The sequence below is a fragment of the Pelobates fuscus genome, chromosome 1 (assembly GCF_036172605.1).
Source record: "Pelobates fuscus isolate aPelFus1 chromosome 1, aPelFus1.pri, whole genome shotgun sequence".
NCBI classification, from domain to species: Eukaryota; Metazoa; Chordata; class Amphibia; order Anura; family Pelobatidae; genus Pelobates; species Pelobates fuscus.
In genome coordinates this window covers 196168200-196240288 of record NC_086317.1, presented here as the reverse complement: position 1 = coordinate 196240288, position 72089 = coordinate 196168200, and the positions used below count along the sequence as shown (strand labels likewise).

General features: G+C 45.0%; 1 protein-coding gene across 1 annotated transcript; it reads left to right on the top strand.

Moving 5' to 3' along the window:
• Positions 1–40980: 40980 nt before the first annotated feature.
• On the top strand, positions 40981–69237 carry SLC30A2 (solute carrier family 30 member 2). Its single transcript, XM_063453226.1, has 8 exons — positions 40981–41203; positions 57447–57661; positions 63086–63232; positions 63419–63572; positions 66897–67086; positions 67254–67359; positions 67457–67591; positions 68570–69237. Exons 1-8 carry the CDS (start codon positions 41163–41165, stop codon positions 68713–68715), a joined length of 1134 nt encoding a protein of 377 aa, XP_063309296.1. The 5' UTR covers positions 40981–41162; the 3' UTR covers positions 68716–69237.
• Positions 69238–72089: the final 2852 nt, after the last annotated feature.

Here is a 72089-nt window from a genome sequence, read left to right as displayed (position 1 = left end):
AGATGGGTGTTATCCAGACTCAGAACTCACAAACTATTCGCTAAACCCGAAAAATGTATTTTTCACGTCAAAGAAATAACCTTTTTAGGTTATGTTATTTCCCCTCATTCAATAGGTATGGATAATTCAAAAGTCGATTGTATCATCAACTGGTCTGTTCCCTCTACAGTAAAAGAATTACAGCGATTTCTAGGGTTCGCCAACTTCTACAGAAAATGTATTAAAAACTACTCTGATATAGCTCACCCACTCAATCAACTTAACAGTAAAAAACATCCCTTCAATTGGAACGAGAAGGCTCAAACTGCCTTCAATGAATTAAAGAGAAAGTTTACAACAGCTCCTGTTCTTCAACTACCAAATCCTTCATATCTTCATGTCCTTGAAACGGATGCTTCGGAAATTGCAATTGGAGCTGTCCTTTCTCAACACAAAACTCCTCACGAACCTCTTCATCCTGTCGCCTTCTTCTCACGATCATTATCTCCTGCCGAAAAGAATTATCCTACAGGGGAAAAAGAATTATTAAGTATCAAAGTGGCTTTAGAAACCTGGAGACACCTTCTTGAAGGTGCTCAGAACTCTTTAATCGTATATACTGACCATAAAAATCTCGAATATCTTCACTCCAATAAAACACTGTCTGCTCGACAAGTAAGATGGAATCTCTTTTTTTCCCGGTTCAACTTCCAAATCGTCTTTAGACCTGGGTCTAGAAACAAAAAGGCTGATGCCCTTTCCAGGATCCATAAAGACACTAAAATTGAACCTCCTTCGCCTACAGTCATTGGAATCTTATCTTCTCTTATTGACGACATTAAAGATCTCAGTGAAGATGCTCTTGAACTTCCTAAATCAATTAAATTATCCAAGAAAAACGGTCTCTACTATTTTAAAGACCGGATTTATGTACCTCCCTCTTTCAGAATTAAAGTACTCGAATTTATTCATGATTCTCCTCTGGCAGGTCATCCAGGTATAAAAAAGACCCTTGAATTGTCTAAAAGATACTATTGGTGGCCTCGTCAAGACCAAACTATTGAATCTTATGTAAAATCTTGTTCTGTATGCCAAAGATCCAAACATGTCCATCATCAACCATTCGGTCAATTATTGAATTTACCGATTCCTGAACGACCTTGGCAATCCATTTCTATGGACTTCATGGTGGAATTACCTCCTTCTCATCATCATACCACCATTTTAGTGGTAGTAGACCGCTTCACGAAAATGTCTCATTTTATTCCTTTAAAGAAGTTACCCTCATCCTCTGAACTTTCGAAAATATTTCTTGACAACATAGTTAAACTTCATGGACTGCCAGACGAAATCATTTCAGACCGAGGAACTCAATTTACCTCCAAATTCTGGAATGCATTATGTGCCACTCTTCATATCCAACGTAAACTATCATCTGCATATCATCCTCAAACAGATGGACAAACTGAAAGAGTCAACCAATGCTTAGAACAATATCTACGCTGTTATTGCTCTCACTTACAAGACGATTGGATAACATGGTTACCCATGGCAGAATTCGCATACAATAACTCTTTTCATACCAGCAGCAAAATGACTCCATTTCTATCCAATTATGGATTTCATCCTTCCTCATTTCCTGCTCAGACAGTTTCTTCATCTAATCTCTCCGATTCGAATCAAATCTCTCATATGTCCTCTTTATTCAAGAAATTACATGAAAATCTAGAATTGGCCTCCTCCAATCAAAAGAAGTTTTTTGATACAAAAAGACAACCTTCACCCTCTTATAAAATCGGTGATCTTGTCTGGCTTTCCTCAAAGAACATCTCTACAAACCGTCCATCAAAGAAGTTAAGTTCCCTTTTTCTTGGTCCTTTTCCAATAATATCGGTTATCAACCGTAATGTTGTTAAATTGAAACTTCCACCTACTTTAAAGCTACATCCTGTTTTTCATGTGTCCTTGCTGAAGCCTCATCATCCTGACCCTTTCCAAAGAAATGTCACTACTTCTCCTGATCCCATATTGGTCCAGGGTGAAGAAGAATACGAAATTCAAAGTATACTGGATTCAAGGATCCATCGTGGCTCTTTACAATACCTCATCAGATGTAAAGGATATGGAATTGATGAAGATACATGGGAAAACTCCTCTGTCGTTCATGCTGACAAATTGATTTCCAAATTTCACAAGCGTTACCCTTCTAAACCAAGTCCATAGCACCCAGAGGTTGCTCATTAAGGAGGGGATACTGTCATGCCTTAACTATGGTATCCTCTTACTTCCTGGTTCCACGGAGCTTAGCCACACCCCTTTATGACACGGTCTCCCTATTTAATCCGACCGCACCAGCTGATCGACGCTGGATTATTGAACTACGTTCCGTACTCACGAACCGGCTACAACATCGTTGTGAAAGCCCTCTGTTACCGGACCGGACTGGAAGACTTCAAGTTCCCTTCACCTCTCCTCATCCACGACTAAAGCTGAACTCTCTCCATTCAGGATAACCGCCTCTGAGGAGATCTCGGGAACCAGTGTTCTATGTGCCGGAAGCTAAGTAAAACCTCTGTGATAAGCGTTGCATCTCAAAGCTGTTATTTCCTGTCTCCAAAGTCCTTCGATAAAACAAACCCGTTACAGCTAACTTCAACTCATACTTTATCTCAGTTAGCTGCATCTGTCTTGCTTCAGTTAAAGTCTATGGAACAGCTATTGTAACTTCTTATCACCTAATTCATTAATACTGCTAAAAGACTCTTTCTGATTCAGTGTCTGCTAATTACTACCGTTTACTACTTAAAGCTACAGTGCCTGTAATTGTGGACTTCAGTTATCGTTTACTACTTAAAGCTACAGTGCCTATAATTGTGGACTTCAGTTATCGTTTACTACTTAAAGCTACAGTGCCTGTAATTGTGGACTTCAGTTATCGTTTACTACTTAAAGCTACAGTGCCTATAATTGTGGACTTCAGTTATCATTTACTACTTAAAGCTACAGTGCCTGTAATTGTGGACTTCAGTTATCGTTTACTAATTAAAGCCACAGTACCTGTAATTGGACTTAAAGTCAATACCTTTTACTTTTTATAATAAATATTCAAACTATAAGAAATCTGCAGTTGTGTTCCTTCATAACAAATGTTTAGACGTGACACATACTCACATATAGGCCTGGTTCTAAGAATTCTAAAGCTGATGCCTTGTCTCGCCAACATGAACCTTCTGCCATATCTGAGCCGGTATTATCCTGTATAGTACCTAAGTGTAATATCATCGCTAACACAACTCTCAAAATCCATTCTCCACTTCTTGATCAGATCAGGAGCTTGCAGCATCTGGCACCTAGACTGACTCCTGCGTCTAGACACTTCGTTCCTCCTGAACTCCAACTGGAGCTCTTACAGTGTCTTCACGAGAGTAAGGTGGCTGGTCATCCGGGTGTTCGCAAAACATATTCCTTGATCTCTAAGGATTTCTGGTGGCCTTCTTTACGGAGGGATATTAAGGATTTTATCGGAGCCTGTGAGGTCTGTACTAAGACTAAACTACCTCATTCGCTTCCTTGTGGCCTCTTACATCCCCTGGAAGTTCCAGAAAAACCTTGGTCCTGTTTGGCGATGGATTTTATTGTGGATTTGCCTGTTTCGAAAAAGCACACTGTTATTCTCACAGTGGTGGATAGGTTTACCAAGATGGCTCATTTCGTGCCTTTACCTAAACTTCCGACTTCACCTGAATTAGCGGAGATTTTTGCTAAAGAGATCTTTCGCTTACATGGGATACCTTCCGAGATTACTTCTGATAGAGGTTCCCAGTTTGTTTCACGTTTCTGGAGATCATTCTGTTCTCAACTAGGCATTAAATTGAATTTTCTTCTGCTTATCACCCTCAGTCTAACGGAGCCGCTGAACGTACCAATCAAAAGATTGAACAATATCTGCGTTGTTTTGTTTCTGAACACCAGGACGATTGGGTCGGTCTGATTCCTTGGGCAGAGTTCGCACACAATAATCTTGTTTGCGATTCAACTCGCTCTAGCCCCTTTTTCATGAATTATGGTTTTCATCCTTCCATTCTTCCCTCGGTTCCTTCTTCCCAGGGGGTACCGTCGGTTGATACTCATGTTGCCAATCTGAAGAAGTTGTGGGATCAGACTCGACAAATTCTCCTACATAATTCTATACTGTATAAAAAACACGCTGACAAACGCAGAAGGCCGGCTCCTAGTTTTGTCCCTGGTGATAGGGTATGGTTGAGTACTAGAAACATTCGTTTGAAAGTACCGTCTATGAAATTCGCTCCTCGCTACATTGGACCCTATAGGATTCTGAATCGAATTAATCCTGTTGCGTATCGCCTAGCGCTCCCCTCTGCCTTACGTATTCCTAATTCCTTTCATGTTTCCTTGCTAAAACCCCTGATCTGTAACAGATTCTCCTCCAAGGTCTCCTCTCCTCACTCTGTTCAGGTTGAGGGTCAGGAGGAGTACGAAATCAACTCCATCATCGATTCTCGAATCTCCCGGGGGAAAATCCAATACCTGGTTGACTGGAAGGGATATGGTCCAGAAGAGAGGACCTGGGTACCACAGGAGGATGTCCATGCTCCTCGTCTTCGCAGGGCTTTTCATTCCCGCTTTCCATCTCGTCCCGGTTCCTTCCGCCCGGTGGGCGTTTCTGAGAGGGGGGGTACTGTCAGGGTACCTGTAGTCTCTACCCGTGAGACGGGTAGAGACTTAGACGTTTTTCCACCCAGACGGCATGATTCTCCCATTCCTCGCGGTCCCCTCGCGCATGTAAACGCCGGCCGCGAGAGAACTATGCCTTTTTGTAACGTGACGCTCAATAGTCGACGTCATGACGCTATTCTAGCCCGACCTGTCAGTCAAATCCCGGACACGAATCAGGTCTCGGCGGAGGCGTGATTAGTCTCTAGAACCAGGGTATTTAAGGGAGCTCTCAGCATTTGCTCATTGCCCTGTCGTGGTTCTAGCCAGCCTAGTCACACAGTGCTCTTGTATTCTCTTGTCTTTTGGTTCTGACCCGGCTTTGTTATTACTTACCTGTCTTCTCTGTTATCCTTGACCCGGCTTGTCTCTCGCTTACCTGTCTTCTCGTTCCCTCGACCTCGGCTTGTCCCTGACCATTCTATACGTAGTTTTACGTTAAGTCCGGCCATTCTAAGGTCCGGTATACGTATCTGCTACTCTTTGTACTCTGCGTGTTGGATCCCTGTCCCGATCCTGACAATATGAAGGCGAAGTGAGGCCTTAGAAGGACGTAATAGTAGTGAGTAAGATTAGGGATACCTACTCCTGGAATGTCGGGAACCAGGTAGACTGATGGTCTTTGAAGGCGTAGTGATATGCAGGACTACATAAAGATATGTAGAAATTTAAAACAAAATTTAACATTTAATATAATAGTAACCTTGAGAGTGAGGCATCTTTTAACCTGGTGTGTTTAAAGTTTTGAGCCCACTTTGGGAGGTGGGAGGGTATTGTAAAAAGGCCGTGGAGGCTGAAATGAGGCCTCAGGAGAAACGTAAAAATGTTTAACCTTATTTACCTGATAACGTGGTACTGGATACTGGAACCACCTGCTGGAGTCTTCTTGACAAATTAAGTAGTACAACCTAAAACATTTTTTAAAATAAGGAACCTGAGTATAGTATTACAATTAAACAAAGTATTAAAAATAAGAGCTACTGGAAAAGTGAGCGTGGAGTTTAAGAGGGTTTTTGTGGGGCTAAGCCCTTTAACTGTAAAAGGGAAACTGTTCCTTTATGAGAAAATGCCTGGGATATATACATAATTTAAATGTGACAAAGTGTGGTGAAATAATGCCATTTAGAATAAGGAAAAAATGTAGGTAGTGCCGTGAACATAAATAAAATCATACATAGAGGAACATACTTCAATATAAAGATTTTTAAAAAATGCATAGAACCTTATGCATTCGGCTACCGAACGTGTGAGAGAGATATAATATGACTGGTGGGTTTAGATGAATGAAATGAAATGTTCATGACACAGCCATTCGTATGTGTTTCGTCTAACGAAAGTGAGAAACAGGTGAACGTAAGGTATAAGCGTACGGTAAAATTGTTATAACATAAGAAAGACCGAAATTCGTGTGTACTCTGCGGTCAGCTAAAATTTTGCCCAAACGCAGAAGTACATGAACGGCGGATTAAACAAACAGGTAAGTAATATATCTAGGGAGCCTATCCCCGCGTTTTTAGGCCTGAACGTGGGAAATAGCCGAACGCTATTCCCCACGTTTAAGCTTACGTTTGCGCGCTGGTCTCGTGACCGGAAGCTCGACAGCCAGGTAGCGAGTCGGGAAAGCCGCAGGGCAGCCGGTGGATGAACCCTGAAGTCTGCTGTAGGTGCTGCTGGAGGGAGACTGCTTGCTTGCTGCAGAATTTTGTCAGGAGCGGCTGACAGGAAATGCAGGTAACTATGGTGACAGTCAACACAGCTTGAACAGCAAAGGTAAGTAGGGGGGTAGGGTTTAAATAGGGTCATAACTCCTCCTACAAATTCAGGCCAATTGGCCTTCCAACATATATATATATATATATATATATATACACCATATTTTTCGCTCCATAAGACGCACCTGACCATAAGACGCATTAGAGGAAAACAAGAAAAAAAAATGTTGTACTAAACTATTTATTAAACTACCAGTATAAACTACAGGTATATCAGAATAATTTTTCAACAATGTAAAGTGAACAGTGGCATTAAGTCAACAGTGGCATTAAGAACCATCATCACTGTCATTAACAAATGAAGAGACATTTTAAGGTTTGAGTACTTTTTTAGTCTTCTGTGAACCTCAAGAACTCATCATTGCTAGAGTCAGAATTTATGAAGCTCAGTTGCTCACAATCACTACCATCACTTTCTTCGCTATCTTCATATAAGATATCATCTTCATTTCCATCCAAAGCAGCATTGCTTATGCCACATTTTTTTTTTTTTTTTTTTGTGCATAGGAGGTTACAACATTGCTTGCATAGCCACAGCAGCTCTGACAAGCGAAGTATTCCTAAGGTCGTGAACATATTAGTGGCATACGAGTAACTGCCACATTTTTTGTTTTAGTAGATGAGTCTTATAACACTTAGTAATTGCTAGGCGTTGCATAATATCAAGTAGTTATTATACGGTTACATGCAGGTAGTATGTTTAGGTTAGTTAGGTACATGCTTAGGTATGAACGATATAATATCACCCCTTACGCCCCTTAGCTACACATGGATGCAGTAGGTAAGGCCTGAGAGATACACCATCAACCTATAGCCACTTATAGCTATACATGGATGCATTTAGCCCATTAAGACAGGTAGGATTTCGACATATTTACACTGGGGAGAGTAAAGATTAGTTAGGTCATGCTTAAAAAGTCCCTTTGCCTGGACGCTGAAGAAGATGGCAGCATAGACCTAGAGCTCCCTGTAAGGCTCCGCTAAATCACCGCCTAAAGCACACTTTCACCCTGAAAATGGGCAAAACAAATCGACCCTCTCAACCCCCTAAACAAGCGGACACCCCCAGGAGGTCTCAAAACCCCTCCATGAGGCACTTCTTGACCGCACAAGCGGACGCAGACCCTCAGGCCTACACGAGCCACACGGCCCCAGAGGACCCGCTCCCACTTACACCAAGCGGAGACGGGACCATGGCGGACAACCTGCCTACCGATCCAGCCGCTCACCACCCAGACTGGATGGAAATGCTACGCAACTTGCCCACAAAAGCCGACTTAAAAGCGGCCAACTCGGAACTCCGCACCTCCATCTCAACGGAGCTCCAAACGCTCAAGGAGGAAATCCGAGGCCTACACCAGCGGGTCGCCCAAGTGGAGGCGGACTGCGACCACATGTCAGCGGCGCAGTCCGCGAACACGGACACGCTACGACTCCATACCCTCCAACTACAGCAAATGGCGGGCCACATGGAAGACCTGGACAATCGCGGCAGGAGGCAGAATATCAGAGTCCGGGGGATCCCGGAGGAAGCGGACAACTCCGCCCCAGTACAGACCACGCTGACCGGTCTTTTCAATTCCATACTGGGCCGCACACACCATGATCCCATTGACTTTATACGGGCACATAGGGCTCTACGGCCCAAAGGTCCGGAAGGGACCCCACCGCGCGACATCATATGCTGTTTGATGAGCTACCAACTCAAGGAGGACATACTCAGAAAGGCCAGGGACGCAGGAACGGTACACCTTGGCGATACCGAGGTACAACTCTTTCCCGACTTGGCACCAGCCACGCTGGCTTACAGGCGAGCATTACGCCCCTTCACCAAACAATTACAAGCAAATAAGCTGCGCTACCGCTGGTGCTTCCCCACGGGGCTACAAGTACAGACACCAAACGGCCCCTTCCTGATGAAGGACAGACAAGACCTAAATGCCCTAGCAGCAGAACTCCAAATCACGCCGGCACCCTTACAGTGGCCGGACCCGTTAGCACCATACACGCCTGCTCGAGGGGCTCCACCCCAGCCACAGAGTACGCAGACCCGGAGAACTACGCGGCAACAGGCGCTGAGGCCCTCGGGGGCCCAACTTTGAGGGGATCGACGACACACGCCAAGATGGCGGACGACACTGGCCGACCACCACCAGTAGAGACTCCCCTGACACAATAGCAGAACTCTAACCAGACACGGACTATCACAACTCACACGGGCTCCCCATACCTGGACACGAAGTATACCCACCTTGTAGATTATACCTAATGCTCTGTCTAGAACTTTGACACCTCTCCTTCGGAGACACCCGCCTTCGGAACTACGAAACCCCGGGTGCGGCCCGGACTTTGCAAATAATTCGATATATTACAGAACTGCCGCCCCCGGCCACAACCGAGACGACGCCCATACCGAAAGACTCGCAAGTATATGCTGGACTCTGGGCACGGGACTGGCTCAACCACTTGGGGAGGGGACGAGGGTTGAAGGGTAGGAAGGTACAGCCCAAAGGTAACAGACTACGCAAGGGCCGGGAGGGAGACGGGCACAAGATGGGGCCGACTGGGCTGGGCAAACGCTTCTCCTACACCGACCCGTGATGACCTCAGCAGGAGCGGGCGGGAGAGGAGAGGTGTGGGCCCGGCTCACTCGGGAACTGACAGGGCCGCTATCGACCCGTAGAGGAGGAGGATAGAGGAGGGAGGAGGGGGGGACATTCCGTAAAGCCTAGAGAGCAGATGCACTAGAAAGGGGACCGCATGCCACCCCATGCGGACCACCTCACACATAGGCTCCAACACATGCCCAGACCACTCAAGATACCCCTCCAGAGCACGGAAGAGTTGACAGGGCACAGAGACACCTCTCACCACGAGCTAGGGTTACCGGGAATAACTGGGGGCAGGGGGTGATATATAACCAACTTTGTAGGTATTAGCATTAGCAACACTATTGTGTCACGGCACCATCATCTTACGGTGGAAGGGGAGGGTGAGCGGGGGGGGTCGGCCGGCCCATAAAGCCGCGCAGAAATAACTTGAATGTTTATGAAGGTTTACTTGTGTTATTTGTATTCTCCAATCATTTCAGAACGCGCCGCCTCTCTGACCAAACTCTAAAGCTCTGTATAGGCATAATTCCATAGCGCGGCATTGGTTTTACTTATTGAATAGACATTGCAAGCTTGAGGGTAAATAGAATCGTTTAATGTATGATTTATTGTTTCTTGTTCTTGTGTTAATTGAAGATATGCCCAGGGTGACGATTCGACTGCAGAGACTTCCAAAGGCGGAGACAGCCACCTACGATCACGACTTGAGCCACTGAACAGGGAGGCATGGGAGGCAGACGTCCCCAGACCACCCAGACTAGGAAGAGATCGAGAACCGGACCACCTGGGGGAGGAGTTTCCCACGTGGTCACGATACTTCTCGGTGTTCCTCCCACACCCCGACGGGATAGGCGCCACATCCAGGTGAGAGGGGCACTGGGCGCGCAAAACGGCCCAGGCCCACACATACACCTCGACGCCATAACCCTAACGTCACCCAGGTGACGGTTATTTCCTACACCTACTTATCCCCTCACTTCCCGACACCCTCCCCACCTTCCCCACCCCCCTCCCATCCTACGCCCCGAGACCGACCGACTGCAGACGAAGACACGCACACTACCACACACCAAACATGTCACTCACACCAGCAAACCTCACATTAGTGTCCATCAATGCCAAAGGGCTTAATAAACCTGAAAAGAGGTCGACTACACTACGCGAACTCCACACTCTAAAAGCGTCCATAGCCTACATACAGGAGACCCACTTTAGAGAAGGGGCACGACCCCGCTTCCACGACCACAGGTTCCCGAGGGGGTTTTACAGCGATTTCAAGGGGGGAAAGGCACGGGGGGTCGCGATCCTCATGCACAAAAGAGTCCCCTTCATAGAAGAAGAGATACTGACGGACAGGGAAGGCAGGTACTTATTCGTGAAAGGGAAGATAGTAGGCCAAACTTACACTTTTGCCAACATCTACGCCCCCAACCAGAGACACTATAGGTTCCTATCCCACATGTTGCGCAAACTCCAGAAATTTGCGGAAGGGGTACTCATCCTAGGGGGTGATTTCAACGTAGCTATGGACCCAAGATGGGACTCCTCATCGGGGACATCTCATATCCCGACCCAACACTTAACAGCACTTAAAACTCTCCTATCTAAACAAAAACTGATTGACTGCTGGAGGGCTCACCACCCAGATGAAAGAGATTATACTTTCTTCTCCCACCCCCACAACACCTACACCAGGATTGACTACTTTTTTATGACTCACTTCCACCTCCCATTAGTGGAGCGAGTGGAGCTAGGCACAGTGACGTGGTCAGACCATGCACCAATCTCCATCACGATAACATCCCCGATGCACAGACCAAGGGTGACCAAATGGCGCCTGAATGAACACTTGCTAACACAACCGGACATTAAGGTGGACATTGGCACCGTACTAAGAGAATACTTCACCTTAAACACACCCGAACAAACGACACCGACTATACTATGGGAGGCACACAAGAGTGTAGTGAGAGGTCACTTCCTCCAAAAAGGAGCCTTGCTGAAAAAGCGAAGGGAAGCGGAGATATCCGCTATACTCACCGAAATCCAGGAGATAGACACACAAAACAAGGGCACCCAAACACACGCACTACAAGATAAACTTCTTACACTCCGCAGGGCACTGACCCAACTCCTACTGAAGAGACATCTCAGGGACGCACTACGACACAAAGCGTTTTTTGCACTACATGGTGACAAGAGTGGCAAACTACTCGCTAGGATGCTAGCAAAACGCAGACAGCAGACATACATAGAGCGCATTAGAGACGATAAAGGCACACTACACCGACTACCCACGAAGATCCAAGACATAATTAGAACATACTATGCCAACCTATACGATCTGCCCCGCCCACCGACACAGGCTGCTGACGAACGCCTGACGAACAAAATAAATGACTATCTCACTACACAAGACCTACCCTCACTAGACAAAAACACCGCAGACCTTCTAGAGGAGGAGATCACACTAGAGGAATTGGCCCTCGCAATAAAACAGACGAAACCGGGCAAAAGCCCAGGCCCCGACGGCTTACCCCGGAGCTACTACAAAACATTTGCAGACATACTTTACACCCCACTAGTAGACACATACAACGCTATCAGGGCGGGTCACCACTTCCCCAAACAATCACTCGCAGCTCACATCACCATCCTCCCGAAAGAAGGTAGAGATGGGGATCACTGCGGAAACTACCGACCCATCTCTCTCATCAACTGTGACCTTAAATTTCTGGCCAAAATATTGGCCAACAGACTGCAACCACACGTGCCCCACCTGGTACACCCGGACCAGGTGGGATTCGTGTCAGGGAGAGAGGCACGGGACAACACTATGCGCACCCTCACTCTGATACACAGCCAGAAACACGCTCACGGGGGCCTCCTCCTGCTGTCCACGGACGCGGAGAAGGCCTTCGACAGAGTCGGATGGTCATACATGTTTCAAACACTAGCACGAACTGGCATGGGCCCCAGAATCAGAGGCTGGATAGAGGCCCTATATACGCAACCATCCGCACAGGTAGTGGTGAACGGGGCACTGACAACGGCATTCGATATTCGAAATGGCACCCGCCAAGGATGCCCCCTATCCCCATTACTTTTCGTCCTTGCACTGGAACCACTCTTACAGGCCATCAGGACAAACCCAGACATCACAGGGGTGACGGTAGGAAAGACCCACCACAAAATCGCGGCATATGCAGACGACATGCTGTTTTATGTATCGAACCCGGAGGTCTCTCTCCCCAACATCTTGAAGGCACTACATGACTTCGGGGCCATATCTAATTTAAAAATCAACAACACAAAATCTTCCATACTTAACATCAGCATACCGGAACACAGGACAACACACATGCGACAAAGCTACACCTTTCGGTGGGCAGCACACAAGATCCGCTATCTGGGCATCTGGCTAACCAGAAAGGCGGGGGACATGTACGGGGAGAATTTCACACCGATGCACGCACAGCTACACGCAGACATGAGGGAATGGGCATACCCGCACATATCCTGGCTGGGCAGAATACAGGTGGTCAAGATGAACTTCTTGCCACGCCTGCTGTACCTGTTCCAGACCATCCCCATAACAATTCCTCGCACATTCTTCACCACATTACGCTCCGCTCTGGGCAGATACGTATGGGACGGGAAAAGACCCAGGATTAGCCACAACACACTTACACTTCCCAAAAACAGAGGCGGTCTCGCTCTCCCGGATTTCCACTTATATTATAGAGCCTGCCATCTCCTGCGGATACTGGAATGGTCCAAGGAGGGGGTGCACAAGCTCTGGAAGCAGGCAGAGGAGGGGGAGGCAGGGATACCGACAGCGATAATTCCATGGATACCACCAGGATCAGGGAGTAAGACGCTCACACAATCACAATACATGAGGGCCACCATCCAGGAATGGCAGAGGGCGAAGGGTAAACACAACCTGTCAACGCACCCCTCACCCATGCTGCCTCTGACATACAACCCTGAGTTCCCCCCAGGTCAAGACCCGAAAGCTTTCAGGGACATAATTCCAAATCCCTTACCCAGGCTCAGACATATCTCTAGACACGACGGCATTAAAACCCTAAGGGAGCTTAGAGGAGAGACACCAACCACATTCCTGACGCAATTCAAATACCGACAGCTACGCCATTACATTGCCACACTCCCTCAGGGCACATCGCTCACGAGAACCCCCACAGCATTCGAAAAGGAATGCCTGGAACCCCAACCATTAGCACATGGCGTCTCTTTTCTATACAACCTACTACTGACTCACACACCAACGACCACACCAGGCTTCATGGGAAAATGGGAGGAGGCATTAGGGCACACACTTGACGAAGTGGCATGGGGAAAAATCTGCTACCTCACACACCACTGCGCTAGCTATAGCAAGACTCAGGACACGGCATACAAAATCATGACACACTGGTACCGCACGCCAACGACTCTACACGCGATCTCCCCGACACACTCTCCACAATGCTGGAGATGTGAAGTGGCGAGGGGCACACACATGCACATTTGGTGGGAATGCAAGGGAATCATCCCGTTCTGGCAGGGAATCCACAAAATGCTGCAACTGTTCTCAGATGACCCACCCCCCTTTAAACCTGCAGAAATGCTCCTGCACCATACTAAGATACCAAGATCCGCATACAAAAAATCACTGTCCATACGAATACTGAACACGGCCAAATCCATTATCCCCAAATATTGGAAACAAACCACAACTCCGCCACTGACCACTTGGTTCGCCCATATGGAAGACCTCCGAATCCTAGAGGAATTCCAACACACAGCAGCAAACACACAACAGACATACTTCAACACGTGGACACACTGGATATTACAGACCTCGAAACCAGACTTTATGGACCGCTTGAGACTGATAGACAGAAACGAACCATAAGGGACTACAGACGCACCCGACGCACCCCCCCCTAATTCCATGACCCTAACCTTCTATCCTCGACCTCTCCCACACACCCCGACCAAGAAGGACCAAGTCCACGACCTGGAAATTACAGACAGGCCTGACGGGAGTAGCGGACCGACCTAGAAGCTAGCACAGGTAACGGTTGCCATAGGCGGGCTGGCGCTAACCGACACCCCTAACCAGACACTCTGAGAGAGCACAGACGGGACTGGGACAGGCACGGCCAAGCCGCGCGAAAATAGCTGTTCCACAAACATCATGGAACAGAGTGTTTACCAAACCAGGGGTAGTAAAGGCTTCCCTATGAGCTGCCGTTCCAGAGATATGCAATGTCTAGATATGTTGAACATAATAGCATCCTACCGAGATCGGTCTGTCTCTCTCTTAACACTTTACCTATGGAGATCACTTGAGGCCTGCGAGCCAAAATTAAGAACAGACGATAAACGGGCCTGCGTGCCCATGTATACATGTGCGAGCTAGAGACCTGCGAGTCTCCATGTTAAATTTCTACGTTTGACATTACTAATTCCAAAAATAATAAAAATTATATTTACAAAAAAAAAAGTCCCTTTGTGTCAGGAAAGTCCTGCCTTCCGTGGAGTCAGCTTGTTCTTGCTGTTGTCTGGTGGTCTGCTCGTGTTGCGGCGGCTGTTGGCTGGTTAGCTGGTGCTGCATGGGGTGCTGTGCGACATTCGATTCTCTGGGCCTAGGCCTCGGAGTGTCCAAAAGGAGACGTGGTGCAGAGTGGGGGCTGATGTGCTCTGCCGATCTGGTAGTTGCAGGCTTAGTGTGCTGTGCCCTTTTTCCCACCGCTGGTTGCTGATCCCTCTCCTTACCGGAACCGAAGGCTTAAAGAGGATTCCTCGAGGTAAGTGTCCCAGTAGGGTGCCATATTGCGGGTACACGTCTGGAGCTTGTGGATGGCTTATCCCGTAGAGCTGTTGAGCCATTTTGGATGCGGCTTTTGTGGGGTAGGTATCTCCCGCTGGGATCTTGGAGTTAGGTGCGTGTTCTCCGCCATTTTAAATTCTGCATCTGGCAGTACTGCGAGGCCCCAGTCCCAGTTGTGTCGGTCAGGGTTTCGGGGTTTCAGGGTGAGGACCGGGATCACCCCCCCGGTCCAGAGGGGGGGGAACGGAGCCGGTTCCTCGAGGGCCTAAGCCCCAGTCTGGGCGCTGTTCGGCTGGATAGCGGGGCGGCGGCTGTCCGCTCCACTCACCGCCGGAGTAGGCCTCAATTTCAGCGTCTAGGATTTCCCTCCCAGGGGACTAAAACTCAGCGAGCTAGCCTCTCCCTGGGTCCAGTGCACTATGCCCGTCGAGGGCCGCCGTTGCTGGACGGAATATTTGGTAAAAGCTTCACTTTATGTGCTGAAAGGCTCCAGTTTTGCTGGAGCTGGTCTGCCTTGCGACCGTCCAGCTCGGCGGTCCGGCCCCGCCCCCTATGCCACATTTTTTGAATGACTGGACAACGATTTCCTCCTTTACAGAGTGCCATGATGTTTTCACCCATTCACAAACTTGAGTGATAGTGGGCCTCTTCATTCGTCCAGTAGGTATTAGATCATGATTGCCAGCAGCCATCCATTTGTTCCACTCTTCTCGCATAAAGACCTTAAATGGTTTGTTTATGGAAACGTTGAGAGGTTGCAACTCGCTGGTAAGACCTCCAGGAATTACAGCTAGATGAGTCTTCATTTCTTTAAAGCACTTTTTTGTAGTTTCGCTAATATGTGCTAAAACTGGTCAAGTACTAATAAGGCAGTTTTTTTCAGAAGCCCTCCATGACATTTGGACCACACTTTTTCAATCCATACTCTCATTTCATTTTCATCCATCCATCCTTTCTCATGAGCATGTACAACAACTCCTCTTGAAATCACTTCTTTTGGAAATGTATTCCTTTTGAAAATTAACATGGGTGGCAATTTGGTGCCGTCTGCACAGCAAGACAACACAACCATGTAATGGGTTTTCTCATGTCCAGAGGTTTTCACAGTGATAGTTTTGGCACCTTTCAGATCAACAGTCCTATTAGATTGCACATCAAAGGTTAGCGGGACTTCATCCATATTCCCCATCTGGCCAATTTCAAACCCATTTTTCTTCCTAGTATCAATTACAAATTTATGAAAAGACAGAATCTTAGATCATATTCTTTTGGCATTTTTTGCACAATTCTAGTTTTGGTGCGCATAGCAAGGCCACATCGCCTCATAAATCTGTATCGCCATGATGGTGATCCAGTAACATCTTGAATGCCTTTCTCTACAGCAATGCGTTTGGCTTCATATATTATCATTTTTGTAGAGACTGAGAAGCCATTATTCCGGTGATTTGTGATCCATTTTTTCATGGCCACGTCTAACTGTAGCCACTTTGCAGCATGTACATGAAAAGTGTGCTTACTTTTATCCGCTTTTTGCAGCTGACCCTCCTGTTTTTAAGTTGGAGGTGGCCTAAAATGTCTCTTCACTGCTCTGTTTCCATGCTCCTTAGCATATTTTACTACCTTTAGCTTAAAAGGAATCGTATATGCTAGTCTTTTCTGCTTTATCATCCTTGTATTCAGAATTGCGGAGGTTTTCTGCAAGAAAATACAGTGACGAAGGAACTGTCAGTAATGTACCATATCTCCAATGTTTACCACTGAGCGCTGACCGTACCTTTAAATCAGGGCCGGACTGGGGATACAAAGCAGCCCTGGGAAAAAAATCTATGCCAGCCCCATAAGTCATTGCGCCATATATTGTCGCATGTAATATGTAAGGCTATGTCTTGCCACCCCAGATGATTGAGTAATTATATATATATATATATATATATATATATATATATATATATATTGCTTTTTCTAATATAATATCCTTTCAGAGTAAAACATTTAATTATACAGTAAGCATACTCACATGCAGACACAGACAATCTCACTGACACACACAAGCTCATTGATACACAGCCTCATAGACAAACAATTTCACTAATATACATAAGCTCATTGACATAAAAACACAAGCTCACTCACTAGCAGACACACACACACATGCAAGCAAGCAAACTCACTAGCAGGCGCACACACACACAGCTTAATGTAGTGGTTCTGGTGTCTATAGCCTGTCCCTGCAGGCTTTTGAATGTAAACACTGACTTTTCAGAGAAAAGGCAGTGTTTACATTGCTTCCTAGTGACACCTCTAGTGACAGACACTCAGACGGTCACTAGAGGCGCTTCCTGTGTCAGTGCGGATTGGCTGAGATCATCAAGCTTGATGATCTCAGTCATAGAGGCAGAGACCAGCACAGGGCCGGACTGGCCCACCGGGATACCGGGAAATTTCCCGGTGGGCCGCGGGATCTGGGGGCTGCACAGGTATGTGCCACCGGGTGGCCGGTCCGGTGGCACACTCAGAGGGGGCCGGCCGCGTTCCACGCTGGTGCCGCCGGGCCGGGTGGCAGCCTCGCCGGTCCGGCGGCACTTCTAATGCTGAGGACGGAAGGAGGAGGGAGGAGCATGAAGGAGGAGGGAGGAGCATGTCTCTCTACCATGCTCCCTCGCGGTTCCCACAATTCACAGCACAGGAACCGCGAGGGAGCATGGTAGAGAGACATGCTCCTCCCTCCTCCTTCATGCTCCTCCCTCCTCAGCATTAGAAGTGCCGTCGGCATTGGAACCCGGCCGGCCCCCTCTGGCTCCTCTCAGGTAAATGGAGGGGATGGATGGATGGGGGGGGGGGGGGGGAGGGGAGCGTGCCAGACAAGCCTGAAAAGTCAGCAAATCTGTTTGTTTTTTTCAATGCTACATCCTATCAGCAGAGTATGCAACATTTAATCATGTCCAAGAAATCGCAGGGAAATAGAAATAATCTAGTGTGAAGGGCAGGAGATGAAGAATAGGCAACTTCAAACAACTGTGGATTAGAATTCCCATCATGCTCATCCAATCAGCAGGGTTTTATTGTGAGCAAGTGAAGAGATATATAAAATAAACACAAAACTATGGGTTTGGTCAACCCATCACTGTCATGCCTTGCCAGCTTATATCTGTGTGTGTGGGGTGGGGGGGGGATAAAACAGAGATATGGGAGAATAGAGAGAGACAGAGGGGGAGGGGGAGTGCCACAGGAAAAGGAGGGAGAAAGAGACAGAGGGGGGAGAGTGAGACACAAGGGGAGAAAGAGGGGGATAGAGAGATGGTAGAGAGAGACAGGGAAAAAGAGACAGAGGAGAAGAGAGAGATACACGAGGGGGAGAAAGAGGCAGAGGGGGAAGAGTGACTGGGAAGGAGAGGGGAGACATGGACACAGAGGAGCAGTGAGGGGGAGAAATATATATATATATGACTGGTGGATCCAGGGGGGGCAACGGGCAATTGCCCTTTCCCCCCAGATGCTCTCACCTGCTGGCCAATGCAAGGCTGGCACTGTCCAAGCACCATGTGCCTTCACGGACCGGAGGGGAGATCAGAGATCTCCCTCCCTGTTCTGGAGGCACCATGCAGGCAGCCATCAGGGGAGGGAGGAAGAGAGGACCCGGGAGCGTTGCTGCGGTTACAATGGCAACGCTCCAGCTCTCGCGAAAGTGAACTCTAGCGCTGGAGCTACGGGCTAGAGTTCACTCTCACCACTGCGACCTCTAGCCCCATACCCACACACAGACCCCCCATACACACATTGCGCCACACACACACACACAGCCACCCAAACACACATTGCCCTACACACTGAACCTTTCACACAAACTGCACCCCTCACACATTGCACCACTGTTCCTATACCCTACTACAGCCCCATATCCCAGCAGACCCCAGGTAAGTTGTCAAACTGTTCTTAAACGGTTTGACTACTTACTCTGGGAGCGGGTCCCGGCACTCCTGGCACCATAACCACTACACAGAGCAGTAGTGGTTATTGTGTATGTATTATTTCTTTAAATAATCTATAAGTGCCCCTCCCGAGATCAGGCTCTGGATCCGCCACTGGTGTGTGTGTTTGTGTGTATATATATATATATATATACACACATACGTAATACACAGAGAAATGTAATTGATATGTACCATATGTAATGAGCAAATATTGGCCCAGTCTTGTTGCTAGGTGCATACTCCAGCACAATAACATATTTAAAGTGAAGAGCGCACCCACAGGACTTCAAAATAAACAAGATACCGTCATTTTTTACAGTTGTGCCCTACATACATTCACCATTTCAGTCCCATTACCAAGCTTTTCTTAATATGTCAAGGTAGTTGGACTGAAACATTGGTTATATGCAAAGGCACGTCTGCTTAAAATAAATCTGCACTCTTGTTTTTTATTTGAAGCCTATATGTGCTTTTTTTCACGTTGGAGTAATAATATGCTGGCGCGACGCATTATGGGGCTGGTAAATAATTTTTTTCCAGGGCTGCTTTTAATTCCCAGTCCGGCCCTGGACCAGCATGACGTTGGAAAAAAAAAAAGTGAGTAAAACACTATTTTTACAAACACACACAGACACTACGACTGACACACACACACCATGACAGACATACACACACCATGACACAGACAGACACACACACAGCATGACACAGACAGACACACTCCCACTGACATACATACTTGTTGCTACCTGTGTGGGTGGGTGGGCAGACTGATAGGTGCCCCTCCCCTTCTGTGCCCTCTTTTGCCCCCTGTCCTCCTGTGTGCTTTTTAGCCCCTTCCCCTCCTGTGCCCTTATGTAGCACCCTCCCTTCCTGTGCCCTCTTTAGCCCCCTCCTGTGCCCTCTTTAGCCCCATCCCGTGCCCTCTTCAGCCCCTTTTGTGCTCATCTTTTGGCCCCTCTCCCCCTCCTGTGCCCTTTGTTACCCCCCCCTCCTGTGCCCTTTGTTACCCCCCCTCCCCTCCTGTGCCCTTTGTTACCCCCCCTTCCCTCCTGTGCCCTTTGTTACCCCCCCTCCCCTCCTGTGCCCTTTGTTACCCCCCTCCCCTCCTGTGCCCTTTGTTAACCCCCTCCCCTCCTGTGCCCTTTGTTACCCCCCTCTCCTCCTGTGCCCTTTGTTACCCCCCACCCTCCCCTTCCTGTGACCTTTGTTAGTCCCCCACCCTCCCCTTCCTGTGACCTTTGTTACTCCCCACCCTCCCCTTCCTGTGACCTTTGTTACTCTGTTACTTTGTTACCTTTGTGTGGTGTCGTGTCTGCGGAGCGTCTAGTCCTGTGGGGCATCACCGCCTTCGACCGGGTTCCCCCTCACGTCCATGATTTAAATTTGTCGGTCATCCCATTCCCTATGGGTCAGGGGGAGGGGGGAGTGGGGTGGGCAAACCTCCTGCGTCTGCTTCAGTAAAGCTGGTGTTGGACTTGTTATGTGGGGGTCAGGGTAGGGTCAAGTCTGTCTCGGGTGTACTGTTGTCCGCTTAGCCCCCAAGGTCTTGTCAGCGTCAGGTAGCTATGTGGTCATTGGGGTAGTTATTAGGTAAGGGCTCTGCCTGGCGATGCTAGGTGTATGCTCCGTGTGCTAGTGAGGTCCTCAGCTTTAGTCCCCTGTGGTAGACCTCGAGATTTGAGGTAGGGTCGTGGGAGTGTGAATGCGTGTGTGTATATACCACGATGGTCGCGTTAGGGTTCCCTGTGTGCTTCCTAGGGTACGGTAGTCCAGTGATAGTGGACGATGTCACTGATAACCCCGGGTAGCCCCCATGTGCATTGAGTAGCTGCCTCTTGATTCGGGGGTCATGTATGTACCTGCCTAGTTGGTGGCCAGAAATAGATTCCCCCATTCCCCGCCCTGGGGTCTTAGTGTTTCCCTGTTGTCCATTATTGAGGTCCCGTGTGATTCCTCACGTGTTATGGGTTTGTACCCCCCTGGATCCCCGGATCGCCTCCATCTGTAGGTCTGCGAGGGATTTTAGGGTGCGATCTGAGGAGCCGCGACCGGCGAGTCTGGGTGTCCCATCACCTCCCTTCTAACATTCTGTCCCCTTTCTGGGCGATAAATATGACCTAAGAGCAGTAGAGATACCATGGCCCCCATTGCTCTACGTGTTTCTCCTGCCTCCCCATCAGGCTGGCTATCGTGGATTCGGCTCTGTGGATGTCTTCGACCTTGAGTCGCCGTTGTCCAATTGTCAGTCGGGTTCGTGTTTTCCAAAGTAACGGTATCAGGGCCTTTGCTGCGTTTAGCAGGTGTCTGAGAATCGATCTTTTGTACGCCGATGGCGTGCCTTCCGTGTGGTGTAACAGGGCTAGGTCTGCGGTCGTGGGTTCCCCCAGTATATTGCGTATCTCCGCTTCAAGTTCCTTCCAAAATGGTTGAATCCCGTCGCAGTCCCACCAGATGTGTTTGATGGTTCCCACTCCATTTTCGCACCTCCAGCAAGTGTCCGGTATGTTTGGGTTAATTCGATGCAGGAGAGACGGCGTGCGGTACCAGTGGGACAGCAGTTTATAGTTCATTTCCTGGTAGTTGGTATTCGATGAACTCTTATGCTGGAGTAGTAAGATTTGTTCCCATTAACCTTCTGTGAATGTGGCGTCCAAGAGTTCTTCCCACTGCCTCTTAAATAGGTCATTTGTGTCTTTTTTGCCCGTCACCAGTCTCTGGTATATGATCGAGACGGTGCCATCCGATTCGGGCGTCAGGAAGCAGGAGTCGCTCAAACCAGGTCAGGTCTCTATGCAGTTTGTCCTTGTTCGGAAGATTGTGATAAAAATGCTTAAGTTGCGCCTAATGGAATTGGTGCAGGAGGGTAATTGTCCGTCCGTCCGATAGGTCCCGTATGGTCTTCAGTCCGGTTCCAGTTAGCGTCAAATGTAGCGGGATGAAACCTCCGTGGGCCTCCAGTGGCCATGCTGATGGTGATAGGTTATCTCCCACATTTGAGTTGTGGGTGATGGGGATCAGCGGGCTGGGAGAGGGGGAGATGTAGGGTGCCTTCCTCAGTCTGGTCCATGCTTTGAGCATGGAATCGTCCCCCACCAGGTTCGTGCCGTCGTTTCCATCGTGCCAGATGTATTGGTGCAACTGGTTTTGTGTAAGGTCTTAGCGGTCCACCGTTAGTGCAGTCCACCGTTTCTGAGGGGTGACTACATGGAGTTCCCTAATGCGCTGTAGCACCGTAGCCTGATGGTATTTGTAAAAATTTGGTAGGGCGAGTCCCCCCCACGTCTTGGGAAGGCTCAGCTTATCGTGTGCTATTCTGGCCCTATCTCCTTTCCATATATATTTAAGGACCGCTGTCCGGAGTGTTTTGAAGAAGTTTTGGGGTATGAGGCATGGGAGTGTGTGGAAGACGTAGAGTATCCTGGGGAGGATATTCATCTTCACAACTGCGATGCGCCCTTGCCATGAGATGTGGTTGTATTTCCATCTCCCGAGGTCCTCCATGACTGTGGACAAAAGGGGCGTGTAGTTGTATGCGTAGAGATCTTTCGCAGCAGGGGTAACCTGGAGCCAGGTATTGCATGCTGTCCGTGCACCAGTGGAACGGGAATTGTCGCCGTAGCTGCTCACACTCCTCTCCCGGTACCGTCACGTTTAGTATCTCGCACTTAGGCATGTTGAGTTTGAGCCCTGATAGATTACCATATGTCCGAAATTCCGTCAGAAGGTGGGGGATTGACTAGGGGTTCAGCCAGGAAAAACAGCATGTCGTCTGCATAGGCAGCGACCTTGTGTTCCTGCGTTCTACAGCTAAGGCCAAGTATCCTGGGGTTCTTCCATATTCTATCCAGGAGCGGTTTCAAGGTGAGCGCAAAGAGAAGCGGTGAAAGTGGGCAGCCTTGCCTGGTTCCGTTCTTTATGTTGAAGCTATCCGTGAGTGCCCCATTCACTCGGACTTTAGCATTCGGTTGGTGGTAGATTGTCACGATCCAGTGTCGCATCCGGTCACCGATGCCCGTCTTCCGTAGCGTTTCCATCATGAATCGCCAATCCACTCTGTCGAATGCTTTTTCTGCATCCGTAGATAGCAGAAGTAGCTTCTTCCGAAGATGTTTCGCTGCATGTTGGATCACAAAGAGCCTAAGGGTGCTATCCCTGGCCTCCCTGCCCGGAATGAATCCCGTTTGGTCCGGGTGGATCAGTTGTGGCATGTACGGCCGTAGACGAGAGGATAGGATCTTCGAAAAGAGCTTGATGTCCGTGTTAATAAGCGATATCGGGCGGTAGTTACCTACCTGTTCCGGATTTTTGCCCGGTTTCGGGATCACCGTGATCGTCGCCACTAGGGACTCTCTGTGAAAGGATGCTCCTTCCCGTAGGCTGTTTAGTGCGTTAACTAGCCTTGGCACCAGTTCCTCACCAAACTTCTTGTAGTACTCCACCGGGAAGCCGTCCGGGCCTGGTGCTTTACTGTTTTTAGCCACTTTGAGGGCAAGTTTGACCTCCTCCTCTGTCACCAGCGCGTCGAGTGTTTCTGCTTCCTCTGGCGTGAGTGCATCAGGGTTGAAGTCCCGCAGGTAGTCTATTGATTCCCTTTGTTTTCGTGCAGCGATGGGGCCCCCTGTTGAGTCGTCCATGTTATAGAGGTTGGTGTAGAAGACCTTGAATTCCTCTGCGATGTCCTCGGGGAATTGTGTCAGTGCGCCCTGTCTGGTGCGCAGGGTATGTACCTGAGCTCTGTTTTGCGGTCCCTGCAACATTTGGGCCAGCAATTTCCCGCCTTTGTTGGCATGTCTATAGAAGAAGACTTTTGAGCATTGTAGTTGTCTCGCATATTTGTGTTCTACAATGTCCGTCAGTTGTCTTCTTTTTGCGACAAGATCCTTAAAAATTTGATCTCGTTGAGATCCTTTATGTCTCTGTTCTAAGGCCGCTATCTGTTGGGTGAGGTCACTTAGCTGTTGTCCTGCGTCCCTTTTCTTTTGCGCTGCTATCCGAAATTAGGCGACCTCTGAGGACACTTTTGTGTGCTTCCCTGTCAGGATCGGGACAGGGATCCAACACGCAGAGTACAAAGAGTGGAAAGGTACGTATACCGGGCCTTAGAATGGCCGGACTAACGTACCGAGAGTAATAGAGAATAGTCAGAGACAAGCCGAGGTCGAGGGAACGAGAAGACAGATAAGCGAGAGACAAGCCGGGTCAAGGGATAACAGAGAAGCAGGTAAGTACAACAAGCCGAGTCAAAACCAAATAGAGCAAACTAGAATACCAGAGCACTGAGTGACTAGACAAGCTAGAACCACGACAGGGCAATGAGCTGAAGAGAGAAGTAAGCTTAAATACCCTGGCTCCGGATGGTAAGCACGCCTCTGACAAGTACCGATTGGATATCGGACACTTGAGTGACAGGTCGCTCGTGATAGCGTCATGACGTCACGTATTGAGCGTCCTGCTAGAAAAGGACGTGGATTCCTCGCGGCCGGTGTTTAAGTGACTGGATGAACCGCGAGGAACGAAGGAAACAGCTCGCCTGGACGGACAAAACACCAAGTCTCTACCTCCCTTAGAGGTAGAGGCCTCAGGTACCCTGACAGTACCCCCCCTCTCAGATACGCCCACCGGGCGGAAGGAACCGGGGCGAGATGGGAAGCGGAGGTGAAATGCTCTGCGAAGGCGAGAAGCATGAACGTCCTCCTGAGGTACCCAACTCCTCTCCTCAGGACCATATCCCCTCCAGTTGACCAGATATTGCAATTTTCCTCTTGAAATTCTGGAATCAATGATGGAGCTGACCTCGTACTCCTCCCGACCCTCCACCTGAACAGGACGAGGCGAAGAGACCTTAGAGGAGAATTTGTTGCAAATAAGAGGTTTCAATAAGGAGACATGAAAAGAGTTAGGAATGCGTAAGGCAGGTGGCAGAGCAAGGCGATACGCAACCGGATTGATACGAGTGAGAACCCTGTAAGGACCTATGTAGCGAGGAGCAAATTTCATAGATGGAACTTTTAGGCGAATATTCTTAGTACTCAACCATACCCTATCCCCAGGAACAAAAACAGGAGCCGCTCTTCTATGCTTGTCAGCGTGTTTCTTGAACAACGAGGAATTATGTAACAGAATTTGCCGAGTCTGATCCCATAATTTCTTCAGGTTGGCGACATGATCATCAACCGACGGTATCCCCTGAGAAGAGGAAACCGAAGGAAAAATCGAAGGATGAAAGCCATAGTTCATGAAGAAAGGGCTAGAGCGAGTTGAATCACAAACAAGGTTATTGTGTGCGAACTCCGCCCAAGGAATCAGACCGACCCAATCGTCCTGGTGTTCGGAAACAAAGCAACGTAGATACTGTTCGATCTTTTGATTGGTACGCTCAGCAGCTCCGTTAGACTGAGGGTGATAGGCAGAGGAGAAGTTCAATTTGATCCCCATTTGAGAACAAAAGGATCTCCAGAAGCGTGAGACAAATTGAGAACCTCTATCAGAAACAATCTCCGAAGGAATCCCATGTAGGCGAAAAACCTCTCTCGCAAAAATCTCCGCCAATTCAGGAGAAGTCGGAAGTTTAGGTAATGGCACGAAATGGACCATCTTAGTAAATCTATCCACCACCGTGAGAATAACAGTCTGTCTCTTGGAAGCAGGCAAATCAACGATAAAGTCTATGGACAAACAGGACCAAGGTCTCTCAGGAATGTCCAAGGGGTGTAACAGGCCACATGGAGATGCATGAGGTAGTTTAGTCTTGGCACAAGTCTCACAAGCTGCGACGAACTCCTCAATATCTTTTCGAAGTGAAGGCCACCAGAAATCCTTGGATATCAGAGAGTATGTCTTGCGAATACCAGGATGACCAGCTATTTTACTTTCGTGAAAACATTGTAAGAGCTCCAGTTGAAGTTCAGGAGGAACAAAGTTTCTTCCCTCAGGAGTGTTTCCGGGAGCTAGATGTTGTGACTTCAAGATCTGGTCAAGTAGCGGAGAATGAATTTTGAGACTGGTATTAGCAATAATATTGCATTTGGGTACAATGGAGGACAAAAGTGGTTCAACTGAAGCAGAAGGCTCAAATTGGCGAGATAGCGCATCGGCTTTAGAATTCTTTGAGCCAGGTCTGTAAGTCAGAACGTAATTGAAATGGGTAAGAAACAACGACCAACGAGCCTGCCTGGAGGACAAGCGCTTGGCCTCTCCGATATAAGACAAATTTTTGTGGTCTGTTAGAATGGTAACAGGATGTAAAGTACCTTCCAATAAATGTCTCCACTCTTTCAAAGCCTTGATAACCGCTAGTAATTCTCTGTCACCAATGTCATATCTGCTCTCAGTACCGGACAATTTTTTAGAGAAAAATCCACATGGATGTAATGGTTTATCAACACCCAACCTTTGAGATAGGACAGCACCCAAACCAGTCTCTGATGCGTCAACCTCAAGTAGAAAAGGCAGGGAAGTGTCGGGGTGAACTAAAATTGGAGCGGAAGCGAAAAGCTCCTTGAGAGTTTTGAACGCAAGAAGAGCTTCAGTAGTCCAATTCTTAGTATCAGCCCCCTGTTTGGTCATATTAGTGATAGGTGCGATAATTGAAGAATAGCCCTTAATAAAGCGCCTATAATAATTAGAAAAACCAATAAATCTCTGTACGGCTTTAAGACCTTTGGGTAAAGGCCACTCTAGAATGGACTGGAGTTTATCCGGATCCATCTTAAATCCCTCTCCAGAGATCACATAGCCGAGAAAGGTTACCTGGGTTTGATCAAAGCTACATTTCTCCAACTTGCAGTACAAGCCATGCTGGAGAAGCTTGTGCAAAACCCTCCTGACTTGCTTGTGATGAGTCTCAATCTCACTAGAATGTATGAGTATATCATCTAGGTATACAATGACGCAATCTTGCTGAAATTCCCTAAGGACCTCATTTATCAGATCTTGGAATACAGCTGGTGCATTGCATAACCCAAAAGGCATGACCGTATATTCATAGTGGCCATAGCGAGTATTGAATGCCGTCATCCACTCATGTCCCTGCTGGATTCTCACCAAGTTATATGCCCCTCTGAGGTCTAACTTGGTGAAAATTGTAGAGCCCTTCAAACGATCGAAGAGTTCGGTGATCAAGGGAATCGGGTAGGCATTTTTAATGGTTATCTTATTTAGGCCTCGATAATCAATACAAGGTCTCAAAGAACCATCCTTCTTTTTGACAAAAAAAAAATCCAGCCCCGGCAGGGGAGGAGGACCTCCTAATGAATCCCTTGTCTAAATTTTCGTGAATATACTCCTCTAGAACTGAGTTCTCTTTCGTAGATAACGGGTATACATGACCTCTGGGGGGCATGGTACCAGGGAGTAGGTTAATTTTGCAATCAAAGGACCTGTGTGGGGGTAAGGTATCGGCTTTCTTTTTGTCAAATACTGCCTTTAAATCTAGATACTGAGACGGAATTTGTGTCTCTGTAGGATTGTCAGAGTTAGCCGATGTGTTGGTTAATCCGAGAGGTGAGACCTTCCGCAAGCATTTTTCTTGACAATTCTGTCCCCACGAAACTATCTCCCCTGACTCCCAATTAATAATAGGGTTATGTCTCCTCAACCAGGAGTACCCCAGGACTATGGGAATAGACGGAGAAGAAATGAGCAGTAAGGATATGTCCTCTCTATGTAGGATGCCAACAGTTAAGTTAATCGGTATGGTCTCATGGAAAATAACAGGCTCAAGTAACGGTCTACCATCGATGGCCTCAACAGCCAGTGGTGTCTCTTTTAACTGGGATGGAATAGCATGCTTGGCAGCAAAACCCTGATCTATAAAGCTCTCAGCAGCTCCAGAATCGATTAGTGCCATAGTCCTAACTACTCCCTTTTCCCACTTTAAAGAAACGGGTAACAGAAGCCTGAGCTCTTTGTAGTTGTGAATAGAGGACAAAGTAGAAACACCCAAGGCCTGTCCTCTAGAGAAACTTAGGTGCGAGCGTTTCCCGAACGATTGGGACAATTTAGGCGTAAATGACCTCTAACTCCACAATACATACATAAACCCTCCCTTCTCCTGTACTGTCTCTCCCTCTCTGTGAGATGAGTACTGCCTATCTGCATAGGTTCAGGAATACGTAAGTCCTCGAACTCAGAATTTTGAAAGATAGGCGCTAGTTTAAAGGAGGGTCTACGGGTCCTATCTCGAGTGTTCTGCCTCTCTCTTAAGCGTTCATCAATACGAGATATAAAAGAAATTAAATCCTCCAAATTTTCAGGGAGTTCTCTAGTAGCGACCTCGTCAAGAATTACATCTGATAACCCATTCAGAAACACATCTATATAAGCCTGTTCGTTCCACTTGACTTCTGCCGCCAAGGACCTGAACTCTAGTGCATAATCCACAAGTGTTCGATTGTCCTGTCTAAGGCGCAACAGTAATCTAGCTGCATTGACCTTTCTACCAGGAGGGTCAAAAGTTCTTCTAAACGCAGCTACAAAGGCATTATAATTATAGACTAGTGGATTATCATTCTCCCATAAAGGATTGGCCCATCTCAGAGCTTTCTCAATGAGTAAAGTAATAACAAATCCAACCTTCGCTCTATCTGTAGGATAAGAGCGGGGTTGTAATTCGAAATGGATGCTAATCTGGTTCAGAAAGCCACGACACTTCTCCGGTGACCCGCCATAACGTACTGGTGGGGTAATACGGGAAGAAGCACCTACAGTGGCTACCTCTAGACCTGAGACTGCAGGAGAAATAGAAGGAGTACGTGTCTCCTCAGGTGGATTACTAGCACGAGACAAAAGTGCCTGTAGTGCCAAAGCCATCTGATCCATCCTATGTTCCATGGCGTCAAACCTGGGATCCGAAGAACCAAGCTGACTGTTTGTACCTGCAGGATCCATTGGCCCTGTCGTAATGTCAGGATCGGGACAGGGATCCAACACGCAGAGTACAAAGAGTGGAAAGGTACGTATACCGGGCCTTAGAATGGCCGGACTAACGTACCGAGAGAATAGTCAGAGACAAGCCGAGGTCGAGGGAACGAGAAGACAGATAAGCGAGAGACAAGCCGGGTCAAGGGATAACAGAGAAGCAGGTAAGTACAACAAGCCGAGTCAAAACCAAATAGAGCAAACTAGAATACCAGAGCACTGAGTGACTAGACAAGCTAGAACCACGACAGGGCAATGAGCTGAAGAGAGAAGTAAGCTTAAATACCCTGGCTCCGGATGGTAAGCACGCCTCTGACAAGTACCGATTGGATATCGGACACTTGAGTGACAGGTCGCTCGTGATAGCGTCATGACGTCACGTATTGAGCGTCCTGCTAGAAAAGGACGTGGATTCCTCGCGGCCGGTGTTTAAGTGACTGGATGAACCGCGAGGAACGAAGGAAACAGCTCGCCTGGACGGACAAAACACCAAGTCTCTACCTCCCTTAGAGGTAGAGGCCTCAGGTACCCTGACATTCCCATACCGTCATGCCTGACAGTTCCTCCGTCACGTTCTCCTCGAAGTATTGACGGATGTGCTCAGCTATTTGCGTTCTCGTCGGTTCGTCTAGGAGCAAGGCATCATTAAGTCTCCATGTCCTTTTTGACGGGCGATACAGGGGCGACTCCAGCTCCACTTTCACCGCAATGGTCTGACCAGGGCGTAGTTTGGATGTCAGCTTTCCTGAGGTAGGTAAGTCCCTCCTGCTGTACGCAGATGTAATCAATCCTGGAGTACCGGTGGTGCAGTGTGGAGTAATACGTGAAGTCCCGTTCCACCGGGTGCAGTGCTCGCCACGCATCTATGAGCCGAAGGTCCCTGAGAGCCTTCAGGATGGTCCTAACTGTCGAGCTTGGCACACTGCTCCGCCCCACGGATGTGTCCGTCAGGGGGTCCAACGGGACATTGAAATCCCCACCTAGGATCAGGACTCCCTCCACGAATTTGGCCAGTTTCAGCAGCGTTCTGCGGATGAAGCTAGCTTGTCCCGAGTTCGGGGCGTAGATGTTCACGAGCGTATACGTTTTTCCGGCCATTTCTCCTTTCACGAATAGGAATCTGCCGTCGGCATCAGCTAACTGGTCGGAGGCCGCAAATTGGAGATCAGCTGCGATCAGTATGGCCGTACCTGCTTTCTTCAGTGAGGGGTGGTTGCTGTAGAAGTTGTGCGGGTAATATCTGTTTTTGAGTAGGGAGTTTGCTGCTAACCTTAGGTGGGTTTCCTGTAAGAGTGCAACATGTTTTCTCTTGAGGTCTCTCAGGAGATGGGATCTCTTTTCCGGGGCATTGAGTCCCCTGCAGTTCTGTGTGAGTATGGTAAAGGGCGTCGGGGAGTAGGCCATCGTAGGAAGGGGGTGTCGTGACGCCAATCTGCCTGTATGTGGGTCAGGGGCCCAGACTCGCCGGATTACCAGCTGCGCAGGTAGACAGAGATGGGGGGGGGTTGTGGGGGGGGGGAAGGGGTATATGCGGAGGGAAGTAGCGGCCGCCTGGGGACCCAGTAGGGGAGGGTGCGGAATAGAGGTGTGTGTTGTCCCTCCCACAGGAGCTAATATACGCCTCGTGTGTCGGTGTCCTGGTGTGTGTTGATGTATGAAGGTGGACAACCCAACGCTCAATGTATGGGGTTGTTCCTGCCTAGTTCAGGCAGAGTCCCGTGTAACTGGGTGGGTGGCCAATGACGTACCACTACACGGTGAGTATCGGAGCGGCAGCAAGCGTGGTTCCCCCAGTAGTCCTGGTATACTCGGGTCTAGGTCGAGTCGTGGCTCTCGCCTAGTGGCATCGGTCAAGTGTGTGTATCCCTTATGGGTTTGGGTCGGGTTCCTGTCCCACTAAACATGTGTCAGTAGTTGTGCACAGAGCAGTCGGGTCAAGCGCTAATGTGTACTCTCCATCTGGGGCCTGATTTGTCAGTCAGATATACGTCGCGCCAGTGTGGTCCCCCTGTTCTCGGTAGTCCGGAGCGCTCGTCGTGGTAGCCTGTAGGGTCAACTATATACTCATGTAATGCAGTGAGCGGGCGGCCGGGGAAGGGGGGGAGGCGGGAGAGAGAGAAGGGGGCAGCAAGGTCTAATCATCTACATCATTACATAGCAAGCAACAAAAACACATGAACCATATCATGAAAACATATGTAGCCCGCCCCCCCCCCCCCCACAACCGCCCACCCAGCCCAGGTAAACATATCTAGTAATGCGTCAAATGAAAAAGACTGCAGGTACACAGGGCATGCAATAACATCCAGCGTGTTCAATCAGATAGTTCAGCAGGACCAGGCCAACTGGTAGCATATCAGTCTCTACTTCGGTGTATCCCCTCCCACCCCGACAGGTGCTCCCACCCAATGCTGTCGTGACTACCACCCATCCTGATCATAGGACGGTCAGCGCGTGTGGCCCACTAGTATGCTCCTGCCGGTTTCAATGCTGGTGTGGGTAGGGTTCGTGGGAAATACCCCCTCCCGCGCCATGCGGAATCCCCCAACCCCCCCCCCCCAAAGAGCCACATGGCAGCATAGGGCTCATCAGTGTCACACATTTCGGTAGCTACTTGTCCAGCTCGTGATCTGTTTCATGCCGGGCACATATAAGCCATGGTTGCAACTAGTGGTGGGCTGTGTGCTTCTATCAAAAGTCATGCCCCATGGTGGGTTAGGTCCCGGGAGGGACGAGTGTAAGACAAAAAGAAAAAGCTATCAGTCAGTATATGACCCAAGATGGGGGGGTGGAAAGTACTTATCTGCAGGGGGTGTGATGGCTTCGTCACTTGTTCAGATGTGGCAACGTCTCCGGACCACCAGGCAGGGGAAGCGCCACACTGTCAGCATGCTGGGCCGGCTTGCGCGGCCTGTGTGCTGGGGGTCTGTGCGGTGAGTCCTCTCTGCGCCTTCTAGCGGCTCTCTGTGCGACGGTGCCTGGCCGTTGTTCAAGGGGCCCCAGGATCCAATCAGCAACTAGCTTTCTCAGGAACAGTGGGACTGTGGCGAAACCAGCTTCGCCACTGTGAACTGGAGAGGCCTGGCTGCTAGCCTCCTGCCCTGCGACTACGGCCCATGGACATATTGCTCTATAAACACTATATTTGGGCATGTAATAATTTATATTGCTGCTACTGGCCCTTTAAAATCAGCGATGGACATATTGGGACTTTTGGGACTAATGTCCCTTTAAGACTTTGTAACATATCACAGTAATACTGTCTTAAATATTATGTAGGTATTTATGTGTTCAGTTAAACTGGGGATATGTAGAAATGTGTGTTTTATGTGTTAAATGTATCAGTATGTAAGTTTATGTCTTTTACTGTCTTTTTGCAACCATGTGGTTAATGGAGTCTGACTCTAGTCCTAGATAATTGGATTACTTCTCCAATTATCTCCAGGGCAGAAGGGAGGAAGCCGGGATGCATTGTGGGGGATGTTTTACTTCTGTTTGAGCCAGATTGTGCCATGCTGCAAGCCAGGGCCCAAAAGATACTTTTAGTAACTTTTAAACCCCTGGTCGGATTCATGCCATTTTTTAATATGTTGTTCCCCTGAATGGATTGATTGTGGATATGTATTTTTATGTGAATGTGATGTATGGTTTTAAAGTTATGAAAGTTGTGTAAAAGTATATTTTACTCTGTATGCATAATGGGATTATGTGTCACACTAAGGGGAGGGGATGTGTGGGAGGTAACATCTATGTCATTGGTTCTTTTATGCCTCCCCCTGGGTGTGGCCTGTATGTGTGAGTTGGAAATAAAAGCCAGACTGGGTGTCCCAGTCTAGAGTTCTTGCTTAACCCTCAAAGCGATGTGTCGTCTCGGTCTTTGGGGGAATGGGATTGTATGCTGACTGCCAAGAGTGTAAGCCGATGTCTGCTTTTCTTGTTCAGCTGTTCCAGTGTTCGTGTGGTTCCAGTCGGGAGAATGGTGTTTGCAGTAGCTGTCTGTGCATCTGGAAAGGGGATTATCGCCTAAACTGGGTTTTATCCTCTTGTACGTGAAACGGTCCGTTACAGGGACCTCGTCCGGCCACCTCACGGGTACCCATTCATTTTCGTGGCGGGCTAGCAGGCTAAAGGGGAACCCCCATTTGTATGGTATATTTCTGCTTCTGAGCAATTGCGTTATGGGTCTTAGAGCTCTGCGGGCTTCAAGTGTGAGGGGTGAGAGGTCCTGGTACAGGGCGACCTCGGCTCCTTGAAACAGCCAGTTTTGCCTGGATCTGGCCTTTGACATGATAAGGTATTTCACCTTAAATTCGTGTAGGCAGCAGATAATATCTCTGGGCGAGTTGTCAGCGTTGCGGGGCCAGAGTGCTCTGTGTGCCCTGTCGAATTTGATGGTAGGCGGTGCGTCTGGGCCCAAAATCTCTGTGAATAGTGCCATGAGAGTGGCTTCCACATTTTCTTTGTTATGTGGTTCAGGGAGGTTGCGTATTCTAATGTTAGATCTACGGCCCCTGTTATCTAGGTCTTCTGCCTGCATTCTAAGATGTAAGAGAATGGTACATTGCCGGCTTATAGCCAGGTTGTTAGCTTCAATGCGGCCCGACAGTGATTGTTCTGCTGCCTCCAAAGCCTGTATATGAGTGCCTTGCGCTGCGATGTCATTCCCCAGCGTTGCGACCTCAGCACGGATTGCCTCATGCAGGGTATCAGATGTGGCCTTCAGGTCAGCTTTAGTGACCATGTTGGTGGTCAGGGATCTTATGTCTGCCCTGATGTCTGCTAATGGTAGGGCCTGTGGCTCTCCCTCTGGCGGCGTGGTCGGCTCGTCGGCCATCTTGTGGCCCTGTTCGGCGTGGGATGGTCTCTGTGGCGTGCGGAGATACCCGTCCAGCGATCCGCTCTGCGGGGCGGACAGCTGCCCCTTGGGTGTCTGCTGAGCGTCTGGGCGTTTGGTGCGCCCCATTTGGAGAGCTTGTGCCGCGGAATGTGCCCTTATTATCGCGGCACGGGTCGGAGCTCCGGAATCAAGCGGCCGGCGCCATCGGCGTTCAAGCCACGCCCAAACTGCCCCATTATTCTGATCCTGGACAATTGAACAAATAAAATGGAATATTTAGTAATTACATGTTGTAATATGTTTACACATCATGTAAACATTACAAACATAATACAACATGTTGTGGGAATATAATTGTCCAGAATTGTATTAAACAAACAGTGTTTTTTGATCTAACAGCCACCCCTGCTAGAGTTGCAGAGAGGAAAGGATGCCGATTACATGTAAAGGATGCTAAGCCTAATCGGCAGGCTCAGCTATGTGGCGGTACATCTTTTACCTTGAATCCCGGTGAGACCAGTTGCTAGACGACGAGCGGGGAAGCAGCATGCAACCAGACAGACGGGAAAAGATGCAATGGGAAAAGATGCAATAGTCGTGATATAAAGGAGCGGCCTTGAGGTATGATGCGCATAGCAAAATTTAGTGATCCCAGCAGGGACTGTAGCTCTTTGCGGTTGCAAGTACGGAGCTGAAGGTAGCTGTTTATGTAAGTGAGAATATTCTCTATCTTATCGTGTGGTAGGCTCGCTTGCATTGTGGCGGAGTCTAATTGGATACCCAGAAAAGTGATAACCGTGTCTGGCCCCTCTGTTTTCTTAGGGGAGATAGGTACACCTAGTTGCTCAAATAGCTTAGTGGTAGCTTTGAGACTAGTAGGAGGGGAAGTATTCTCTTCGACCAGTAGGAAATCATCCAAGTAATGTAATACCGTAGGGCATCTGGCTATGTTCAATAGTAACCAGCATAATGCTTCGGCAAATGTGTTGAAAATAGCTGGGCTACTTTTGGACCCAAAAGTTAACCGTGAGAAAAAATAGTAGTTCCCGGACCACTTGATGCCATGCAGGTGCCACAGTGTGGGGTGGATTGGTAGTAATTTAAAGTCGTTAGTATTGTCGGTCTTACTGAGCCAGGCTCCAACCCCTGCTTGTATGATAGCGGTAATGGCGTGATCTACGGTGGTGTATTGCAGGGAGAATTCCTCAGAGGGTGTGAGGGAATTAAGACTGGGGTTGGCCGATGAGTGGGGTGCCGATAAGTCAATGATGAGTCTCTGTTTTTGGGAAAATTTCCCTGTGACAATACCAATGGGGTTAGTGCGCCATTCTATGAATGGAGGAGTTTTGAAAGGCCCCAATACGAAGCCCTCAGCCACTTCTTGGGCTATGAGGGTGTCAACTGCTGTGGGGTTGTGTTGGGCGGATTGTAGATTAGGGCATTCCAGAGTTCCGGCTGGTATGTGTAGGATACCTGTATGGAAGCCTTCTGTTAAACCAGAGATAAGAAAGTCTACTAGGTGTCTAGATGGGAGCTGAGACATAAATGCAGTGAATACTGGCATATTAATGGACGTTAGGTAAGGCTTGGAATACATTTTATTTGGACACATGGTCTTGGCCGCTTATATACTGGATGAAATAGCATCCAGGGAATTGCCTGTTCTTCTAGATGATGTTATAGACTATATGATTCTTATTGATAACCGTATTAGAGAGAGGCGCAGTCAAAGACGGCTGGATACACGGGTGTTACCTGCTCTACCCAGTACTGCACTACTAGTGTTACCCGCTCCTAGGCAACCATCCCCTGAACCCATGCAATTTGGTGCTACGGGGTTAACTGAGGCCGAAAGAGCGTACCGTAGAATGGAGGGGTTATGCCTTTATTGTGGGAAGAGGGGGCACCACTGTAATGCCTGCCCTAAAGTACAGGGAAACTGCAGCACCTAAGGCCTAGAGAGGGGTCGGCCTCGGGTGTTTTGACTTTGTCCCCTCATGTGTCCATCTCCAGACCGTTTATTACGGTTTCTCTTTTGGTCAATAAAACCACTATAACAACCAAAGCCTTGATCGATTCAGGTGTGGCAGACAACCTTATGGATGAGAACTTTGCCAAAACCGCAGCCCTGACTTTGATCCGAAAGGCCACACCCCTTGCCGTTGAGGCCATAGATGGTAGACCACTTGAGAAACCTCTGGTGACCTCTGGTGACCCATGAAACCCAGAAAATAGTTATGTCTGTGGGTGCTTTGCACAAGGAAAGGTTAACCTTACAAATAATTGACTCTCCTACTGCCTCCATCGTTCTGGGTTTTCCCTGGTTAGTTAAACACAACCCTGTACTTGATTGGGGTTGTTTAGATATACTCTCCTGGGGGGAATCTTGTCAACGAGACTGTATGGCTCATGTACGTCCTGTTTGTTTACTCAACGTGCCCACGGCTAAACCACTTTCGGTTTCTGTCCCTTCTGTATATGCAGACCTTGCCTTGGTTTCTGAAAAAAAGGAGGCAGATAAGCTACCTCCACATCATGAGTATGACTGTGCCATAAACCTGTTACCGGGTACTATGCCTCCTAGGGGTAAGGTCTACCCTCTTTCTGAGAAAGAAAACCAGATTATGGAGGAGTACATACGGGAATCCCTAAGTAAAGGTTTTATTAGAAGGTCCTCCTCCCCTGCTGGTGCTGGTTTCTTCTTTGTGGCAAAGAAGGAGGGCGATTTGAGGCCATGTATAGACTACAGGGGTCTGAACAATATAACGATTAAAAATGCCTACCCTATCCCCCAAATCGTGTTAAAGGTTCTAAGTTCTTCACTAAATTAGACCTCAGGGGGGTTTATAACCTTGTCCGTATAAAAGAGAATGGTGAGTGGAAGACAGCGTTCAATACGCGCAGTGGGCATTACGAATATCTGGTCATGCCATTTGGACTGTGTAATGCTCCTGCTGTGTTTCAGGACCTCATAAATGATGTCCTTAGGGATCTATTGCATGTCTGTGCTGTGGTGTACCTTGACAACATACTTGTGTATTCTCCTGATTTGAAGTCACACCATAACCATGTTAGGATGGTGCTCAAAAAGTTATTACAGAACGGACTCTATTGTAAGTTAGAAAAATGTTTATTCGATCAGACCTCTGTGCAATTCCTAGGATATATAATTACTGAACAGGGTTTCAGTATGGATCCTGCTAAATTGGAAGCCATACTGTCCTGGCCACTTCCCCAAGGACTGAAGGCTATCCAGCGTTTTATAGGATTTGCCAACTATTATAGGAAATTTATAAAAAACTTTTCACCACTTATCTCTCCTATAACGAAGCTGACTAAAAAAGGTCTACACCCTAGGGTTTGGACTCCTGAAGCCCTTAAGGCCTTCAAAACTCTCAAGAAGGCATTTGCCTCTGCTCCAGTGCTGCACCACCCTAATCCTTCTCTTCCCTTTGTTTTGGAAGTAGACGCTTCTGAGTCGGGTGTGGGAACAGTACTGTCACAGAGGTTGTCATATGACAAACCCCTCCATCCCTGTTGTTATTTTTCTAAAAAGTTGTCTGATCCAGAAAAGAATTACGATGTTGGGAACAGGGAACTATTAGCTATTGTGTTAGCTTTTAAGGAATGGAGGTACTTATTAGAGGGTTCTAGACACAAAATTATGGTTATAACAGATCATAAGAACCACTCCTATATAGCTGATGCTAGAAGGTTATCTGCCCGGCAGGCTAGATGGTCTCTATTTCTTTCACGCTTCCAATACGTTATTACCTATAGACCTGGTTGCCGTAATGCCAAAGCTGACGCTGTCTCTCGACAGCATGAACCGTTAGAATTTGTTAACCCGACTCCTGAACCTATTGTACCTGCGTCTCAGATAATAGCTGCTACCCGTTTGGTTGTTTTGTCTCCTTTCCTTGATAGTATTAAGACATACCAAACCCAAGCACCCCCTGAGACGCCGGTTGGTAAACTATACGTTAAAGCAAATGACAGAAAAAAGTTGTTAACTTTATTTCACACCGCCAAAACTGCTGGTCATCCGGGGGTTACCAAAACCTATAAGGGCCTCCTTCAACAGTTCTGGTGGCCTTCACTTAAGCGAGACGTAGTGGATTTTGTACAGGTTTGCCGGGTCTGTACGCAGTGTAAGTCCCATAATGTGAGACCCCAGGGTCTACTGATGCCTCTATCTATACCCAAGAAACCATGGACCCACTTATCCATGGATTTCATTGTAGACCTTCCTCTTTCTGATGGTCAGACAGTGATATTGACTGTGACGGATAGGTTCTCTAAAATGGCGCACTTTATTCCGCTTAAGAAACTGCCTTTGGTGTTTGCCAAAGAAGTGTTCCGCTTGTATGGGGTACCTCAGGATATCGTATCTGACAGGGGCCCTCAATTTGTCTCTCGGTTTTGGAGGGGCTTTTGTGCTGAGATGGGGGTCTCCTTGTCGTTCACTTCCTCCTATCACCCGCAATCTAATGGTGCGGCCGAACGTGCAAATCAGTCTGTGGAATTGTATTTGCGCTGCTTCACTAATGCGCACCAGGACGACTGGTCTCGCCTCCTTCCGTGGGCTGAATTTGCCAGGAATACGGTCTCTCATTCGTCTACTGGCTTAAGTACTTTTGAGGTTGCTTATGGGTTTCGGCCTTCTGTCCTTCCCGGTGCGTTCTCCGACAAGGGAATGCCCGCCTTGGACCAGCACCTCGCTTCTTTGCGGAAGATGTGGGATCAAGTCCATGTTGCGCTGTCTCATTCAGCAGCTGCTCAGAAGAAGTTTGCTGATCGCCGTAGGTTTGCGGCCCCTTCTTATGTTCCGGGTGATAGGGTATGGTTGTCCTCCAGGAACCTCCGTCTCAAGGTTCCCTCGATGAAATTTGCTCCCAGATTTCTTGGTCCCTACAAGGTGTTACGTAGGGTTAACCCCGTTTCCTACTCCCTTGACCTGCCTCCTTCCATGCGTATTCCGAACTCGTTTCACGTCTCGCTTTTGAAGCCCTTGCTGTGTAACCGGTTCTCTTGTCCCCTCGGGCGGCCCGTTTCCCCTCGCGCTGTCCCTAGTGACGTGTACGAGGTGGCTGCCCTTCTCGACTCTCGTGTTTCTAGGGGTCGGCTGCAATATCTGGTGGATTGGAAGGGGTACGGCCCTGAGGAGCGGTCTTGGGTTTCGAGCTCTGATCTGCATGCTCCCTCTTTGATCCGCTCCTTTCATACCCGGTTTCCTTTGAAGCCTTCTGCTTCCCGCCCTCTGGGCGGTCTTCCGGGGGGGGGGTAATGTCGGGATCCCACGGGCGGCTGCGAGGGGAGGCTACACTCCGCTCACGGTACTCACCCTCCAGCCGTCCGCGGTCCCCTCCTCCTCGTGGGCTCGGCGAGCGGCATCCTTCCAGTCTCGGATGCCGCCCGCGCCTTCCTCCCCGTCCCCCAGCGGCAGCATGCATGACGCTGCACGCTGGGAGACCGCCCAATATATTACACGCCGGGGTCAGTCACCTGACCCGGCGTTAAAGGCACAGTGCCTCAATCACAGTGGGAGGTTTAGATATCTCCCACGTGTGATTGTTAATTCTGATTGGAAATTATCCAATCAGAATTAACCTTATGGTTTAAATACTTACCTTTCCTGTTCCTCCCTGCCCTGTTGTGGTATTGCTACTGAACTTATGTTTCTGGTTACGTACTCTCTGTCTTGTTAATCTGACTTTGTGACTTTCTCCTACTCTTTGACTGGGATCATGTAAGACCAGTGAGAAAGGGATTGCAGTAGTTGAGGTGAGAGAGAACAACAGCATGAACCAGTATCTTAGCCGCGTCCGGCGTTAGATATGGGCGGATGCGCGCTATGTTCTTGAGTTGGAAGCGACAGGATTTGACTATCGATTGGACATGGGGAGTAAAAGAGAGGTCAGAATCAAAAAGAACCCCTAGGCAGCGAGCCTGCGAGGTAGAGGTGATAGTAGTGCCGTTGACTTGGATGACTTGGTTGATACAAAACCAAAATAATTCCCACACCAGATACAGCTTTTGCACACACATACCCAACATTTGGGAGGGGCAAGCAGATTAAACATTATGGGGGAGATTTATCAAATGTTCTGTTCTTGCAAGTTGTGTAGATTACAGAAAGTGAGGCAATCTCTATAGAAACCAGTGTGGAGCCAGCAGTAGGCTCCCAAACACTCCCAGTTTCAGAGGGACTGTCCCTATTTTACGTCCTGCCCCTCCGTTTCTACTCTTGGGGACACCAGGGAACTGTCATCATTAGATGCACTTGCCTTACACTCAGGACACAAGGACCATGCAGAGAAAACTGAAATAACTCTTTCAGCATGGATGATTGGCAGACTGCCTGTTTTTCAAGCTAGACTGGCCTACCAATTCTTCAGGCAGATCAACCCTATTTTTGGTTTGGTCCACCCCTATGGGCAGCATCAGTGATATGCTTCGCATCACTGTTCCATCATCTTTTACCCTGCCCACTGGCACCCCACTTTATAAGACGTCAGTGTTATGGTGTATACAGAAGGCACATTTCATTGGTATCTCCTCCTTTTTATGTTTTGCCCCACTTTTAAGAATGTACCCCTGTTGCGTCATCTTACTGTACTTATTAGTACATCTCCAGCTGGAGGTATGTCAGTATCCTGCAGTGAGTTAGCATAACACATTACCATGTCATTAAACACACCCTTGCTGTGCTTTCTAAGAACTTGCTTCTTGTGCCACCAGTGGAAACCAAAGTGGGGCAATTAGGAAGTATACAGACTGAAATAAAATAAAATAATTAAAAAAAAAAAAAAAAGTTAAATATAACATTAATGTATTGCATGCAACACCCACCCACATAAATTCATGTTTTCATCCAATGTAGATATGTTGTCAAATGCGCCAAATGAGATGCATACAAACAATGACACATAAACGATACTGTGTTAAAATATTCTAAAACTATTTACCTGCAGGCTACTGAGATGTAAAACTGTGACTGGTTACAGACATTAAATAGTGACCAAAACAATATTTTGACAAAATGATTATTTAGTGGTATGTAGGGAAGTAGATTAACATTATTTGCATATTTTTACATGAGAAAAACTTGTAAGGATTTTGGAAAGTTTGATACGTCCATGGGATTTCCAGCTATGACAATAAAAAAAGTAATAGGCCCGCACGTGGTTCTGTCTCCAGCGGATACATTTGGACTACTAGCTATGCACTCAGTCCCAGGGAGGGTGTGAGCCACAAGGGTCGGACGGTAAAGTACTGGGGGAGGTGCGGCGTGGAATTTTGGGATTTGTTTTGCAGTCGGCTCTTTGCACCCGGCGCTAAATTCACACGGACCCATAAGAGATAATAAAGAGGCTCAAACCGACCGAATAGGTTATTCATATAAGGAGACAAGAGGCGGGAAGGCAGGCGGTTTATTTTATATAGCCAAAGATATAATGTTTAAACGCTGACGTTCGAAACAGAACTACAGATATGGACGGAGAGAAGCTGCAGCTTTTGAATGGAGAAAAAAGGTGAGCGCTTAAACAGTCTGCAAGTTACCTGAGTTTTGCTTAAATTGCAACATATACCATGAATCTTAAAACTTTTAGAGTGTTTACATTATTTTGCCTAAACTGTTTTTTTTATTTTTATTTTAAACCACTCCATCTCACCTAGAAACAAGCCATTCGGTGCCTCTTCATGACCGATTACTGGAACAATTTCCAGAAAGTTCTTGCCATTTTAATATTAGTATTAATATGCACCACGAACATGTATTTTTCATTAGAGGAGCAAAATAACACAATGACTTGTTTTTATGCGTCAGGAAAATTACTCTAATGCAAAAATAAAAACCTCCTTTACAAATATGTGTCACAGATCATTAGGGCAACAATATCTATGCAGGACTGTTACATTAAATAGTTTTATGCAGGATTACCCAATTTTCATTTATATCTTCTACACTTTTTAATCTTGTAGTCCTGAATACAGTCGCTGTGCTAATTTACCTACATCACATGTTCTAAATATGCATATTTCCTTCCTTACGATTTTCCACAGGTAGTTACACTGAATTATAAAAGCCAATGAGTTTTGGGCAGGGCATTAAAGGGGCAGTTTAGACCCCATATCAACTTTATCTAAATTGAAGGATCACTATAGTGTCAGGAAAACAAACTCGTTGGCATCCTTAGGACCCCCCTCCCATGACACTGAAAGGGTTAAAACCCCTTCAGTTGCTTCCATTAATCCAGCGCCGGGCTCCCTCGGCGCTGGTGACCTCTCCTCCTCCGCCGCCTACGTCAGCTCCCGAGTGGAGCGGAATGCGCATGCGCGGCAAGAGCTGTACGCGCATTTAAACAATCCATAGGAAAACATTTCTCAATGCTTTCTTATGGACGTTCTGCACGCTGGATGCAAATTTCGCATCCAGCGTTGCGGAAGCGCCTCTGGCAGCTGCCAGGAAGACAGCCACTAGAGGTTGGATTAACCCTGCAATCACTGATTGGCTAAGAAAGTTAGCTGACAGCTCTCAACCAATCATCACTCCAAAAAGATACTCCGCTTTCTTAACCCCTTAAGGACAGACGACGGATATATTCCGTCATGATTCCCTTTTATTCCAGAAGTTGTGTCATTAAGGGGTTAAACTAAAATTTAAGAGTTGATATAAGCCCTGAAGGCAACTCTGTGGTTAAACTGTTTTGAGAACAGTTTAACCCCTTGAGGTTAGTGTGAATTGGCGCCTTGCACCATAACAACTTTGTTCAGATTAAGTTTTTATGGTGCCTGGCGTGTTCGTTTACAGGAACATACAAGCATAGTTACATAGTTACATAGTTAGATAGCTGAAAAGAGACTTGCGTCCATCAAGTTCAGCCTTCCTCACACCTGTTTTTTGCTGTTGATCCAAAAGGCAAGCATGATATCTACTACAGCCTTTTTTCGTGATTATAATTCCAGATGTTCCCTGGTGCTGTCATATGGTAATTTTACTGTTTTAAAGTGGTTTGACACTAGTATTGGTCGTACCAGATGCCCATGCTGCTTCTGTTCGTGAGAGGAACTCATTTAAGCCATTTATTAAAGGCACACTCCACTGTCCAAATACAAACTAAATATAAAAACTCACAGTTTAACCCTTTAAGACCGGAGGGCGTACTATTACACCCTATTTTAAGCGTCTCTAAACGCCGTCGGGCGTAATGGTACACCCTCCGTTTTTTTTTTTTTTACTTACCCGGTCACTGGCGATCGCGGTTGGGGGGACTCCCAGGGAGCCCCCGCGGCACGTCCGTCCTCCTGGGGGCCCCCCGGCCATGTGAGAGTGAGGTCCTTGCGAGGACCTCACAATCACATGGCCGGGTTAGCTGGCTGAGGTATTGCCAGCAGGGGGACTAACTGTAAAGACAGTTAGTCCCCCTGCTGGCTGAAAATAAAATTAAAATAAGTGTAAAAAAAATAAAATATACTTAGATAATATATATATATATATATATATATATATATATATATATATATATATATATATATATATATAATCAAATTACATGTAGACTGATACTGATTATTTATATATATATATATATATATATATAATTTTTGTTATATATATTTATATATAATATAAAAAAATATGTAAATACGTTAAAAAATAAGATTAAAAAAATAATTACAAATAAATAATTTAAAAATATATAGATGTGTTATTTCGTTCTAACTGTATTTCCCAAGTAAGTGGATTAATCTCATAAGAGCAAGCATTAGGCTGCTAGAATAGGACCTGCCAAGAATGGGGTACTTTGATGCAGTTGGCAGGCTTATGCAATGTATGATCATATAATGTAACCAAACCCCCATTATTTTTTACCTAGGTGAGGTGTTTTTAAATGGTACTATTTAGGATTTGTAATCACTGTTTAGTTAATAAGCGAGTGCACTGGTTTGTGTAATATATATATATATATATATATATTCTACACATATATTTATGTAATATTTTTACATAATTAGTTATCTTAATTAATTACAATTAGCGGGACCTGCCTGACATTCCATGCCGAAAGTAAAGGGAATTTAATTTGCTAGCACTATATTTAACCCTATAACTTTCCAAGACACCATAAAACCTGTACATGGGGGGTACTGTTCTACTCGGGAGACTTTGCTGAACACAAATATTAGTGTTTCAAAACAGTAAAATGTATTACAACGATGATATCGCCAGTAAAAGTGACGTTTTTTGCATTTTTCACGCACAAACAGCACCTACACGGACGATATTATTGCTGTGATACTTTTTACTGTTTTGAAACACAAATATTTGTGTTCGGCGAAGGCTCCCGAGTACAACAGTACCCCTCATGTACAGGTTTTATGGTGTTTTCAAAAGTTACAAATATAAGGCTTGTGTTTCATTTTTTTCACATTAAAATTCGCCAGATTGGTTACGTTGCCTTTGAGACCCTATGGTAGCCCAAGAATGAAAATTACCCCTATGATGGCATACTATTTGCAATAGTAGACAACCCAAGGTATTGCAAATGGGGTATGTCCAGTCTTTTTTAGTAGCCACTTAGTCACAAACACTGGCCAAAATTGGTGTTTTTTGCATTTTTCACACACAAACAAATACTAACGCTAACTTTGGCCAGTGTTTGTGACCAAATGGCTACTAAAAAAGACTGGACATACCCCATTTGCAATACCTTGGGTTGTCTACTATTGCAAATGTTATGCCATTATGGGTGTAAATTTCATTCCTGGGCTACTATACAGTCTGAAAGGCAACGTAACCAATCTGGCGAATTTCAATTTCAAATGTAATGTGGTATATTTGACCCTGTAACTTCCCAAAACACCATAAAACCTGTACATAGGGGGGTACTGTTTTACACGTGAGACTTTGCCGAATACAAATGTGTATTTTATTGCAGTAAAAGCAAACAGTATTATGACATTAACAGTTAAAATGTCATGTAGAACTAAAAAAATAACATTTCTTATTTTCTCCCATTTTTTTCATATTTAATTATGTTTCATAGGTAAATTTGATATTAAATAAAAGCCCTGTTTCCCCTGAATAAAATGATATATAATATGGGGGGAGTGCATTTAATATGAAAGAGGTGAATTACGGTTGGACAGACCTATAGCGCAAATGCCAGGTTTTGTTTACGTTTTGTTTTGTTCACAACGTGTACATTGGGCTCAGTCCTTAAGGGGTTAATAGATATACCCTACATGAAAACTTTTAATTATGCATTTCTTTTTTTTATTGCTGGTAAATCTAAAATCTCTTGTTTGCAGTCTTTGCACACCCTCTCCTTCTAACCATGTCCAGACGTTCTGTGGATGTGCAATCACAGATGTCCCAATGCAGCTCAATGAGAAGTCTTTGCAAGGCTAGTGCTCTGAGCAACTACTGCCTCGTGAGTTTAGCTCCACTGAGCTAACTAAACCAGGAAGTTAAAGGACCTCTTCTCTGCTTGAAAGCGAAGGAGGTGTAACCATTTTAAAATTGTCAATTTCTATTTAAATCTACACTTTTTGCAAAATGGGGGAGGAGGGGAGCACACAAAGCTTTTCATCAAGCCAAAGTGCTTTAGGGATCTGGATTGTCCCTTTATGTGTTTAAATGATCTCAAATTGAGTGTTCAAATGATGCTTTCAGCCTACATTGGCATCTCTTTTCTCCTACACATGGAGTCTGAAAGCAGTGTGGGAGCCAGGTAAGTGCCATATCCAGATCCGGCCCAAGATGTTGCGCTGCCTTGATCCAAGGATAAAATGTGACCTCCCCTGCCCCCTTTCACCACAACCACGCCCACACTCATTGTTCTATCACAGTGGTTCCCAAACTTTTTATCTTAAAAGCGCCCTTAATAAGTCAAAATTTCTAGGTTGTATATCTGTACAGCGCTGCAGCATTTACTGGTGCTATAGTGTAATATATAATGTTTCTGTTTGAAGAGGTACTTATATATAGTTTGTGTTTTGATATAGGGGTGTGTTTGTATGTAATGTTTGAGTTTGATTGCAGGGGTGTGTTTGAATTTAATGGGTGTACATTTGTGTGAAGTATTTGTGTTTGTATAACCTTTTGGAGTTTGAATGCATTGGTGTGTTTGTATGTAATATTTGTGTTAGATTGCAGGAATGTGTTTGTATGTTGTGCTGGTGTATGACTGCTTGGATGTATGTACATACATATAAACATACACACAAATTCATAAAGACACCGACACATACACACGCACCCTGACACACACAAACATTGATACATGCACACACCATGACACACAGGTGAACATGTCCTGACGCACAGATGTGTGTGTGTGTGTGTGTGTGTGTTTGTGTGCACACACTGACACAGAAGCACAACCTGATATATATATATATATATATATATATATATATATATATATATATATATATATATATATATACTCATACATACTCACTCACACATACTCATGTGGCCGACTGCCTGGCACCCCGACTGGGTGCCTCCGCCAGTCGATGTTTCCTACTATTCCCGAGTACTTCCAAGAACTCCACCAGACACCAAAACCACCGTAGTGCTCACAGCCAGCGTTTCAGCTTGTTTGGGGTCTTGCTGTCCTCCACCCACCCTTGACCCAAGACCAGGATCCAGCTTCCAGTGGGTAGACTCCAGAGAAGATAGCTCTTAAAAGAGCTAGTGATTTATAAACTAAGGAAGTATAAGGAATATAGCAATCCCCAGAGTGAATAAAGCTTTCCCCTCCACACATGAGACGAGGCTCTATATATAGGGTGAAGAGGTACTGTTTAATGGCAGCAACTGGCCTTATATGCAAGTCCCCATGCAAGGGGCTTTCCATAACATTTTCCAGGGGCATTCCCCACTGGATCTGAGAGGGGACTGTGACCAATTACACACTGTAATTACATTGGCTCTCAGGTCCAGAATAATTCCTCCCCTGTGCCCGAGAGATACTTAAGTAAGGAACTGTACTAAACTCCATTATCTCCAGGCACAGAAAACATAAATTTCAACAACATCATGAAAGTACCCCCAAAACACAAGGCAACCCCACAAAAGTCACATCCCCTGATAGCCCCGATCTGGGGGACCAACATATCCAAAAATCACCCAGATGGGTTCTGGATTTCCATGGAAGTCATAATTTGACTGACCGCACACAAAAGAGTTCCATAAAATCAGGCTGTGAGGTCAGTCTCTAGCGTGAGTACAAAATATAGCAAAAGTACCGAACGTAGCATTCGTGGGTACGCTCCGTCTATGTCCCTTATTCGGGAGCTTGCTCCCACCGAACGCCTTTCAATTCCCACACGTTTTACCGAACTTTAAAGAAAGTTCTAGCAGTATTCGTGCCGTCGAGTGTCTGATTTGAGTACAATGCACTCGACGACCAAACACCGCTCTATGCGTTTGCGGCTAAAGATGGCCGCCGCCACTTGTTCGGCAATATAAACGCTGACCACCCAGCCGATCACCAATTTAGTTGCGGTTAAAGGAACACTATAGGGTCAGGAACACAAACATGTATTCCTGACCCTATAATGTTAAAACCACGATGTAGCCCCCCTGAGCCCCTCATGCCTCCATAAATTTAGCAAAATCTTACTTGTTTATTAAGCCTGAAGCTGTAGCTCTGCATACGGTTTGCCTCAGAAAAACAAGCTGTCTGCTGACCTCATCAGAAGTGGTGGCCTGATCCAGTCACAGTGCTTCTCCATAGGATTGGCTGAGACTGACAAGGAGGCAGATCAGGGGCAGAGCCAGCACAATTCAAACACAGCTCTGGACAATCAGCATCTCCTCATAGAGATTAATTGAATCTGGATGCAGAGGGAGGAGACACTGAATGTTTGGATGCATTTTAGGCAGCCATGACCCAGGAAGGATCTCTAACAGCTATCTGAGGAGTGGCCAGTGAAGTTATCCCTCTGATAACGCTCTGCATGAGGACCTCCATCTAATGCTCGCGCGGCAATTAGACCCCGCTTGTCGCGGGGCAGAGGAAGGGGCGGAGCTTCAATAAGGTAAGTAAATAGAGTTTTTAACCCTTTATTTACCAGGGGGCATGTGAGGGTGATGGGAGGCAGAGGGATCGGTAGTGCTAGGAATACAGCACTGTATTGGACTAAAATCGGACAGACTAACTCGCGAACACCGCTGAACTTGTATAATCACCTGCTTCTTTTCCAGAGGCAAAGAAGAGTGCTCTTCAGGCAAATTGTTTGCACAAACTTAAGGAACATTCGCTTTTTGGAACCAGAACCGAACACTTATTTGTACGAATGCAGGAACATCCGAACAGAGACTGGACACAACCTCTTGGCTGATCGGTCAGAACTTTACCCGGATGGTGTTCCCGTTCTACCGAACAGGACAACTTGGGTGCTCGGATCTGGGCTATCCGGGAACATAGAACTTGTGGGGGTTCCTGGAAAAACTGCATGTGTTTTGGGGTGTTTTCTGTGTGGCCGGCCTTGAACTCAATTCTTCAACTACTTGCCACTCTTGAACTCAATTATCTCCCAGACACCGGGATGCCGGGGAGGAGCTTGTGTTGAACTGTATGGAGACCCCTTGCTGGGGTTCTGTGTATAAGTTGCGTGCACCATGTCCCATTTAAACTAGTTCACTCCCAGCATTAAGTCTCGGCTAATGTCTTTGCTACAATCACTCAGCAGCTGTAATCACTGAAGTCTTCGCAGCAAAGTTCCAGAGAGGGGGAAAAAGGACATCCTTGGCAGTTAGACCCTTGTCCCTATCCGGGTGGCCGCCACATAAATGTCATACGTTAGTGTATTTTAATATTAATATAATTTAATATATTAGTATTAAAATACACTTGGAAAGAAGTTGCGCATATATATATATATATATATATATATATATATATATATATACCGTATATACTCGAGTATAAGCCGAGGCCCCTAATTTTATCCCAAAAAACTGGGAAAACTTATTGACTCGAGTATAAGACTAGGGTGGGAAATGCAGCAGCTACTGGTAAATTTCTAAATAAAATGAGATCCTAAAAAAAATTTATTAATTGAATATTTACAGTGTGTGTGTATAATGAATGCAGTGTGTGCGTATGTGTGTGTGTGTATGAGTGCAGTGTGTGTGTGCATGAATGCAGTGTGTGAATGCAGTGTGTGCAGGGCCGGTGCAAGGATATTTGCCGCCGTAGGCAAAAAATTTTTTGCCGCCCCCTCCCCCCCCATATGTCCTGACTTCCCCTCCTCCTCCCTCAGTGGTCCTTACCTCCCCACCCCCGTGTTCCTTCACTCCCCCCCCCAGTGGTCCTGACTCACCCCTCCCCCAGTGGTCCTTACCCTCCCCTCCCCTAGTGGTCCTTACTTCCCCCTCCCCTCCCATAGTGGTCCTTATCCCACCCCCTCCCTCTCATAGTGGTCCTTATCCCCCTTCTCCCTCCCATAGTGTTCCTTATCCCCCCCCATCCCTCCCATAGTGGTCCATATACCCCCCCCCTCCCTCCCATAGTGGTCCATATACCCCCCCCCTCCCTCCCATAGTGGTCCATATACCCCCCCCCTCCCTCCCATAATGGTCCTTATACCCCCCTCCCTCCCATAATGGTCCTTATACCCCCCTCCCTCCCATAGTGGTCCTTATCCCACCCCCTCCCATAGTGGTCCTTATACCCCCCTCCCTCCAATAGTGGTCCTTATACCCCCCCCCCCTCCCTCCCATAGTGGTCCTTATCCCCCCCTCCCTCCCATAGTGGTCCTTATACCCCCTCCCTCCCATAGTGGTCCTTATACCCCCCCTCCCTCCCATAGTGGTCCTTATACCCCCCCTCCCTCCCATAGTGGTCCTTATACCCCCCTCCATCCCATAGTGGTCCTTATACCCCCCCTCCCTCCCATAGTGGTCCTTATCCCCCCCCTCCCTCCCATAGTGGTCCTTACCCCCCCCCTCCCTCCCATAGTGGTCCTTACCCCCCCCCTCCCTCCCATAGTGGTCCTTATACCCCCTCCCTCCCATAGTGGTCCTTAACCCACCCCCTCCCTCCCATAGTGGTCCTTAACCCACCCCCCCCTCCCATAGTGGTCCTTAACCCACCCCCCCCTCCCATAGTGGTCCTTATACCCCCCCCCCTCCCATAGTGGTCCTTATACCCCCCCCTCCCATAGTGGTCCTTATACCCCTTTTTTTTTATTATTATTATTTTTTTTATTATTTTATTTCTTTTTTTTTTTTCGTCCCCCCTCCCTGCTTGATATATGGCAGGGAGGGGGGCTCTCCTTCCCTGGTGGTCCAGTGGCAGTTCAGTGGGGGGAGAGGGGGGCTGGCAGAGCTGTACTTACCTGTTCTGCAGCTCCTGTCAGCTCTCTCCTCCTCTGCGCCGTCCGTGCAGCTCCCTCTGTCAGCTCACAGTGTAAGTCTCGCGAGAGCCGCGGCTCTCGCGAGATTTACACTGGGAGCTGACCGAGGTGCTGAACGGACGGCGCGGAGGAGGAGAGAGCTGACAGGAGCTGCAGAACAGGTAAGTACAGCTCTGCCAGCCCCCCTCTCCCCCCAGTCTGTGTTATGGCAATGCAAATTGCCATAATACAGACTCTGACTCGAGTATAAGCCGAGTTGGGGTTTTTCAGCCCAAAAAATGGGCTGAAAAACTCGGCTTATACTCGAGTATATACGGTGTATATGTATATGTATATGTATATGTATATGTATATGTATATGTATATGTATATATATATATATATATATATATATATAATAATTTTTTTTTTTAAAAACATAGAATTTGTATCTGTAATACCTTTTTATATAGATGATTTTTATAAATCTATATACATATAAATAAAAAATTCTACATATGTAATTTCATTCTAACTGTATTTTGATAATATACATACACTGAAAACTATTATAAACACCACACTTTTTTGTTTTTGCCCCCATTTTTCATCAGCTGAACTCAAAGATCTAAGACTTTTTTTTCTATGTACACAAAAGGCCTATTTCTCTCAAATATCGTTCACAAATCTGCTTAAATCTGTGTTAGTGAGCACTTCTACTTTGCTGAGATAATCCATCCACCTTACAGATGTGGCATATCAGGATGCTGATTAGACAACATGATTATTGCAAAGGTGTGCGTTAGGCTGGCCACAATAAAAGGCCACTCTAAAATGTGCAGTTTTAGCACACAGCACAATGCCACAGATGTCGCAAGTTTTGAGGGAGCGTGCAATTAGCATGCTGACTGCAGGAATGTCCACCAGAGCTGTTGCCCGTGAATTGAATGTTAATTTCTCTACCTTTAAGCTGACTCCAAAGGCGTTTCAGAGAATTTGGCAGTACATCCAACCGGCCTCACAAACGCATACCACGTGTAACCACACCAGCCCAGGACCTCCACATCCAGCATCTTCACTTCCAAGATCGTCTGAGACCAGCCACCCAGACAGCTGTTGCAACAATCGTTGAGGTGGATGGATTATCTCGGCAATGGAGAAGTGCTCACTAACACAGATTTAGACCCATTTGTGAACAATACTTGAGAGAAATAGGCCTTTTGTGTACATAGAAAAAGTCTTGAGTTCAGCTCATGAAAATGGGGGCAAAAATAAAAAAGTGTGGCGTTTATAATTTTGTTCAGTGTATATATGAAATAAAATGGACTTAGAATGACATTCTATATATATCTATATATAAATTAAATACAAATAATTGCAAATATATATAATTACATAAGTATAAATGTAGAATTTAAATACGTGTGTGTGTGTGTGTATGTATATGTGTGTATATATATATATATATATATATATATATATATATATATATATATATATATTAAAATTCTATGTGTATATGTATATCATCTTTTAACATAATTATATGACTTTATTAATTAAAATTTGACAACTCGGACAAAGTCCAGAAAATTGAATACGCAAAGATTATATTTTAACCCTGTAACTTTCGAAGACCTCATAAGACTCCTTTACATGGTGCATACTGTTTTACTCAGGAGACTTCGCTGAGCACAGATCTTAGTGTTTCAAAATGGTAATTTGTATTGCAATGATGATATTGTCAGTGAAAGTGAAGTTCTTTGCATTTTTCAAACACAATTTACACACTGACAATATTATTGTTCTAATATGTTTACTGTTTGAAACACTAATATTTGTGTTCAGTGATGTCTCTCGAGTAGAACAGTACTCCCCATGTACAGGTTTTATGGTGTTTTGGAAAGTTAGAGTTAAATATAAGGCTTGCATTTCAGGTTTTTTTCACATTGAAATTTGCCAGACTGGTAATGTTGCCTTTAAGACCGTATGGTAGCCCAGGAATGAGAATTACCCTCATGATAGCATACTATTTGCAAATAATTTTTTTTTGTGTGTGTGTATAAAAAAACAGATAACCTATTTGTATCTTGTAATACCTTTTTTATTTGACTAACAGAGTTTCGGGAGAACCTCCCTTTCTCAAGTCTAAAGCATTTCTGAGGCAGACGACAGAATTAAAAGTTGAGTTGTGGTACAGGGGTTAAAGCAACATGAGTTACTCAACCGCCACAAACTTTGCAACTCACTTCACTGACCTCTCTACAATCCAGGAAGAGATCTCTCATCTCTCTCCTTCCACTTACAATACTTCCCACAACCTCACTCCCTCTGCTGTTCTATGTTCATTCGCATCCGCTACATCAAAAGAGGTTTCTAATCTGCTTAGGTCCTCCTGTCCCGCCACCTGCTCCCTTAATCCTATTCCCTCGAATCTCATCCATAATCTGTCTCCTTCTCTTGCTTTGTCTCTAATTAAAATTCTCACTCTCTCACTCTCCTCTGGCATATTTCCATTACCTTTCAAAGCCCAACCTTGACCCTAAATCCCCGTTCAACTACTGCCCTATCTCGCTACTGCCTTTTGCCTCAAAGATCCTTGAAAGAATTGTGTATGTGAGATTGACAGACTTCCTCGAGTCCAATTCTCTGCTTGACCCACTTCAGTCTTTTTTCTCTGTGGAAACTGCTCTGACCAAAGTATCAAACTATCTACTCGCTGCAAAATCTCATGGTCACTACATGATCCTAATTCTCCTTGACCTTTCCGCTGCTTTCGATACTGTTGATCATCAACCGCTTCTTCTCATCCTCCATAATCTCGGTCTACGAGATATTGCTCTCTCCTGGTGCTCCTCCTACCTCACCCAGCGCTCTTTTATTGTTTCTTTCTCTGGCTCTGCCTCTTCCCTCCCCAACCCTTCTCTGTTGGTGTCCCCCAAGGTTCAGTCCTTGGTGCCCTACTGTTCTCCATCTATACTGCCTCCCTTGGTAAACTCTTTAGCTCCTTTGGCTTCCAATATCACTTCTATGCGGATGACACGCAAATCTATCTGTCCTCCCCTGATCACTCTCTGACCATATTTACTAGTGTATCTTAATGCCTCTCTGCTATTTCTAACTGGATGGCTGCCCGCTTCCTTAAACTCCACTTCTCCAAAACAGAACTTCTGGTCTTTCCAACCTTAAGTGTTGCTACCCCTGTTTGTCTCCCTCCACGTTAATGGTGCTACCATCAGCTCCACCACACAGACTCGCTGCTTAAGTCTTCTCTTTGACTCCGACCTCTCCTTCACCCCTCATGTCCAGTTGATCGCCAAATTCTTGCTCTTCCATCTCAAAAACAAGGCGCGCATCCGCCCCTATTTAACGCCAGATGCGGCTAATGTGCTGGTCCATGCAATTATCCTCTCGCCTTGACTACTGCAATCCGCTTCTCAGTGGTCTTATGTGCTCCTTACTTGCCCCATTGCAGTCTATAATGCAGCGTCGAGGCTCATCTTCCTGTCCGCCATTTGCTTTCAAATATTGACATAATGCTACTCCCACCTATCTATTCTCCCTAATACACAAGTATGTTCCGTCTAGGCCCCTACAATCTGCCGAAGACCTGCGTCTGTCAACTGTTCGTACTTCAATTTCTGATGCTCGCATGCAAGACTTCTCTAGGACTGCACCGTTCCTGTGGAACTGCTATGTGTGTCAAAAAAAATCACCAATTCGTATTTAATTTTTTTTTAAATTTGACATATATTTGTGGTAAAATGGTTGCATGAAAAAAGTCAAAATACCCCAAGTTTAATACCTTAGGTTGTCGTCTTCTTCTAAAAAAAATTATATACATGTGAAGGGTTATTCAGGGAATCCTGATCGATCAGTGTTGGTTAATTTTGAAAAAAAATGGGTTGAAAATAGCAAAGTGCTACTTGTACTTATTGCCCTATAACTTGCAAAAAAAAAAAAGCAGAACATGTTAGCATTGGGTATTTTTAAACTCAGGACAAAATTTATAAACCATTTAGCACAGGTGTTTTTTGGCGGTTGTAGATGCATAACATATTTTGGGGGTCAAAGTTAGAAAAAGTGTTTTATTTTTTGTTTTCGGCATAATATATATTATAGAAATATAAAATATATATATATATATATATATATATATATATATATATATTTTTTTTTATAGTAAATTATGATATGTGAAAGAATTTACTTTATTGCATCTATATCAATATGATGAAAATAATGGTATCTTTAGAAAGATCATTTAATGGCAAGGAAAAAATGGTATATAATCTAATATAATATGTGTGGGCACAGTAACTGAGTAAGAGGAAAATTACAGCTAAACACAAACACCACAGAAATGTAAAAACAGCCCTGGTCCTTAACGGTAAGAAAATGGGAAAAAGTCAGGTCACTAAGGCGTTTAAAGGAATACTCAAAGCATCATAACCACTAGAGCCCATCAGTTGCCATGGAAATTTGCACATAATGGGCCTTTGCCAGCCCATCCAGTTCTAGGTTGGGTAATGAAACCCAGTGACATGCCAATGATCTGCATGTGCAGCTTTTCATACTAGGCGACCATTGTTTATTAAAATGGTGATATTTAACCCCTTAAGTCCGGAGGACGTAATATTACGTCCTGCAGGAACCGGCTCTAAACGCCGGCGGGCGTAATATTACGTCCTCGCCATAATGGCCGCCCACGTGGCCGGCGCTAATCGCCCGCTGCAGATCGCGGTCGGGGGGGATGCCTGGCCCCCCAGGCAACCCCCCCTGTGGCCGGTGACCGCGATCTGCAGTCTCTGATCGCAGTGACAGGCTGTCACTGCGACCAGTATTAAGCATGTGTCAGCCGATTTCAAATCGGCTGACACATGCGGCCGGCGGCGTTCCCCTTCTGCAGATCGCGGTCGGGGGACTTACCTGGCCCCCCAGGCAGTCCCCCTGGGGTCAGTGACCGCGATCTGCGAAGTCTGAGATCGCAGTGACAGGCTGTCACTGCGATCTCAGAGCTCTCTGATCGCAGTGACAGCCTGTCACTGCGATCAGTGTTACATGTGTCAGCCTATTGGCTGACACATGTAACTGGCACAGTGATCCCCCTGCAGATTGGAAGGGGGGAGTGCTTGTACCACCCAGGCACTCCCCCCTGTGGTCAATTACCCAATCTGCAGGAGGTGATCACAGTGACAGGCAGTCACTGTGATCACTGATCCTGTGTCAGCCAGTGATGTGACATCACTGGCTGACACTGTCTCTGCCCCCTGTCCTGTAAAAAAAAAAAATATTAGTTCAAAAAATAAATGTAAAAAATTACAGTTACAAATAAAATATACTTAGATCATATATATTATATATATATATATATATATATATATATATATATATGATCTAAGTATATATATATATATATACACATACACACACACACACACACACACACACACACACACATTTACACATACACGACGTGTATTTAAATATTAATAAATATATATATATATATATATATTAATATCAAATTACACGTAGACTGATACTGATTAAATATATATATAATTATTGTTATATATATATTTATATATAATATAAAAAAATATATGTAAATACGTAAAAAAATAAAATTAAAAAAATATTTAAAAATAAATAATTAAAAAATATATAGATGTGTTATTTCGTTCTAACTGTATTGTGGTATTAATATATATATTTATATCAAAATACACGTAGAACAAAATAATATATATATCATAATATATATATATCTATATACATAAATATATACGTATATATCACTATATATATACCTATATATAAATAAAAATATTAAAAAAAAATTATATATATATATATATATACGTATATATACACATATGTATATATATACATATATTAATTCTACACATATATTTATGTAATAATTTTACATAATTAGGTATCCTAATTAATTACAATTAGCGGGACCTGCCTGACAACCCATGCCGAAAGTATAGGGAATTTAATTTGCTAGCACTATATTTAACCCTATAACTTTCCAAGACACCATAAAACCTGTACATGGGGGGTACTGTTTTACTCGGGAGACTTTGCTAAACACAGATATTAGTGTTTCAAAACAGTAATATGTATTACAACGATGATATCGCCAGTAAAAGTGACGTTTTCTGCATTTTTCACGCACAAACAGCACTTACACGGACGATATTATTGCTGCAATACTTTTTACTGTTTTGAAATACAAATATTTGTGTTGAGCGAAGTCTCCCGAGTACAACAGTACCCCACATGTACAGGTTTTATGGTGTTTTCAAAAGTTACAGCGTCAAATATAAGGCTTGTGTTTCATTTTTTTCACATTAAAATTCGCCAGATTGCTTATGTTGCCTTTGTGACCCTATGGTAGCCCAAGAATGAAAATTACCCCTATGATGGCATACCATTTGCAATAGTAGACAACCCAAGGTATTGCAAATGGGGTTTGTCCAGACTTTTTTAGTAGCCACTTAGTCACAAACACTGGCCAAAATTGGCGTTTTTTGCATTTTTCACACACAAACAAATACTAACGCTAACTTTGGCCAGTGTTTGTGACCAAATGGCTACTAAAAAAGACTGGACATACCCCATTTGCAATACCTTGGGTTGTCTACTATTGCAAATGGTATGCCATTATGGGTGTAAATTTAATTCCTGGGCTACTATACAGTCTCAAAGGCAACGTAACCAATCTGGCGAATTTCAATTTCAAATGTAACGTGCTATATTTGACCCTGTAACTTCCCAAAACACCATAAAACCTGTACATAGGGGGTACTGTTTTACACGTGAGACATCGCTGAATACAAATATGTGTATTGTATTGCAGTAAAAGCAAACAGTATTTTGACATCCACAGTTAAAATGTCACATAGAACAAAAAAAATTAAAAAATTCTTTTTTTCTCCCATTTTTTTATAATTTTTTTATATTAAATTATGTTCAATACCTAAATATTTGATGTTAAATGAAAGCCCTGTTTCCCCTGAATAAAATGATATATAATAAGGGGGGGTGCATTTAATATGAAAGAGGTGAATTACGGTTGGACAGACATATTGCGTAAATGCCAGGTTTTGTTTACGTTTTGTTCTGTTCACAACTTGTACATTTGGCTGCGGTGTTAAGGGGTTAAACTCAAATGCTAGTTTTTTTAGTTTTTGTTTTTTTTGGGGGGGGCAGAATCTAAAGTTTGAAAACATTTTAAGTTTATCAGAGTTGTGCATTTATTTCAAATAGATATTCATTAATACATTAATTTCTCTGTGCAAGAAGTGTATATGTATGGCTGAAAGAAAAAGCATTTAAAACATAGATAAACAAAAGCATTGTAACCTTTTTTCATGCTTTTAACCCCATCCATTTCATTTTAATCAGTACCTACTCTGGAATTTCGGGGAAGGAATTTCACTGCCAGATGCTGGCATACATGTCAGATTTGAATGGCATTGAACTTGCTCACCAGGTCAACCGTCATTGCCACTCTAACCGTTTACAGGAGAACTGGCACAGCACAGAAAAGGAGAGGGCTCGCAGGAAGCTCTATGTGGCATCTGTTATATGTCTGCTTTTCATGATTGGAGAGGTAATAGGTAAGAGATTATTTTTCATTTTTCTTTAGTTATGAAGAAAGATTACAAATGGTAATTTGTTAAAATAGCACTACAGATGATATGATGGCATTATACAAATATGTTCGGGGCCAATACAAACCAGTGTCTGGAAATCTATTCCTATGCATAGGACACAAGGTCGTGCATTTCAACTGGAAGAAATGAGATTAAGTCTAAGGCAAAGAAAGGGTTTGTTACATTAAGCACAATAAGGATGTGCAATTATCTGCCTAAAGAGCTAGTTTTATCAGATTCTGTATAGATGTTTAAACAGCAACTGGATGAAAACGTGCAAAAACATAATATACAGGGAAGCAAATTTTAATATGTGGGTAACAGTTTTTTGCAAAATTGTAAAGCGCTTCAAACTTTTTTTTTTGGCCTTCTTTTGGATCAGTATTAAGTAATAATTATTCAGGGCTCCTATAACACATAAGGGTCCCAAATTGTTCGTAGGGTGAGAACTCCAAGGGAGTCCAAATTAAACACTATACAGTCCAAAAGAGAAAAAATATATATTTCCCACAAGGGGGAGCAGTAGTTTTAAACTATTAACAATTAAAGCATAAATACAACTTTATTGAATTATTGCTCATTTTTTTTTTTTTTTTTTTTAATTCTTTATTTTTATTGTGCATGAATAACAACCGCTTGTCAGGAGTGCCACAACAGCAACATCCAGCATTATGTACATACAGATTTGGTAACCGTTATATGGCATTTAGATGGAACATACACATTTTTATATTAATAAAGCAGGCTAGTCATACGTAGGTTCTCCGCATTAATTATAATGAGTTACGGTACATCTTCGCTTCGTAAAAGTAGATTATGTTGAACATTTCTATTGCATATCCTCGCTTACAGGAAGAAATAATAAAAGAAATAAAAAGATAAGGCCCATTAGTTGAGACATGTACAGATGTATGCCGCTTACGGTCTAATACACCGATATAATTCAGAGCATGTTATAAAAAATAATAGATAATAGAAAACTAAAATAAAAAATATACGCTTAGCTAAGGGAAACTAAAACTTAGGCTTAGCATACAAGGTGTATAGGCATATAAGCCAGTAAGTTTCCGTTTGTCCACATAACAATCACGCTTGTAAAATATAAAAACAGCACATGTAAAGTGAGTAATACAGGCTACGTCTAGCTGTTGTCTTTTACAGTAAGTTACGCTTACTCAGTTCAAGCTGTTAAACATTGCTAGTGTGTCTTAAGGATCAATGTAAAGATCCGCTGGGTAATGTGGACATGTAAACATTGCTATGACATATTAAGTTAAATAAGGATTAACAGTAGTTTCCCTGTAGCTAGTGAACATAATTAGGAGCGCGTTAAGCAGCATGGGAAACAGCTATAGTATTTAAACATCCAGCTATGCGTATTGGTGTAAAAATATTAAAATAAAGTAGAAGAAAAAAGAAAGAGAAGAAACAAAAGAAAGGGAAAAAACAGAGAACGAGAGTTGTCAAGTATTACTGTTTCAGTCCACTTTGCTCAGCCAATACCGGCTTTGGCAGCTTGACTGTTGGGCCAGGGATAGTAGCCGGTCGTAGTATGTACTGAAGTTGCTGCTACCCTGCCGTAGACATGGTGGTCGCCAGGCTTGGATCGTATGTCGGACTTCCAACCCAGCAGTGGGGGTGCGTGGCGTCTAGATGTCGAGTCTCCTCTCTTGCCCCGGATCTTTGTGAGAGCTGGTGCCCTCCTGCCACGAGCCTGGGGTCCATACTGGTCCAGGGTCGTCCCTTTCGGGATGGTGCGGGGAGTCTCAGTCGTCCATCTGTGTCGTTGTGTTGCCGCTCTCCGCCTGTGTGGCTGGCACCTTTGGGTATAGCACCCAGTTGCTCTCTCCCCGGGAAGGCGTACCTTTTGGGATTCATAGGCATGGAGCTTAGTTTTGCCCTGAGAAGGAGGGAAGTCCTGCTGTTGGGGGAGTTTGTGTTGGGTCTTAGGGCGACACTTCAGGTGGTCACGCTCAAGTGTGGGCTGAGGTGGGTATGCGTCCCCAGCTTGTGTGGCCTCGCGGCCTGCCTTACCGGCAATCGATGTCAGCGTGGCTGCCTGGAAGATCAGATATGGGTGCCCGTAATGGCGTTGGCGGGTGGTTGGCCTAATCCATGAGGCCACAAGTTGTGCTGCTCGCTGGTAGGTCTCCCCTCTGTCCAACAATATCTTGCAAAAATTCAGGCAGAGCTGGTCCAGTGCTTTCAGAGGATGGGATGGGTTATGGCAGACCTTTCCCAGTTTCCCTTGTCCTCGCTGGGCGGCCATTTTGGCTAGGCCTCAGTTGTCTCGTGGGGTTGCGAGTCGTGTGTTCGGTACGGCCCGTTCACTGTTGTAGGGTGCTTGGTTCAGTCGCTTTAATGATTATGCCGGGATGTCCCTCACCGGCTGGGGGGGGAGATCGGGGTCCTGGGGATTGCTGCGTTATCCGCTGAGTCGCGGGCGGGGAGGTCGGCCGCCTCTCCCGTGCCTGCACCCTTTGGTAGGCCGCAATCCTATCTCCGCTTCAGGTCGCCTCTCCGAGGCCGGCGATCCGGCCACCTGAGCCTTGAGGGTCTCGCTGCTACTCAGCTACGTGGTTTGCGAAGTTCGGTGGGGTAATTTTAGTGTATCGTTGTGTATTTGTCGGTTCCCGCACGGAGCTCCGGTTTGGTGCGACCAGTCTGTTCGGCGTTCAGGCCCCGCCCCCGAATTATTGCTCATTTAAAACCCCATGATAAGCAAACTACAATGCACTTGTAAGGTGTGTGTGTGTGTGTAGATTAAATATTTATACAATTCAAGGGAATTCTTCTATATATTTAAATAGATTGATCAACTATTGAAAAAAAGTACTAGCAAGGGATCGATGATAAAGGGTTCTTATTATACTATTCAATACATAAAATAGGCAAAATGTATTGGAAAATGAACTACAGTTGCATAGTGGGAGGCACCAAAAATGTAGAAAGGAATAATAATAATCTTATGTTTGATGTGAGATAGATTAGACTTCTCAACATTAGATATTATAGTGTAGAACAATCTTTAATATAATTGGAATGCATAATTGCTGTTTTATAGACTAATTACTTACACAGATTACATCCCCGTGGTAAAATAATACACACAATTTAAATTACAGAGTGTGTGTGAGTCACTGTGACAAATTCATGTTCAAATCTGGTTTAAACAATTAATTACAGGTCTGGGTCACTCTGACAAACAGAATTCTAAATAAAATTGTTCAACACAATTAGATCCAAATATTTTATGACCGTTAGAAAAGTTAAAATTCTGCTAAAAATCTTGGGTAATTGCTTAATGTATGAACAAAAAGTGGACGGGTGGAGTGAGTGATAATGATTAAGTGCAGGCAAACCTCTGTCTAAAGGTCACTCCCAACCTTTGTAAATGTAGAAAACCAAAGTAAAGAATAAATCAATACAAAATAGCAGTGCACCACAGACACTAATGTATGACAGCTTTGTATGGAATAGCTCAAAAAAAGAGAGGAAACAAAAGAAAATATAATTAGTAAAACAAATAAACAATTTATAAAAAAAAAAAGATGAGATTAAAACCACATATGTTGGCACAAAATCTAAGTGTGCAATTAACAATAATAAGCCCAGGGACGTTTTAGCCGCGAGGCAAACAAGGCATTTTCAGGGGGCGGCGCCCCCAAATGCCCAGGGCAAATGTCTTGTTAGCCTTGCGGCTAACTGACATGCGGTGCGGGCGGGCTGCTGGGCGGCTGGCGAGGGAGCTCTTCCTCTGAGCAGTCTGCTCAGCTCCCTCGCGCGCCGCAGAGTGAGGCTGAGAGCCGGAATATGACATCATATTCCGGCTCCCAGCCTCACTCTGCAGCGCGCGAGGGAGCTGAGCAGAGTGCTCAGGGGAAGTGCTCCCTCGCCAGCCGCCCAGCAGCCCACATGCCAGCGCCGAAATGTGCGTTATGTCCTATGCTTTTTTGTTTTTATTCACAGCACGATTTGATGTGATCACTGGGTTGGGGGAGAGGGACACCACTAGCGATCTATGTCAGACCTAGTTGTTAGGCATTTTCGATGTGAGCAGATTGATATAAGTGTAGAATCTCTTTCCACAGCATTTCTAGGTAGCTCTTTTTCGCTGGAGGGATACTTTGTTCACAAATAGATTTCTCAGTTTTGAGTTGCTACATATTATATAGATCTCAACTAAGGATACTTTCTATTTTACGTTTTCCTTAGGGTCTTGTTACTTATTTCACAGACAAGTATTCAGTGACGGCAACTATTTTTTAAACTATCTCCTGTGGGAGGTTTTTGACACTCATACCCTAAGTGGAGCTTATTCTTCACTCAGGATAGCCTTACTATTTATACATCTTTGTTAAGGCTCTTTTCTTTGGCATCAAGATAGATTGTAGAGTTATTCAAGATATTATACCATTCTCTACCTCTACTATACCATAGCCTATCTGCAGACTTAAAAATTCAGTTCAGTCTCCCCCTTGTGTTCATAGTTGTGATGGTGTATTACATTTTATTATCATTACTTTTTTTCTCTGGGATCGTTTTGATGCCCCCAATAAAGTGTTTTTAACGGTTTTGTATATATATAATACAACACCCACAGAACTTCTCTCTTGGTTCTCCTAAAGCTTATTTAGCCAAGGATCACCATTCTTCAATACTCATGTTTGCACTACAATTTGAAGCTCACCCTAGAGCAAGGGTTACCAACTCAGTTCTCAAGTACAGGATTTAGGGATTAACTAATTGTGTCTAAAGTGTTTTTTGTTTTGTTTTTTTTTCCATTTATTTGTTTATTTTTAAGCCCCTAAAAACACCTTAGCCACAACAGGGTAATCCATAAACCCTGGTCTGTTAGGGGGTACTTGAGGTTGAGAACCACTGCCCTAAAGGTATCTATTACTACACCAATAAATACCTTTGCTCCATGTCCCACAGGTATAACTAACTGCCTTTAGCTTCACACCTTCAGAGGTATTTGCAAATATTACAAGACTCCCAAATGTAATAGAGCTGTTTTAAGCTGAAAGAGATCCATATCTATAAATATCAAAATTTTTACGTATCCATGTTGATCCAAAAGAAAGCACAAATCTTCACTGGATTTCTAACTTTGTGTCAAAGGGATTTTTTTAGTTTGTACTTTTTTAGAATGTATGTCTCCCTTTTGGGTTGAACAGTGTAACCATAATGTGATGCAATTTACTATATCTTATTGTTGCATTGTACTGTTGAAGGTAAAAATCTCCTTTTATTTTAATATTGTGACATGTGGCCTTGTTTAGTATATAGATTCCTGTTACTGTTTGTTTTATTTTTCTTCAGTCAATTGTTTTCCCGCTGTTGGTAGTTTCCCATTAAGTATTTTGTCCTCATGTTTTTCGTCAGGTGGGTACTTGGCACACAGCTTGGCAATCATGACGGATGCTGCTCATCTTCTGACTGATTTTGCTAGCATGATGATTAGTTTATTTGCTCTATGGATGTCTTCGCGTCCAGCTACAAAAACCATGAACTTTGGATGGCATCGTGCAGGTATGAAGGTTTCCTGAATAGAGCATTTTGGTCATTGTGTTAATTCCTAAATGGAGGCAGTAGATGTCATGAGTTTCTTACAGATGTTATTTTTGAGACCTATGTTTTTTCTAGACAAGCTAGCAAGCTAGTCATGAAGCAACTCTTTTCCAGTAACTAAACATTTTTTTTTTTTTGCATTTGTAGAGATTTTAGGAGCCCTTGTATCGGTTCTGTCTATCTGGGTAGTAACTGGAGTCTTGGTGTACCTGGCTGTAGAGCGTTTAATTTCAGGGGATTATGAAATAGAAGGAGAAACAATGCTAATCACTTCGGCTTGTGCTGTAGCGGTGAACATCATGTAGGTATATACTACTCTTGTTGTTGTGTTTTCTGTTGACAAAGTCCAAGTCTGTAAACAAAACAAAATGAGCGCTCTCTGTCTAATAAAATATCTGCAGTTCACCAACAAGGTGTTCCCCCACCCAAAGAAAAGGACAAAATAATAGTGCAGCGTATTAACAAGAGTGCAAATATTAAAATAGTGCCAAAGGAACACTCGAGCTTTATAGAGCCATATAAGCTCTATTTCATGGGCCTGGATGGAATAATCCCCATCTAAGGATATATTTTGTAGATGTCAGCAGTGCTTGATTCTCAAGTGGGTAATGTTTACCATATATAAAGAGAAGATAAAAATCCAATGGTATGTAAAGTGACAGTATTTGTAAAAAGGATAAAACCTACTTACGTGACCTAGAACAAAGACCTGCTCTAGTATGTAGAACTTTAGGTGGAACAATCCCCACCTAGGGATACACGTGGACCCAGATCAGCAAAAAGATCTGGATGTGAGATAAGTATACAAAGGACTATATGTGGTATAAAAAAGTACTTTATTTAAAAAAAACTGGAATATATTACAAATAAATAAAATGTTTTAAAGTTATAAACCAGTCCTCTCTAATAGTCTGTCCTCACTTGATGCGTTTTACCGAAGCTTTTTCAAAAGTGCATGCTTGTAGATCAGGTCTCTGTCATTTGTTGTCTTATTGGTCGATATTAGCCAGTTCCGGTGTGTATAACAGCTGTTTCTAGTTCCCTCTAGTTGTCTTGCCGTCCTTTCTGGTACCTGTGTGTTGTAAAGTCAAAGTCTGGTGTATACTTTTTTTCTTTTTTTTTTTTTTTTTTAAAGGAACAGTCCAAACCCCTAAAGTACTTCTGTTTGCTGAAGGGCTTTGCAGTTCAGAACATGTCCTCTAATCTTTTATTTTTTTTATAAAAATGCAGATATCAAAATAAATCTGCAGTTTTATTAATTAAACACCATAGTGTTAGGAATACAACTTAAATCCCTAATGCCCAGGAGGGAGGTGGGGAGGTGGATCTACTACCAATGAAACACTCTAACTTTAGAAATAAATGTATTCCACATATTGTACTAAATAAGACATAAATAAGTTTAGCAAGGATGAATTTTGTATCCTTTTGTGTATCCCTCAAATAATTTTTTTGGAGTCCATACTATTCCCAAACATTGCTTGGTCCTCTTTTGCTGAAATGTTGGAGTGCCGGATGTGTTGATTCCACTCCCACCAGTACAAACTAGTGTAAATATTTTATTTGGAATGATTGTCACACTCCTACATGATGTGATAATCATAATGTGTATTGGTGAGTACTAAAGTGCCAGGATATGGCAGCAGGATTTTTTTTTCTGTGTGAGTGTGTAATTTTAGTTAAAAAATGGGTTATTGTAATGTGGTTTAGTTTTTCTTTTTTCCTTGGCTTCCAAAGCCACTGTAAAATTATTTTCCAGCCTCCTTGGTGTAACCCCTTAACGACACATGATATGTGTGACATGTCATGATTCCCTTTTATTCCAGAAGTTTGGTCCTTAAGGGGGTTAAATAAGCAATAGTTGCCACAAAACCACATTGTGTATCTGAAGTTAGCGACGCAAGCTTTTCATTGTGTTGGAGTGGCTCTACTTAACAAATTCTATGAGAGATTGGTCATTCAGAGATTCAGAAGCTTGCTCCATAGGCATATTGTGTAGCCCAACTGTGGCAGACCGCCTGGTACCCTGACTGGGTACCTCCGCCAAGCTCTCTCCCTAGCGATCACCAGGACACCATCAGCATTCCAGCCCCTAGCCGCCGCAGCTTGGTCAGGTTCTCGTCATCGCTTCCCACCTTGGAACAGAGTCCTGGATCCAAGTTCAAGTGATTAAAGCTCTCCTGCAGAGAGTATAGCTGGTTCACACACACACTAGTCAAGACTGAGTGAAGAGTAAAAAAGGAACTAGATTATTATGGCCAAGTTGCCTGGCATTGACTGAGACATCAGGAAAGCAGATCCTATCCAACTCACACACACCCGTAACATACGCCCATTAGCTAACCGAAGATAGTCACCCGCCCTGCGCAGGTTGGACTAAATCTGGGAGACTGCGAGGAATGACCTGACCCAGCCACGAACAGGGAGGAGGGCTGGGATCCCCCTCCACCTCACACAGGGGGAAATAAGCGTACCGTACTTGACACATGCCTCAACGCCTCGCTCCCATTGCCCTAACAAGGCCAAATACAAGGGGAAGGGTGCGGCATAGAGACAGGTTCTGCCTACTAGGCTGACATCAAGCGGATCGGCACCGAGGCACACCTTAGAGAGGACCCAGACTGCCAGGGACACTCCTGCTGGGACTGTGGGATGCAAAGGGCATATCTACCACGAATGCTCCATAAACCAATATAAGTTTAGAAACAATAACATTACTGTAACCGCAGTTGTTATCAACCTTGTTCAAACGATAAAAGTATAAAATAAAGAGGGTCAAAATTATGGCCAAGTTGCCTGCTTATATACACAGCCCCGAGCATGGGGTCTCCATTCAATACAAGACAAGCCCCTCCCATAGATCTTTGTGCTTGGGAGATAATTGCGTTAAAGAACGGTAAGCGAATTGTCTCCCAGGAACAGAGAGGCAAACCTAAAACATATATGAAAAATACCCCTAAAACATCATAAAAACATACAATAACCCCACAAATAATACATCCTCAAATAGCCCTGATCTAAAGTTCTTCAAATAGCGCTCAGATCAATGCAGTGTAGGGGAAACCCCACCATATTAAAGTTCTGGCCGACCGCACATGTGGTCCTATGCCCAAAATAGTTTCAGGGCGTTTGGTGCTTTGGCCGACCGCACATGTGGTCCTATGCCCAAAATAGTTTCAGGGCGTTTGGTGCTTTTGGTCAACTTTTGGGAGCTCCTGCATCCAAAATAGGGGGTGCTCCGTCTGGCTCTCAGGTAGCGTTTGTTCCCCTTAGTCTCTGGCTCCTTCCCTCCAAAAAGTGATCTCCTGGCGGGTAGTTCAAAACCCCGAACCAAGCTATCTGGAAACTGCATCGTTCTCTCATGCCGAAAACAGTTCCATAATATTCACAGTGAAGTACCACTGAGGTGACCGGGGACCCACAAAGTCCTCATGCTGAATTTAGTTCCATAACAATCGCGGCAAACATGCACATTTGGACCCCTCCCTCTTCCCCCCCCCCCCCTCCCTCCTGCTGATATCTTATTTCCATTAACCATATACAGCTTATGTTATGTATAACTCTTAGTTACTTCAATTTATATGTAATGGTCCTTTTAATCTTGCAACTTTGTATTGTTCTACAGAATGGGGGTAACCCTTCATCAAACGGGCCATGGGCACAGTCATGGAGCTGGCAGCACACATGGACATTCACATTCAGACAGCTCTGAAGAACACCATAATCCTAGTGTCCGGGCTGCTTTCATTCATGTTGTGGGAGACTTGTTGCAGAGTATTGGGGTGCTTGTTGCTGCTTATGTAATCTACTTTAAGGTATGAAACGAGGGATTCTCTGCAATACCGTGGCTAGCTGGAAAAATACTGTCAATACTGTTCTAATGCAGCCTTCAAATCACAAAATTACTTCTGACTCATAATTTCACTTCTGTAAACATATTGGCTCATAAAACACTTTTCATGTCATATTTATCTCTTTCCAGCCAGAATACAAAATGATTGATCCGATCTGTACATTCCTGTTCTCATTCCTGGTCTTAGGCACTACACTTACAATCCTTAGAGATGTCTTACTTGTACTGATGGAGGGTAAGTAAGGTTTATATATGGATTATGTAAGGGAATCATTGTTGCCTGAGTGATAAAGTCATCTGTTTGACTAATTTTATCATGCTGTTTTATTCAGGTACCCCTAAGGGTGTCGACTTTAACTTGGTGAAGGACACTCTACTATCAATCAGGGGAGTGAAAGCTGTTCACAGTCTTCATATCTGGGCTCTCACGGTCTCCCAGCCTGTTCTATCTGTCCATATAGCAATCAGTAAGTGTCTAGTCTGACAATGTTGTAAGGATTTTCTGGTCTGATGTTCTTTTCTAAAACAGCATCCAGTTGTGCAACATAATTTCCAGATATACACAGCTCTTTTTTTTTTTTTTTTTTCTGGGAGGAACTGGTCTAGAGGATAGATTCTACAAATGCATATACATACATTAAAGGAGCACTATAGGGTCAGGAACACAAACATGTATTCCTGACCCTATAGTGTTAAAACAACTATCTAGCCCCCTTTGCCTCCCTAAAGATAGTATTCTGCTGCCTCTGCCTGTGAACTTCCTCTGATCTCATCAGAAGTGGTGGTCTGATCCAATCACAATGCTTCCCCATAGGATTAGCTGAGAGTAACAAGGAGGCAGATCAGGGGCTGAGCCAACACAATTCAAACACAGCCCATGCCAATCGGCATCCCCTCATAGAGATGAATTGAATCAATTAATCTATATGAGGAAAGTTCAGTGTCTGCATGCAGAGGGAGGAGATACTGAATGTTTGGATGCATTTTAGGCAGCCATGACCCAGGAAGCATCTCAGACATCTGAGGAGTGGGCAGTGAAGTTATCACTAGGCTGTAATGTAAACACTGCATTTTGTCTGAAAAGACAGTGTTTACAGCAAAAAGCCTGAAGGTAATGATTCTACTCACCAGAACAAATTCAATAAGCTGTAGTTGTTCTGGTGACACTAGTGTCTCTTTACTATATATTACATTAGTGACTTGCCATGTATAATAGTGGAGAAATAAATGTAAACCAATGTAGCGTATAGCTGTATCCATTTTAATAGCAAAAATACTTCCATAATGTGACTGTTTTTAACATGTAGGATTAAACTAAACAAAATTTTATATAATTCGTGCTACTGCTTTAAGAAATACAAAAACTTTTGTTTCCTTAAATATTTTTGAAACTTTTTAAATAGAAGTGATTGTCATTGTTCTTAATCAAAATTCAACTTTCACAGATGAAGATGCTAACTCACAGATGATCTTGACAGAGGCCAGCTCGCAGCTACAGAACAAATTCCATTTTCACACCACAACCATTCAGATAGAAAATTACTCTGAGGATATGAGGGATTGCCAAGAGTGCCAGGATCCTTCAGACTGAGGCGCCAACCACTACTGAAAGACTGCATAGTCCCAAGGGTACCCCACAACCTGGAACTTGGAGAATTACCCAGGTTGCTTGTAAACTTCCTGAGAGTGAAGACTGAGAATACAGTGGATGCTGATGTATGTGGTTAATGCCAAGATTTGTAGAAGTCTGTGGTGGGAAGAATTTAAAGTTGGCTCTTGAAATTCTCCACTTGAAAATTCTTCTTTCTGTGACTGCAGTGAGGTAATAATGTGCAGGCCCACAAGTGTTCCTGTTGATCTTCATTCTTAGCTTCAGCTTCCATATATTAGTTGGTAGAATTTCCCACTTGTTTGTAGGGTGATAATAAAACCAAAACTTATCGTTTTATGATAATGAACTAAAGATTCACCAGTGATTTCCTAAAATCCCCCATGAAAGAGGCTCTTTATTTATTTTTGGTACAGAACTGTAAATTACAAAAACTGCATATGTGTGAATATACTTTCTTGTTGATTTAAGTGAAAAATATAAACAAAAGACAAGATGTCTAAAGGCATTAGTTATGTTATTAATAGGCCTTAGGACTTATGGAGTTAAAGTTGTGAATTAAGATATAGATGTGGTATAGAAAAAAAGGAAGGAGGTAGGCTAGACCATATTGTATTTGGGATAAACTTTATGGATAGTTTTGATTTAAGGATCAAGTCAAGCATTAAAAGATTGGGTACATATGGGCCACCAAGCTTAATTATGGCTGCCTGAGTTCATAGCTCTGTTTACACTGCACATACAAGTGCATTTTAACTATGCAGGTTCTTCTGAATAAGTTACTTGTAGCTGCCTAAGCTCTCCACATCCAACGCTAGTGCTCTACTGAGACCATTATGAAAGACTTTTCTAATCGATCTTGGCGTAATAATCTATGCGTATGTGGCCTATGGGAAATGGTGGAAAATATGGAGACTAGCCAGTCTTTACTGTCCCTTTACAAAAATAAACAAGTCGATGTGTTGGCGCTTCTATGTTTTAAGGATACACATTGTGATGGACCGATTGACGACCCAGTCGGGGTGCCAAGATTGCTTCCTAGCTCTCCTTCGGGACACAGGAGTGCTTCAGACCCTATCCGCTGCAACTTGGCTGGTGTCTCAATGTCGCTTCCCACCCTGGAAGCGTGTCCTGGGTACAGCTTCAAGTAATTAAGCTCTCCTGCAGAGAGTATAGTCGATCCACCCAAACACTAACTCAGACTGAGTGAAGGGTAAAAAAGGAACTGCTTTATTGTGGCTTAGTTACCTGCTTATACACACAACCCCCAGCAAAGGGTCTCCACACAATAGAGGGCAAGCCCCTCCCAAAGATCTGTGCCTTGGAGTTAATTGAGTTAAAGACCGGTAAGTTAAATATCTCCCAGGAACAGAGAAGCAAACACAAAAACCTAAGAATACCCCAAAACATCATAAAAAATATACAGTAACTCTACATAACATACATCCCCAAACAGCCCTGTTCTGAGCACCCAAGTTCTTCAAATAGTGCTCAGATCCATGCAGTGTAGGGGAAATGTCACCGTGTTAAAGTTAGGATGGCCACACACGTGGTCCTATGCCCAAAATAGTTCCATGGTCTTTGGTGCTTTTGACGGTCAACTTTTGGGAGCTCCTGCGGCTGTAATACCGGGTGCTCCGCCTGGCTTTCAGGTAGCATTTGTTTCCCTTAGTTTCCGGCACCTTCCCTCCAAAAAGCCCTTTCCTGAGGGGATGCAAAGTGGTTCAAATCCCTGGACCAAGTTTACCAGGAACAGCACAGTTACCTCATGTCGAAAACAGTTCCATAACATTCGCAGCTAAGTACCGCTGAGGTGTCCCGGGAACCACAAAATCCTCATGCCAAAATTTGTTCCATAGCGGTCGCGTCTAAGTACCGCTGAGGATCATTTGTGGGTTTCTTCGTTCAAACGGATGCCAGGGAGCAGGTGTTCGGTTCAATTCCAGAGAAGAGAAAGTGCCGAACCAGGGGCTTGGGGGGGATAAGCTGCTAATGGTGGCTGGGGAGGTTAAAGGGACACTATTGTGTCAGGAAAACTGCACCCTCAGGGTCCCCCTCCCGCGGCGCTGAAGGGGTTTAAACCCCTTTAGCTACTCACCCTTTTGCCCGCCGGGCTCCCTTACCTCTCCTCCCCAGCCGACGTCGGCATCCTCGCCTGACGTCACCGGCGGCGAATGCCCATGCGCGGCATTGCCGCACGCGCATTCAAAGTGGCCGTATGGGCGCTCTGCGTGATTAAGGCATAATATGCCTCAATCATTGCTGATGCACCTCTAGTGGCTGTCCGGAAGACCGCCACTAGAGGCTGGCTTAACCCCAGATGTAAACAGCAGTTTCTCAGTTACATCAGGCAGGGTTAACCCTAGAGGGACCTGAACCCAGACCACTTCATTGAGCTGAAGTGGTCTGGGTGACTATAGTGTCCCTTTAACTGTCACGAACAGGGTCTCTGACCTGGACTATAGTCGGTGGGCAGGAGGTCAGCTTCCACACTCCTCCAGGAGTTTGTGGCAAACACAAACATCTTATGCAAAGGTGTAAGCTCCATCACCTTAGACAAATTGTAACCAATATAGAAAATAAGAAATGTTACTTCCTCTGTGAGCACACAGTCTATACTTATCTGTACAGAAGATGTCCTTATTTATGTAAAAAAGCAAAAACACATACATGATTTCTGTATATGGTAACTATATATAAGTATAACTCAAGAATGTCACACAAACTTAGAGCCGTATCAGGCTCTTTATAGCAGGCTCCACAGGTGCCTTGACAGGCTTGGATAAACACTTGATAGGTACAGGATAATCACTTATGATTTCTTAACTTTCTTTCTTGATGTTTTTGCGGACTGCAAGCAGTGGTCACAGGGTGACAATGCCAGCTCCAGCATTCAAGAGGCACATTTATCTCTCTTCCCAGGGTAATTCATCCCACCAAGACTCTGACAAAACACTTACCTAATAAGCCTAAACCCACAAAACATGAGGACAATGTTACCACTGACTCCACTAAGCACAAATAAATACCAAAAGGAAACAAATACAAAATTAATCCCATCTATACATTGTGCTAGAAAATGTGTAGATTAGGAGAAAAAGCTATTTAGAAATAAACTCTATGCCAAATAATTAATTAATGGAGAGCTAGTCTTTCAGCTAGTCTTTTTGCTCTACACAGTGCATTCGCTATGGTTGCTATAACTCCCGAGCCAGTGCTGATTAGATAATATAGAAATGTAGATAGTAACATTACTTTATTCAGAAGCCAGTATACTGGCAATGATGTCAGTGTTAGCATAATTTAGGAGGTTTGCCCTACTAGACGCAGTGTCCCTTAAGCAGGGCAAATAAGTG

What these genes read in the sequence shown, in the direction of transcription:
- SLC30A2 (XM_063453226.1), top strand. Translation starts at nt 41,163, where the DNA reads ATGGACGGAGAGAAGCTGCAGCTTTTGAATGGAGAAAAAAG. An exon ending in CATGATTGGAGAGGTAATAG is followed by an intron (nt 57,662 to 63,085) that starts GTAAGAGATTAT and finishes GTTTTTCGTCAG; the next exon opens with GTGGGTACTTGGCACACAGC. An exon ending in GCTGTAGCGGTGAACATCAT is followed by an intron (nt 63,573 to 66,896) that starts GTAGGTATATAC and finishes ATTGTTCTACAG; the next exon opens with AATGGGGGTAACCCTTCATC.